The sequence below is a fragment of the Lacerta agilis genome, chromosome 4 (assembly GCF_009819535.1).
Source record: "Lacerta agilis isolate rLacAgi1 chromosome 4, rLacAgi1.pri, whole genome shotgun sequence".
NCBI classification, from domain to species: domain Eukaryota; kingdom Metazoa; phylum Chordata; class Lepidosauria; order Squamata; family Lacertidae; genus Lacerta; species Lacerta agilis.
This window is the reverse complement of record NC_046315.1, coordinates 13,251,075-13,301,806: the sequence shown is the minus strand read 5'-3', so window position 1 is coordinate 13,301,806 and position 50,732 is coordinate 13,251,075. Positions and strand designations below refer to the sequence as shown.

Genomic DNA, 50,732 nt, shown 5'->3' with positions numbered 1-50,732 from the left:
TGGTAACCGTCACAGATAAATCTGTTTAATGCAATACCTATGACAAGATGCTGATTCATTAGCGACATGCGATTGCAGCAATTTATTAATACTCATAGCAGGAGGCACATGGGTCACCAAATAAAACGAATAATGTGTTTTGGGGGAAATGAGATCCTTAAAATTCCACAGCCCTTATTGTGATCTTCTTTATGTGCATGAAAACTGTATGTGCACCTCCATGAAAACTGAATTCTGTAGTTGGACCACACATCACATTTGATCGAGTTAGAGCATGGTACTGACAGCTGCATATTTTTGCATTGCTCCTCAGGGTCCCAACTCTACCATTCTGTGATTCTATGAGGCCAAATTAACCAGGCAACTGATAACTGGCAGAGTGGAGAATTGGCTGGAGGAGAGGTACCCCTGCTCCCCCATGCAGCCCGGCTGACCTCTGTTAGTCTCCTGCCAGAATGATGCCAGTATCGTTCAACTTGTGCAAAGCACTTCTGTTTGCCTGCCAAATGTGTGCGTGAGTGGAGCCTGCAGAAAGACCTGAAATGGGGCTTTCCAGAGGCAAGACAGACCTGAGCCAACCTGGGTTCCATTGGATGCTGAGCCCACCCCGCTGCTATTACATAACAGCATTGGGTCCAGTCCAATACCCAATTGTCATGCAAGCTCCAGGCTGATGCATTGACCTGCCTCCCCACAACGTCTGCCTTAAGCAAACATATCCCTGTATCCCGCTCCATCCTGCTCCTCCTTTTTCTGCTGCTCTGGGAGGGTGCCCTCCCAAGTTTCAGATGGGGGTGCTCAACATTCCTTCCTCTGATTGCTTAGCAGCAGCGATTAAGTGTCCTTAGCAATGGTGCTGCCTGCACATTTTGTTCTCTAACTTTCTTTGGAAATGTCCAAATTGATTTTTTTTAAAAAAAATGAATGTTAAGAATCTGAAACCCCTGCTGGCATGGAGCCCAGCACATAGATGTCCCTTCTACCTTCTACCAGAGGTGGATTCTAAGTAGGTGAATTGTCTCTGAAGCAATTTGGATTTACCGGTATCTTCCTCAGCAATATAACAGCCACTGCAACAGTGAAGCAACAGGCCAAAGTATTATTTGCTGTGCTGATGGGTAGCATCCTTAAAAGCGGAGGGAGAGAAGCTCCACACCGTGAGATAGTGTCCAAGAAAATAAACAGTTTGAGCTCAGTGTATTGTCTCTCTCTCTCATGTTTTGTGCTCTTTTCATGTCTTATTTTGTGTGCTTTTCTCAAGGTCACAGTGAGAGCTGATGCATTTCAAAAGAGCCAATAAAAGAACCCAAAAACAATAGATCATAAGGAAGAGACAGATATTCTCCCCAAAATATATCTCTGAGGGAGCTGTGGGTGTTTTTTAAAACGTCTTTTTTCCCTTTTAGTCTGGTCTAAGGACTGCGGGAGGCAGTGGAGGATAGGGGTGCCTGGCGTGCTCTGGTCCATGGGGTCACGAAGAGTCGGACACGACTGAACGACTGAACAACAACAAAGGACTATCTTGCGTTACGCAGCAGTTGTTTACTGAAACATAGAATCGTAGAGGTGGAAGGGACCCCGAGGGTCATCTCGTCCAACCCCCTGCAATGCAGGAATTTCAGCTAAGAGATGGCCATGCAGCCTCTGCTTTAAAACCTCCAAGGAAGGAGAGTCTACAACCTCCCAGGGGGAGCCGTTACCAAATCACATTTTCTCTAAATTAAAGGTAAAGGGACCCCTGACCGTTAGGTCCAGTCGCGAACGACTCTGGGGTTGCGGTGCTCATCTCGTTTTATTGGCTGAGGGAGCTGGCGTACAGCTTCCGGGTCATGTGGCCAGCATGACAAAGCTGCTTCTGGAGAACCAGAGCAGCGCACGGAAACGCTGTTTACCTTCCCGCCGGAGCGGTACCTATTTATCTACTTGCACTTTGACGTGCTTTCGAACTGCTAGGTTGGCAGGAGCTGGGACCGAGCAACGGGAGCTCACCCCATCGCGGGGATTTGAACCGCCGACCTACTGATCGGCAAGCCCTAGGCTCTGTGGTTTAACCCACAGCACCACCCACGTCCCTATTTCTTTTCTCTAAATTAAACAGGCCCAAATGCTGCAACCTTTTCTCATGTGGGAGCTTCTGCATCCCCTTGAATGTTTTGGTTTCTCTTTTCTGAACCGTACAGTGACCAGGTGCAAAAGGAGGCAAGGTGTTTACCATTGACCCTTGTGGATATTTAGCCCCAGAAAAATGGCACTTCCCTGGGAAGTCAAGGGAGAAATAAATTATCCTCCTTTGTCATGCTATAAAGAGAAGCCAAGCCAGTTTCATTGCATCTGCAGAGCTGTGTCTTCTCTTCCCTGGATGCTGCTTCCTCCTCACAAAATTGATTTCTCACATCTTCCCATCTCCTCTCCTCGGCTCCTGCTTGCATGCTGGGCTGCCGAACGTGCCCTGTAACCGTGATCAGTCTGACTGTGAACTTTCCGCTGTGAAATGTTTTGTCCTTTGGTGAAATCACCTGATACGGAGCCACAGTGGAGGGTCCAGTTACACATTACAAACAAAGCTGCTGGGATCAACCAAAAGCTGCCAAGGGGGGACTTCTAAAGCCACATTCGTGCCATACATTTAGAGCACTACTTTAAACAATCATAGCTTCCCCCAAAGAATTCTGGGAGCTGTAGTTTGATAAGGGTGCTTAGAGTTGTTAGGAGGTTCCTCACAGTGCTACAGTTCTCAGAGGGGTTTAACAACCAATTCCTCTTCCATGGGAACTCTGGGAAATGTAGTTCTGTGAGGGAAATGTAGATCTCAGCACAAGCTACAGCTCCCAGAATTCTACAGGGGAAACCATGAGACTTTAAAGTGATATGATGCGGTTTTAAATGCATGGTGTGAATACTGCCTAAATGTGAGTGGCATGTCATTTGCTCCCGAGTGTTGACCCAGGATGGGTTGTACAAGCAGCAGTAGCCAGCAAATTCTTTAAAAAAAAAAATGAAGTGGAAAGCAGGGGAAAGATGATTCCTGCATTGCATGCAGTTGGAGTAAGTGACCCTTTGAGACCCTTCCAACTCTACAATTCTATGAATCAAAGTGATAAAAAAAGACCAAACTGCTATTCAGTCCTGTGTTCCAAACACTTTGGGAACAATTCCACATAAAGTACGTGTTTAAATCATGTCATTCTACTTTGTTTGTTGCAAAGATCTCTCCGTGTAAATTATTTAACTAGTTCTGAAAATTAAAGAAGAAACAGAAACATTATCCGAGCGGAACAAATGGATGCAATATTAGCAAATCACCAAAGTGTTGTATAACACAGATAATTAAAAAGCAGCCAAGGACAACAGCAAGAAAGGCAATGAACGTCTCAGCAGGGCTAGCTGCGGGTTCAGCTTTATGAAGGAAGCCGAGCTCTCATGCCAATACAGAGGCAAATTTAAAAAAAGGACACACACTTCAGCAAACGGGATTGGAAAAGACCAGTGCCTTACTAGCAGGGTGCCATAGGAAACCATGTAACACGGTGCGGGGGGGGGGGTAGTGAACCTTGTTGTGGTGAGTGGGCTTGCATGTTCCCATGACCATTGTGAGCGAAGCCGTCGGGAGACTTGGACTCCCAGCAGGGTCACCCAAGGCGGTAAGGTCAAAGGGGAGGAGCTAGACCATGGGTAAGGAAACTAAGGCCCAGGGACCGGATCCAGCCCAATCGCCTTTTAAATCTGGCCCGCGGACGGTCCAGGAATCAGCGTGTTTTTACATGAGTAGAATGAGTCCTTTTATTTAAAATGCATCTCTGGGTTCTTTGTGGGGCCTGCCTGGTGTTTTTACATGAGTAGAAGGTGTGCTTTTACAGTGGTACCTCGGTGTTATGTACTGAGTTGAATAGGATCCAAAATGCAGCAGTCTGACTGGTCCCAGAACAATAGGATTGAGATTGCAGCAGTCTGATTGGTCCCAGAAGAATAGGATTGAGATTGCAGCAGTCTGACTGGTCCCAGAACAATAGGATTGAGATTGCAGCAGTCTGATTGGTCCGCAGGAGCCACCCAATCCAGCTCCAGGTGGAAGTGAATCCTCACTCCGATTGGCATACAGGAGTATCCCAGAATTAGCCAATCACGTGGGGCCCATTGTGTAAATAGTGTATATAAAGCAAACCTTTAGGGGAAACTGCATTCCTCACTACTGTGAGCTGAATAAAGATCATGAAATTCACACTTGACTCCGAGTACAGTATATTTCACTCGGGTTACATACGCTTCAGGTTACATACTCTGTTAACCCAGAAATAACGCTTCAGGTTAAGAACTTTGCTTCAGGATAAGAACAGAAATTGTGCTCTGGCGGCACAGCGGCAGCGGGAGGTCCCATTAGCTGAAGTGGTGCTTCAGGATAAGAACAGTTTCAGGTTAAGAACGGACCTCCAAAACGAATCAAGTACTTAACCAGACCCTGATGTTGGGAAAGATGGAGGGCACAAGGAGAAGGGGACGACAGAGGATGAGATGGTTGGACAGTGTTCTCGAAGCTACTAACATGAGTTTGGCCAAACTGCGAGAGGCAGTGAAGGATAGGCGTGCCTGGCGTGCTCTGGTCCATGGGGTCACGAAGAGTCGGACACGACTGAACGACTGAACAACAACAACAACAAACCACTGTATTTAACATGCATCTCTGGGTTATTTGTGGGGCCTGCCTGGTGTTTTTACATGAGTAGAATGTGTGCTTTTATTTAAAATGCATCTCTGTGGGGCATAGGAATTCGTTCATATCCCCCCCCAAAAAAAAAAATATAGTCCGGCCCCCCACTCTTTGCCTCTGGGTGGAGGCACAGGCATGTGGCCCACAGAAGCTTGCCGAGAAGGGAAGGTCGCGAAGAAGGTTCCATACTCTGAGGTTACCAGATATTTTTCAATGAATCTGGGGACACTTTTCAACTTCCTACTAAATAGGTGGATTTTGTCGGGGGGGCTGATTTTTAAATCTGGGGACTGTCCCCGGGAAACGGGGATGTCTGGTAACTTTACCGTACTCCTCCTTTAAAGATATTGATTTGGGCCCAACTCCTCAGCCTGAGCACTCTGCTGCAGTGTGTGCTGCCATCAGACCCCTGGTAAGTGTCTGCAGAGAAGAAAAGCCATGCGTGTTGCAGCTCTGACGCTGCAGTGGTTTTCCTTCTTCTTTTAGCAAACTACATCTGGCTGTTAACTCACCGGACGCTCCTTGGTGTTTGGTGCTAATTGGGACGGTAGGTGTCACTTCCGAGAGATCGAAACCTATGAGGTAGCAAACAGAAGTCAAGGAGGATGGGAATACAGCTGGTGTTCTTTTGGAATAACGGATTGGAAGGGAAATGTAAAGCTCTCTGAATAGGGAACACCCTATTCATTATACTGTGTCCAGTTCTGGGCACCACAGTTCAAGAAGGATACTGACAAGCTGGAACGTGTCCAGAGGAGGGCAACCAAAATGGTCAAAGGCCTGGAAACGATGCCTTATGAGGAACGGCTTAGGGAGCTGGGTATGTTTAGCCTGGAGAAGAGAAGGTTAAGGGGTGATATGATAGCCATGTTCAAATATATCAAAGGATGTCATATAGAGGAGGGTGAAAGGTTGTTTTCTGCTGCTCTAGAGAAGCGGACACAGGGCAATGGATTCAAACTACAAGAAAGAAGATTCCACCTAAACATTAGGAAGAACTTCCTGACAGTGAGAGCTGTTCGACAGTGGAATTTGCTACCAAGGAGTGTGGTGGAGTCTCCTTCTTTGGAGGTCTTTAAGCAGAGGCTTGACAGCCATCTGTCAGGAATGCTTTGATGGTGTTTCCTGCTTGGCAGGGGGTTGGACTGGATGGCCCTTGTGGTCTCTTCCAACTCTATGATTCTGTGATTCTATGATTCTATGTCTCTCCCCAGGGAGACCCCAGCAGGCAGCAGTAGGCTTGCAAACATGGGTTTTCCGGAACCTGATTTAATTGGTGTTTAGCTGTGGACTTCCTGCTTCTCAGGTCTCCTTTTGCTCTTTCCTTCTTTTACCTGGGATGCATGCATGTCATTATCTAGCCTTCAAAGAAGCATGTTGCAAGTGGGAATCCGTACGGCGTTGGAGGTACACATAAGGTTTTGGCAAATGGGCATATTTCATTCACTTCTACAGAAGCGTGGGATGGATCTGGGGGTCCCCTGCTGCTTGAGAAGAACAACTAACAAACAGCATGCTGTATTATCCATTAAGAACATTGCCTGCGCCTGGCTGGCACTGGGATTCCCAATGTAAGTTTTTCCAGTTGTACGTCAGCCAGAAAGGAATGACAGGGTCTGAGCTGCTGCCCCATCCCTTGTGGGTCGCTTTTACAGTTGCATAGGGCCAGTACAAAATGGCTGCCATGGCGCACAGTTAAACGGTGGAGCTTGCCCCCATGGGAGGCAGCGGTGGCCACCAACTTTGACAGCTTTAAAAAAAATCATGGAGGAGAAGACCTGTTGATGGCTACTGGCCATGATAGCAGAGGCGCCAGCTTGTCCAACACGTTGAGGGGACACAGTCATGGGACGTGTAGTTCCCGGGCTGCAACTGGGACGAGCGAAGCAAAGATCTCCCACGTTCGTCCCAGCTGCTGCCTGGCTCCTGGGCTGCCAGATGGAGGCTGCTGTGGCTGGGGTGCACGGAGGGCATCTGGTGGAGCAGGGGGTAGGGGCCCCCTAAATATTGGGGGCACTGTCCCCTGCCCCAAAATATTAGGGAAGCTGAAGCCCCCTTATCCTGCTATACCTGGCGCCGCTGCATGATAGCTATACTTGTTTTCTCGGAATGGCGGAAGCTATTTGTGTGCTGTGCCCCATTGGTGTGGGGGCACTTCTGATAGGAAATGTCCTGCAGGGATGAGGGGGAGACAACAAATTGGGGGGGGGGGTCAAGGAGGACCACTTGTGGGGGAGTGGGAAATGTCCCTATTTCCATCTGAGGAATGTTGGAGGGTATGCATTTGGTTGGCCAGTGTGAGAACAAGATGCTGGACTAGATGGGTCATTGGCCTGATCCAGCACGAACTTCTTATGTTCTTAAAAGCCATGCACAGTAAGGATAAAAAAGCTATTTTTTATTAATAGCCAAGCAGGAATAATATAACATGAGGAACTTTGTTCAAACAAGCTTGCAATCTACTCCTAGTTCTCTCTCTCACTCTCTCTCTCTCCTGTTCTGTCTCTGCACTGTGTCCATTCACTGCCCAGTAGATTTTCCATTAATCTGTCTCACTAAGGGTGGGTCTACACATGGGGGGGGAAACCTATAAATACAGTGGTACCTTGGGTTACAGACGCTTCAGGTTACAGACTCCGCTAACCCAGAAATAGTACCTTGGGTTAAGAATTTTGCTTCAGGATGAGAACAGAAATCACGCGGCAGCGGGAGGCGCCATTAGCTAAAGTGGTACCTGAGGTTAAGAACAGTTTCAGGTTAAGAACGGACCTCCAGAACGAATTAAGTTCTTAACCCAAGATACCACTGTAAGTCAGAAACTAGATTGTTATAAGAAAAGGGAAAAAAACCTTATAGAAAATCGCTTTTAAATATTTCCTGCTCTCTGGCGCCATCTGGTGTTACATATTTATAGCGCATTCAAAAACATTGCTTCTTTACTAATGTAGCTGGGTCCTAAGTTTCTTTCCCTGTCTGCTGTTCTAACCCTCTTCCTAAGTTTCTCATGCATTGATACAGGACCCTGGCTAAAGAATTCCCCTTCCCCATGCGCGCGCATGCACACACACACACGTTATTCATTGCTGCACAGAATCCTGGGGACAATGTCTGCGAGCTCTCCCAAGTGATTTGCTGTTTGCCCAGGGATATGGACTTTCAGCCTCTCTGAGCAAGGCAGTTCTCATGTTAAGAAGCCGCTGTGCTCCACCTTCTGCCCAATGACTTGCCCAACGACCTCTCCATCTCACGCTTAGTGCAACCTCTTGCTTTTGAACAAAACAAGGAAAGGAAGAATGGGGAAGTGTCAGTCTCGTTTTCAAAGGATCTTCCACTCCACTTGAGTTCTCCACTGGCAAGACAATCACACACAAGACACCTCTGCCTGGCTCCATCCATCAAAGATTTCCCATCTGCTCTGCGCTGCTGGAGAAAGTCCATCTTCTTTAAAAAATCTGCTGGAAATGAGACAGACAGCTTGGTGGTCTCCCTTCTCCCCTTTCACTCTCAGCATGTGGAGATTGGCCATTAGGGTGGGATGGAAATTACATTAATGCGTTTTTAGAAAAGAAAATGCACGAAGAACACAGACTTTGAGTGCATCTGCTCATTTCCAGATGCATTTATCCACATTTTACTGTACTGGACCCATCAAGGTTGGCCACAAAACATACAAGAGTAGATAAAGATTTGTATAAAATTTGCACTTGCTAATGTATATAAATACTCTACCAATGAGCCACAAACCACACCTGGAGCAAGTGTGCCTGCTCTGTCTGCTGTCCTGGTTCTGCCCAACAGGTGAGCAGAGGGTTCAGTCCTGTTCTCTGCAGTGTGGTCAAAGGGGGAGGAGATGCAGGGCCTCCTTCTTCCCTCATCTCCCTCCCAACTGCATGTTCAATAGGATTTTAAGCCATAATTAAACCTTAGGACTGGCCCCCAAATTGATTCGGATCCCAAATCCAGGTTGAGCCCAAGTTGGATTGGGGCCTAGATCAGATGGAGGCCAGCCCTAGTGTTCACCTTAAAATACATTTTTATAGGGCAGTTTTCTTGAAGAACCAGCTTCACTCCTATGAGAGCCAGTGTGGTGTAGTGGTTAAGAGTGGTAGACTCGTTATCTGGGGAACCGGGTTCGCGTCTCCACTCCTCCACATGCAGCTGCTGGGTGACCTTGGGCTAGTCACACTTCTTTGAAGTCTCTCAGCCCCACTCACCTCACAGAGTGTTTGTTGTGGGGGAGGAAGGGAAAGGAGAATGTTAGCCGCTTTGAAACTCCTTCGGGTAGTGATAAAGCGGGATATCAAATCCAAACTCTTCTTCTTCTTATGAACCTGCCTGTGAACTGAGATCAGCCTCAGTGGCACTCCTTATATGATTCATGCACAGATCTATTAGGTTTCTGGGCACAAGAGGGTTGTGATCAGTGGTGGTCCCGTGTCTACAGAAGTCTTTACCCAATGAAGTATGATGGTCCCTTTCAATTTTAGTTGTTTAATGGGCTTTACAAATCCATCCCTTATAGGCAGGGCTTTTTTTTCCAGCTGCAGCCCACCGGAGCTCAGTTCCAGCACCTCTCAGGTGGTGCCATTGTCATTCTAAGAAAACAAGGGAGAAGGGTACCTCTTTTTCTAGGGGAAAAAATAGCACCCCATACAGGTTCCTTCACCTTAATAGTGGTGGGTTACTGAAACTATTTCCAGTTTTTTTTTTAAACCGGACTACAAGGAGTTTGTTGTATCCAGTGCTTTTTTTCTTTAAAAATATTTAGGGGGTACTCTCATTTTCCTACTCATATTGAAATACTGCCCCTCAATGAGTCACAAAATGTTTAGGGGTACGTGTACCCCTGCGTACCCCCAGGCAAAAAAGCACTGGTTGTATCTGCTCCTAACTCATTGTGTTTTAAACAGTTCCTTTGATTTCATTTCATCCGTATTTGGTATCTGACGTGCTGTAAGCTGCCTTCTGAGGGCGTTTACCCGGAAAGGCAGCTGAAAAGCTACTTTAAGAAATGAGTAATAATAAATAAATAAAGCTCAAGGAACTTCTGTGTTGAGGTTCTCTTTGCAGCCTTGCGGCTTACTAATCAAAGAATGTTGTGTTTCTGTTTTTGTTGTTGTCGAGTTCAACGCCGTCTCCCTAAAACCAAGAAGTCCAACAATCGGCGCTGATTAGCCGTCTCAGCAGAGCATCCGTTATGTACAATGGACAGGAATTAACAGCTTGTGCATTCCTGTTGCTTAAACCCCAGTAGGGAGGAAGGAGGAGGCAAGGAAGAATAGAGACAATTACCAAATCAGCATTGCCGTGAGATTGCAGAACAGGAGAGCAGCCAACTCTGGCCTCTGCCATCAACCACGAGGTCTAAGGGCCACTAGGTGGTTGCAGCATCATGTGCCTCTAGCCCGGATGCAGGGAACCAAATTAGGGCTGTCAGAGTCTCCCCATTTGGTAATGGCTAGCTTTATGACATCTTGGGGGAGGGCATGACAGTTCTGCTCTATGCCCCCTGACATTTTCCAAATAAAAATGGGAATACTTGCTGTATTTCAAGCACACGGTATTAACTTATCATGATGAAGGCCTGGGCAAGAAGGCGAGAACATGTTTTTACATTGACATATCAAATTCAGAAACATTGGCCATCTCAAGTGAAAGATGGAATCACAGAATTATAGAGTTGGAAGGGACCCCAAGAATCATCTGGTCCAACCCCCTGCGATGCAGGAACCACAGCTAAAGATTGTGTGGCAATGTCCCTCCCCTCCCCGTGAAGTAATGACACAGACACATTATGCAAATTTTAATGGGCGTAAAGACCACAACTTTATTTGTTACAGATGTTGAGCGGTATTGGCTTAGGCATTGGACCCTATCAGCTATATCTGACCCCAACCCGTGTGTTGGGAGTCAGTGAAGGGTTAACCACCAGTAAGGAACCCCAGTGATGAACATCTCCCAGAATTCCCCCTGTGATCACCGTAAGGGGCATGCCTTAGGCCCTCAGCTCCCCAGGCTTCGGACAGGGCCACGCCCATGGAAACCTTTACCGGAATACCCTTCAATTGAGGGGCAGTTGATGACGCTACCTCCCCTCCTCACTTCATATGGAAATTTCCAATGCCTAACCGCCAAACCAAGAGTTGTGACGATTGCTACGAGGTAGGTGAAAAAGCCCATTTTGGCTAGTCCAATTGGGGAAAAGACCTACCAGGCCCCCCGGGCAACCAAGGCGACCAACCGAAGTCCATAGCAAGGTCAAAGCTAAACCTAAAGGGAGGGTGGGTGGGTGAACCTAACCAGCTGGGAAGCGGGACAAAGAGGGCGAGTTTCCCGCCCGCCACTAGTTTAAAGGGACTAAGACACACACACACCCAGGCTGACCAGATTGGTCAGTTTGTGGGAGGCACGGGAATAATCTACCAATCGCGCAGGGGCTGGGTTCAGCCCCTACGCGCGTGATCGGGTTGTGATGCCCGCAAATCCACCTCCTGTTGATGCGGAAGCGGTCATCTCAGACAGATGGCCATCCGATCCAACCTCTATTTAAAATCTCCAAGGAAGCAGAGCCCATCACCTTCTGAGGCCGTCCGTTCCACTGTTGAATAGCTCTAACCATCAGGAAGTTCCCCCTAATGTTTAGTCAGAAATTCCTTTCTTGAAATACGAATCCATTGGTTCAGGTCTGACCTTCGGGAGCAGCACCAAACATGGTTGAAGATGCCCATGATGTCACCTCTTGGTCTTCTCTTCTCCAGGCTAAGTGTGGTCCATCTAGCTCAGTATTGTCCACACTGACTGGCAGCAGCTCTCCGGGGTTTCAAGCAGGAGTCTCTCCCAACATTACCCAGAAAAGCTGGAGATTCAACTTGCAACCTTCTGCGTGGAAGACAGGTGTACTTCTTATGTTCGGTACATTACTCTGCTGGGTCCCCATGTGCACCAGCTCCTTCTAGTCACCAAAGTCGCTTTTTTCAGTTCATGCCCCGCATTTCCCCATTGCACTACTACCAGTTTCTCCCCTCCCCCCTCCTTTTCCTGAACCTAAAAACTCATTTTCTCCAATTATCTCCTGGAGACCGCCTTTGATTGAACGCCCCTGTTGAGATTTGCTCCGCAACGAGGATGGTGGGAAGATTTGTACAAAGCAAATTGAGAGGTTTTGAGAAATAATAATGTTTTGGACTCCCCACCCCCACCCCCGTTCTCCCCTTGCAAATGTACAATGAAGGTCGGGGGGGAAAGCCACCGAAAATAATCCGACTCTTAGCTAGCTTGTCGCTGCATAGCAATAATGAAAAGATCCATAGCTCGCCATGTGGCCACCCACACATGCAGAAAATACTCACTTAATAGAACTATGTCCCGGCTGACTGCTGAGCGATAATGTCAACTTCTTTCAGGCCGGTGACTTCTGAGAGGGTTCCTAAGGAGCAGTGGGCGTTGTGGGGCTAAATTGCAGTTCCGTTCCTCTTGCAAACCATTCCCTCTGCAGCCGGCAGGTTCTGCCTCACAACCCACCAGGGCCTACTTTGGCCCAGTGGTTCTTGGCAGCTGAAAATTCGTGCGAATGTCGAATGCCAACTCCTCCCTCGTGTGCATGGGAAGGACGAGGGTGGCAAAATCAAAGCTGGAACGAGGACAGGTATTTCTGGAGGAGGCTGTGAGCATCTTGCGGTCCAGGAAACCCAATGTAGCCTCATCATACATGACAGTCTAGGGCCAGCCCTGCCATGAGGCCAAGCGAGTCGGTTGCCTCAAATTGGAAACAGCAGCATCTGAGAGATTGCAAAATCAATCAATCAAAAAGATAAAAGAGGAGGGATGTGTCAAATATGTGGCTGTCGACAAGTCATGGATGGGGAGCCGCTTTCAGTTTGGTGGGTCACAAATTATCCAAGGCTGTCCTGACAACTGGGAAACACTGGCCTGCGAGCGCTCCAGTTGGAGAACAGCCTTTACCAAAGGTGTCATGGGCTTTGAAGACGCTCGGACTCAGGATGAAAAGGAGAAATGTGCTAAGAGGAAGGCACGCTTGGCAAACCCTCCCCGTGATCAACTCCCACCCGGATACCTATGTCCCCACTGTGGAAGGATGTGTGGATCCAGAATTGGCCTCCGCAGTCACTTACAGACTCACTGTTAAAACTTTGTGGAAGACAATCTTACTCGGCTATGAGTGATTGCCGAAGAAGCCTGTTCCAGAAACAGATGCTCTCCATCACTGGATGCCAGAAGGTGCCCATCTCAACCTGTAAGAGTGATTCCCCACGTCATGTTTCAGAGTCAAGATAGGTAAATGCAGGTGACCTCCATCCTCAACCTCTCACACCTGATTGGTTTGGAAATGGCCACTCACCACATTCCAGGGGGGAAGGTGACGTTTGTGGTTCCTCATGCTCCGGCCCTGATCCCCACTGCTTGGCTTTGCATGCTTCTCAGCCGTTGCAGGGAATCCTCCTGTGGCCTCAGAGTCGCGGGGCGGATTCCCAACAAAAGGGACCATCCAGACCGACCAACTGGTGGCAGTGCCATGAGGGTGTTGCCTTGCTGGCTGGGCATTGGCTGCTGCTCCTGCCTGGCCGGCCAACAATGCGTGGCATCCTATGACCATCCTCCATCCCTCACATCTGATTGGTTTGGAAAGAAGATTAGCTCTTCACACACCGAGAGAGTTCACAGGAAAGGTGAGATTAAAACCAAGGACTAACTGGTTCATAGCTTAGTCTTTTAGCCACTACATTACACTTTCATGTCAACTTTGAATGCTATTAATATCTGCATAGAATTCCTTGCCAGATCAGCTGCTTGCAAGATAGGACCACCGACACATCACAGAAGAGGAGAAGAAGAGTTTGGATTTGATATCCTGCTTTATCACTACCCGAAGGAGCCTCAAAGCGGCTAACATTCTCATTTCCTTTCCTCCCCCACAACAAACACTCTGTGAGGTGAGTGGGGCTGAGAGACTTCAGAGAGAAGTGTGACTAGCCCAAGGTCACCCAGCAGCTGCATGTGGAGGAGCGGAGACACGAACCCGGTTCACCAGATTATGAGTCCACCACTCTTAACCACTACACCACACTGGCTCCTAGTTGTGTGAAATACATTTTCAGTGGTTTGTGTTGTTGTCTTTCCCTAAAATCCCTACTGACCCAGTACCGTATGCCTGAAAAGCCAGACATTTAACAACTCTCTCTTTCTCACACACACATTGTCTAATTTAGCTGTGTTTCTCCTAATTACTATAATTGCTTCACTGTGGGATTTGCAAGAAATGACAAACTCTGATACCACCTAATTGCACCTGTTACATCAATTCATTAATTGCCCACAATTGCAGGCTCCTCTTTTTCTACTGAAGGAAATTCTATTGCAGCTATTCCCCCCACCCCAGTCAAGCTCATTCTGAAATTAATGTCAGCATAGTAGAATTTAAAAATTTGACAGTTCAAAACCTGAAGCGACAGACTCTTTTTCACACATACAAACACACACACACACACACACACAGAGAGAGAGAGAGAGAGAGAGAGAGAGAGAGAGAGAGAGAGGTCTCCTTCGACCTTTGAGGGTGGGTGAGGGTTATAGGTTTGTTTCATTTCCTTTGTTTTTATTGTGCATTTTCTCTTTTTGTCTTACATTTTTATGCTATGAAGTGCCCTGAGATCTACAGATGAAGGGTGGTGCACAAATTTAATAAATCAATAAATCATTTGTTGCGGCGCAAACATCCTCAGTTATCCACGCTCTGCTTACATCCAGACAAGACGGCTGTAACATCAACAAGATTTACAGGCAACCCAGAAATCACTGTTCTCTCCACAGTTGCATTTAATTAAAGTAACACATGGTTTCGAGAATTACCTATATGATTTACCAATCTGCTCATTTAGGAAAGCATTCTTGGCTCTGCGTTTTCAGACTATGCCCTCATTTAGAGGGACGCTACAGGAAAATTCAGACTGCTGCAACATGGTCTCTCGGGGGGCTGCCTTTAAAGACAGCTCAGAAAATTCAACTGGTACAGAGCGCAGATGCTATGATGAACTTGGCCTCAGGGTGACTGTCATTAAGCTGAGCTTGGGCCAACATTAATTACATGAAATCATCTTGGCTTTCATGCTTGGATGTTAAATATTTTCTTATTTATTGCTGTTCCGTCCCACCTTTTCCCCCCTCCAAGAAGCTTAAAGTAGTCCACATGTTCCTTGCCCCTCTCACTGAATCTGCACAACAACCCTGCGAGGTAGGTTAGTCTGAGAGGCAGTGACTGGCCCAAGATTACCCAGAGAGCTTCATGAGGCTAAGTGAGGATTTGAACCCTGGTGTCCAAGTCCAACACTCTAGCCCCTATAACAGACAACACCTAAGTTTTCTCTATTTTGCAGAGCAATGATGTTTTTGTAGAATACAAATAAACAAAGTCAGGCCAGGAAGCTGTCTAGGGTACCCCCCTTTCTTTTTAGCTCTCATCAGAATATTGCTGCAACCCCACACTTTTGTTGCCTGTGATCATGCCCCACTGAATGGAACTCAACGAGGCTGGCTGCTGAGCAGGCAAGCATAGATAGGACGGCACAGGATGAAAAGCAATCAGGTTACTTGTGGTGATTAAAAAGACAGGCGAGAAGAGAAAAATACGAAAAATGACACAGTTGTTCCTCCCCTTACCCCCCCCCCCGACACTCTTCCCCAGCCTTTCGAATCTGATTGCAAAATGGTATGTTAGGCCTGACAAGATTTAAGATAAATAATTGACAAGTGCTTGATGTATTTAAAATGGTATCATTTCTCTAAAGCTCAGCTGACAAGACTGTGGCAAGTGGGTAAAGAACGGAAGGATAAAACAGGAAACGGGATAATAGTAGTTTTGCATCCAAATAAAAGGAATGGATCCGCAAGCTGAAAACTTAATTTAGGAAAGAAAAGGGAAAAAAACAACCTCATGTCATGGAGTTGCTGTTTTGCTTAGAACCATCTAAGCAAACAGCAGATTGTAGAACCTTAGAGTTGGAAGGGACCCCAAGGGTCATCTAGTCCAACCCCCTGCAATGCAGGAATCTCAGCTAAAGCATCCAGGACAGGTGGCCCCCCGACCTCTGCTTAAAAACCCACAAGGAAGGAGAGTCCACAACCTCTCGTGGGAGGTGCTCTTACTGTCAGAACGTTTTGCCAGATGTTTAGTTGGAATCTCCTTCGTTGTAACTTGAATCCATTGGTTCGAGTCCTACTCTCCGGAGCAGGAGAAAATAAGCTTGTTCCCTCTTCCATGTGACAGCCCTTGAGATATTTGAAGGTGGCTTGTCATATCTCCTCTCAGTCTCCTCTTTTCCAGGCTAAACATACCCAGCTCCTTCAAGCACTCCCTTGCTCATAAAAGCATACAAAAAAATCTAAATGTGATATACTATAGCAGAAAGGGCAAGTTAGATGAAAATTCAGGGACCCATTTGCCCATAACATTTAAAGCATTATCATAGCATGATGCTTTTGAGCATATTACACCAATCCTGGTCCGTCTGCACTGGCTACCAATTAGTTTCCGGGCCCAATTCAAAGTGCTGGTTTTGAGCTATAAAGCCTTAAACAGCTCAGGACCACAATACCTCAAGGACCGCCTCTTTCCATATGAACCTACCTGGATCCTGAGATCATCTTCTGAGGCCCTTCTTTGTGTGCCTCCTCCTTGAGAGGTCTGGAGGGTGGCAACATGAGAACGGGGCCTTCTCTGCAGTGGCTCCCCGTCTGTGGAATGTTCTCCCCAGGGAAGTTCGTCTGGCACCTTCATTATACACCTTTAGGCCCCAGGGAAAAACATTCCTTTTTAACCAGGCCTTTGGTTGATCTGTTTGACATCCTATATCCTTTTAAAATGTGGCTCTTTTCTGGGGTGTGTGTGTGTTATTGGGTTGTTGTTTTTATTATGATTATATATGTTGTGATCTTTTCTGTGAACTGCCCTGAGACCTCCGGGTATAGGGCAGTATATAAATAATATCAGTATATAAATATATATACTGTATATAAATATATATGCAGTATATAAATAAAGAAATCAGCCCTGAGTGCTCACTGGAAGGACAGATCCTGAAGTTGAGGCTCCAGTACTTTGGCCACCTCATGAGAAGAGAAGACTCCCTGGAAAAGACCCTGATGTTGGGAAAGATGGAGGGCACAAGGAGAAGGGAATGACAGAGGATGAGATGGTTGGACAGTGTTCTCGAAGCTACTAACATGAGTTTGGCCAAACTGCGAGAGGCAGTGAAGGATAGGGGTACCTGGCATGCTCTGGTCCATGGGGTCACGAAGAGTCGGGAACGACTGAACAACAACAACAACAACAACAACAACAACTAATAATAATAATAATAATAATAATAATAATAGCACTTTAAACAGTATACCTGAAGGAGCGTCTTCACCCCCATCATTCAGCCCGAACACCGAGGGCCTTCTGGCGGTTCCCTCACTGCGAGAAGCAAAGCTACAGGGAACAAGGCAGAGGGCCTTCTCGGTAGTGGCGCCCGCCCTGTGGAACATTTAGAGGACATCTGAAGGCAGCCCTGTTTAGGGAAGCTTTTAATGTGTGATATTTTAATGTATTTGATTTTTGTTGGAACCCTCCCAGAGTGGCAGGGGAAATCCAGCCAGATGGGCGGGGTACAAATAATAAATATTATTATTATTATTATTAGTAGTAGTAGTAGTAGTAGTAGTGGTTTCCCCCCAAAGTATCCTGGGCTCTGTAGTTTGTTAAAGGTGCAGAAAGTTGTCTGAAAGCCCCATTTCCCTTCACAGAACTACAATGCCCAGAGTGCTCTAGCAATCAATCCCTCTTCACAGGAAACCAGTGCCATAGCTACAGGAGGGCTAGCTGGTATCTTTGTCCAGAGGGGCATCGTCAAAGCTCCCAGTCTCTGTTATATGTGTACGCAATTGCACGAGTGCCAAACTGGGTCTTTGACCCGGGTGAATTAAAGCCTGGTTTTACCCCTGCAGGAAACTATGGGAACTGTAGTTCTGCGAGGGGGGATATGGATTTCCCAACAACTCTTTGCACCCTTAATAAACTACAGGTCCCGGCTTTCCATATTTTCCTGTCATTTCTGTTGTTCTTTTCTTTGGACTGCAGAATACATCACTTTCCTATGAAGTCCATGTAAGATTCCAGGGAATCCTACAGTGCAAAACAGGATGCCCATTATTCCATTGAGCCACGGAGGTCCATCACTGTCTCCCAGGGGGGCAAGTACCGTAATTTAACTATGTTTTGTTTTTTTGGGGTGGGGAGAAGTTGGTAACTTGCACAGGCTTGCTAGAAAAAGACACTGTCCCACCCATTTTTAATCAGAAAGGTGAATGTGCAGATTGCCACCTGCTTCAATTTTAGTCCTCGCCACCTGCAAGCTCATTTCTTTGCATGCTGTTGCCTGTCAGAACACCTGTACAGCAAAGCCACCGAAAGGCTCTGTTCTCTTCCTCAGCTCCTCTGCATAAAAGCATAGTTGAGCTCCAAGCAGTTTCCAGGGTAATGGGATTTTGCACATCAGTTTTAATTACTATATTAAAAAAAAAAAGTTGGTCGTTTGCTTGTCTGGCTGTTTTCGCTCTAGCTGGAAATCTGAAATTTCCAATCGGCATTCAGCTCTCACATTATCATTTTGCAGCCCTCAGCAATCAGCAAATTTACAAGTAAGAACTCTGGTTCCCACTGAAGTCGTGTCAAATGGATGCGTTGAGGGAGAAAGAAAGAAATTCATTAGCGATGCAGAAAAGGAGGCAGAGGGAAGGGATGAGACTCTGGGTTGTTGAGGGGAGTTGATCAAGGATGCAAGAACTCCAATCAGGTCCAAATGTGCATGTTGGGGGCCACCTTGAATGCAGTGCAAGAGTGAGGAACCTGGATCAGACCACTAGCGTATCTAGCTCAGAACTGTCTACATTGAGTGGCAGTGGCTCTTACAGGTTTCAGGCAGGGAATCTCTTCCAGCCATACCTGGAGATGTCAGGCATTGAACCCGGGATTTTCTGCACACAAAGGAATGTTCTGCTACTGAGCTACAGCCCATAGCAGGCGGTGCATTTTTGTGATGGGTGTATGATCTCATGCAGAGTCATTTTGGACTCACAGCTGTCCATGGAGGAAAACTTGAAAGAGTTCGATTATGTTTGGCCTAGATAAAAGGAGATATGATGGTCACATGGGCATAGCCAGAATTTTTGTTGGGGGGCAGAATCTCAATTTGCTATGTAGTTTTATTTTTATTGATTTAGGGGGCCAGCTGCCCCCCCTTTAGCTAAGCCCATGGATGGTCATCTTCTTATGTCACATGGAAGATGGAGCAAGCTTGTTTTCTCCTGCTCCAGATGCTAGAACCCAAACCAATGGATTCAAGTTAAAAGAAAGGAGATTCCGACTAAACATCAGGACAAACTTTCTGACAATAAGAAGTGTTCGACATTGGAACGGTCTCCCTCGGGAGGTTGTGGACTCTCCTTCCTTGGAGGTTTTTAAGCAGAGGTTGGGAGTATTAGCAAACGTCCCGCGGGGGCAAGTTGTGAGACTGACCCCCAGGTAGGGACGAAGCCTGTGTGTACTCCTGGCTACTCGAGTCCAGGGGCACATTCATATGTGATTGTTCCCCAGCGTGAAGAACAACACACACAAGCCATTAAGGCTAAAACTACTTTATTGTAGATAAGATGCAGAGTATGCCTCTGCTTGCCAGCTCATTAAGTCAGAGCTGTGCATTAGCGTGTCCGGCATCTCTCAAGCCAGAAGCGAAAGTAAAAGGTACAAAACAACACATATGTGAGAAAGCGGTTAGGACTAGTGGCTTTCTCACAGGAGAAAAACAGACACATAGTCACGTGAGCCTTGCTGCTGCAGCTTTTGCAGCTCGGCGTGTAATAATATCCTGACAGGGAGGCCACCTGTGTTGGATATATTGGTTGATATTCCTGCATTGCAGGGGGTTGGACTAGATGAGCCTCGGAGGTCCCTTTCAACTCTACAATTCTATTGTTCTATACTGCTCACCCAACATGTTATCTGATTTATTCATTTATTTTTGCCATTCCTGCCAAAATCAGTGAGGTCTTGGGAGGAGGCAAAAGAATCTGCAGATGAGGCTCCTGGAGTAGGAGTTAGCTTATCTAGTGCTTTAGCCCTGTGTGAACTGTTGATTTCTATCCTTGGTTGCTGCAGTACGCTATATGTGTGAGTTGGGTCTGGTCACATCACAGTTCCAGAATCCAGTCTCAAATACTCTTCTTCGTGATGCAAAGTGCACACACAGTTCCACTGAAAACGAATCATTAAGCGTTATGAGCAGAATAGTTCCCGAGTCAGCTCCTTCACATTAAATGCTGATAAAACCAAGGACATACTTAAGCAGGAACAATTGGCAGCAGTTCTCCGTTATCGGTACAATGGCAACACACACGCGTTTTGTGGGTTTCCCCAAGCATGTCTTTCACTGTATGCTCCTTCACAAGTGAGTTACTTAAAGAACACCTTATATATCAAGCATTGCATAGCACAAACCTATGACCTATGATGAAGCTCAACATCAAAAAAACTAAGATCATGGCCACTGGTCCCATCACCTCCTGGCAAATAGAAGGGGAAGAAATGGAGGCAGTGAGAGATTTCACTTTCTTGGGTTCCATGATCACTGCAGATGGTGACAGCAGTCACGAAATTAGAAGACGCCAGCTTCTTGGGAGAAAAGCAATGAAAAACCTAGACAGCATCTTAAAAAGCAAAGACATCACCTTGCCGACAAAGGTCCGTATAGTTAAAGCTATGGTCTTCCCAGTAGTAATGTACGGAAGTGAGAGCTGGACCATCAAGAAGGCTGATCGCCGAAGAATTGATGCTTTTGAATTATGGCGCTGGAGAAGACTCTGGAGAGTCCCATGGACTGCAAGAAGATCAAACCTATCCATTCTCAAAGAAATCAGCCCTGAATGCTCACTAGAAGGACAGATCCTGAAGTTGAGGCTCTAGCACTTTGGCCACCTCATGAGAAGAGAAGACTCCCTAGAAAAGACCCTGATGTTGGGAAAGATGGAGGGCACAAGGAGAAGGGGGCGACAGAGGATGAGATGGTTGGACAGTGTTCTCGAAGCTACTAACATGAGTTTGGCCAAACTGCGAGAGGTAGTGAAGGATAGGCGTGCCTGGCGTGCTCTGGTCCATGGGGTCACGAAGAGTCGGACACGACTGAACAACAACAACAACAACATGATGGTGCCACTGTAGTGAGTGGGAAACTAAATGAAGTGAAGGCATAATGCATCTATAGTCATTGCTTCAACCACAGGCTGAACTTAGTTCCTACTGATGTAAGAATATAGATGTTGTTGCAAACTGCTCTGGTCATCTTCAACAACTGCACCTGTTCTTACGTGTAGCCATATTTCAACTGAATTTATCTTCTTCTTCTTCGCCAAGCCTTTATTAGGCATTACAAGTACAGGCCATCATAAAACATCCATATATAATTTTTTAAAATATATACCAATAAACAGCCATGTAATACAACTGCAAACACAAACAAGGAATAGGATTACTGAATTAAAAAGCCACTCGCTGGGTGTGTCAGATTGCATCGCGTTTTAGCCATTATGTCAAAACTTCCTGTAATTTTGCTGCTTCTGAATATAATTAAGTAATGAATTCAATCCTTTAAAAAGCGTTGAGGCTTGTGGCTTTCTAAACCAGAGATTTTGGCTTTGTGTTTTCCTGCTAAAAGTAGGGTGAGATTTATTTATTTATTTTGCAAATATTGGGGAGGATTTTAGGCCCGTATTTCCATGTGTGAGAATGGTTTTTTTTATTAAGAGAGAGAGAAAAAGGGGGGATGAGATCCAGATTGGGCTGGGGGGCAAGGAAGAGGAAAGGGGAAGAAAATAGAATAAAATGTTATGAGGGCAAAAAAAATTTTTTAAAAAAATAAATATGTTTTTTGGAAGAAAAAAAACCATTTGAAGGCAAGGAGGGAAGTCACAAGCTCGGCAGAGCAAATGTATTTGACTGATTTTTGTAATGTGGTTATTATAATGTTTAATTAGTTAAAAACAATAAAATTATTATTATTATTATTATTATTATTATTATTATTATTTAAAAGGGAAAGCCTACAGAAAGCAGCAGGACAGCAAAGAGTGGGGGGGAGGTGGAGGGGAAAGAACTGCATTACAGCGGCTTGGACCAAATGGTATTCGTGGTCCCTTCCAACAGTACAATGCTATGATTCTAAATCAAGCACTGCTAGGCGTGGTTTCGTCCCCCCCCCCTATGTTGTTGTTCAGTCGTGTCCGACTCTTCGTGACCCCATGGACCAGAGCACGCCAGTTAAAAAATTCGGCCTGGCGCAGGCAAACACCTGACCCGGAGGGGGGGAAAAAAAGTTCTGAGAAGAACACGAGACTCTTAATCTCAAACTAGTAGGTTCGAGTGCCCACGTGAAGCAAATGATTCCTGCACTGCATGAGGGTTGGGGCTATTAGATGACCCTCGTGGTCCCTTCCCAATTTTGCGTGGAGCTCAGCCAAGCCTTCGGCGCTGCCAACGCTGAGCAAGGTGGAATAAATGACTCCGCGCTTAGGAGGCCGTTTTCTGCGCTCGGCAGCTCTGAGCCGGAGAGGAGGAAGCGCCTGGCCCCCTTTCACACGTGACGCCCGGGGGGCGGACCTAGCAGAGCCCCGCCGTTCCGGGGACAGATTTAAGCCCAGCGGGGAACGGGGTCGCTTCTTTTTCCCCCCTCGCTGATCCCCCCGCGCGCTCTCCTCCTTCGTGCCAAGAACCTCGGGGCGCAACGATGGCGCGTTTGGCGCGGCGCCTGGCTTTCCTCCTCCTCTTCTTCCTCGTCCAGCTGCAGCCGAGCTGGGCCGACACGCCGGCCAACTGCACCTTCGAGGACCTAGTGGGCACCTGGGTTTTCCAGGTGGGCAGGGGGCACGGATCCCCGAGCCAGCGCATAAACTGCTCCGAAGTGGGTAAGTGACAGTGCGCAGGGCAGGGCGCTCCCCTTTCCAACTTCCTCCGCCTCCAGGAGGGATCCCCGTTTCTTGTTCCCGTTATTGCCCTCCATTCTGACCTCTTTTTCTTCTCCCAATAAAACAACGCCAACAAATAAAAAGGCAAGTTTGGAAAACATCCAGCTGCGAATCAGCCCAGCGGCGCTGTTTGGGAGATTTCGTTTCCTTGACTTCGGAAGTAAATCTCGCTGTATTCCCGGAGGGTTTGCTTCCTAGTACCTAGGAGATCTGCTGGGTAGGATCATTTTCAGGAAACCCCCTCCTTCCTTGTTGGAGGCAAAGCTGAACTTTGTATTCGGTTTTCAAACTCTGCTCGGTACGGTTTATTTTATTTTATTTTATTTTATTTCGCGAGTTCAGAGCGGAGAAAGGGGTCTGGATTTCACAGCGACAGAAAGTAGAACGCAATGCAAATAAAATGGAATAGAAAGCAAAAGCAAGCAAGTTTTAGAAGGGCCATGGATTGAACACGTGTTCAAACTCCCCTTAAAAAAAATCCTTGGGGCTTTACAAGTTTCTAACTTGGTAGCTGCCCCCCCCCCTTAAGATCTAAAACTGGACATTTCTCTCCCCCCCCCCGGCCCCACTTAAGATCTAAAACTGGACATTTCTCTCCCTCCCACAACCTTGGGCAGCCAGAAGCTCACTAGTGGGGCTAAAAACAGGTGGTTGTGGTTGTCCCCATGTCTAGTATTTAGAGGTATATTGCTGCTTCCCGTGGAGGCTCCATCTTGGCCTCAAACTTAACAAGTTAGCATATCTCTTTAACTCACTTGCAGTATAATCAACTAGTATGAGCTAGTTATCTCTGCATATCACACATGACCCAGCTCTTCACACATGAAAACCTCCAGTTCTGTTAATGAGTCACATCTTCCACTGCAGAAGCGAAGCTGTCTTTGCTTTTGTTCTTATCTAAACCCTCTTGAGCAACAGTTCGTTTGGTGGACCCTCCCAGCCTTGTTTCTGCTCCAGACTTGGAGGGAAAGGAGGAGAATCGTAGGAACTGTAGAGTTGGAAAGGGACCACGAGGGTCATCTAGCCCTGCAAGATGCAGGAATCTTTTGCTGAAAGCTATCCTGAGTCTCATGCAGTGCTCTTGGCGAAACTAAAAGAAGTTTTCCTTACTGCTACACAACCCCAGCCTGCCTCGGGATATTAAAAATCAAGGGGATGGGCTGATTGGAGAACATGGTTCACACCTCAGGATGTTGGCCACTTCATCTGAAATGCAAAGGAGGAAGTAGATAGAAAATGGTCAAAAGGGGAATGGTGATTTCCTGAAGGGAACTGTGCTTTTTCTTTATTTTTTCACATCAGCACTTCTCTACATTAGTCATGGTCACGAGGTCAGAAAGTTTATGCCCGAAAGAGAGAACACTGCAGTTTTCCTTCCTCCTGAGCCTCACATGATTGCAAACAGCATTTTTTTAAAAAAATAGATTTTATGTCTTACAACTTTAAGCAGCAGAAATGGAAATATTTATTGGGCATGAATTCTACATTTTTAATTATATGTTAAAAAGAAAATACTGGCAAACCGCAATCTCATTAAAAATAATAATAATTCAAGGTGGTGCACAACAGTTTATTTTTATATAAAAATTAAAATCACAAATCCCCAGCTAACAATTAATTAATTGTCTCGTCACATTAAAAAGTCTTTGGCAAATTATTATAGGCTGTTATAGAAGACGGCTGCTGCATCTATATTGGAAGAGCATGAAACTGGATGATGCAGTAACCATGTCCCAAAGTCCTGAATCGCTTAAAAACAAATGGTTTGTTTCACACAGCCGCTTGAGTACATTTATTTTTCTTAAATTTATACATGACTTTTCTTCCGTCATGGAACTGAATGGAGTTTGATCAGTTCTGCTGCGGCAGGCCCACTCCTTCAGGAACCTTTCTTTGCGCGGTATAAATGCCACCAATCAGTCAATCAATCCCATCCAGGAATTGGCCAGACCCAGACCTGCTTATCTTGGATGCTCTCGCATGGATGATTTAGCTGAGATTCCTGTTTTGCAGGGGGTCAGACTTGATGACCCTTGGGTCCCTTCCAACACTTAAAGAGTCTATGATTCTATGATCTTCATCAAAATAGATGCATCATGTGCCTTCAGGACATGTCTTGAGATTGTATGCATCTAAGCTGGGGGTCAGCAAACATTTTCTGCAGGGGGCCGGTCCACTGTCTCTCAGACCTTGTGGGGGGCCAGACTATATTTTGAAAAAAAAATGAACGAATTCCTATGCCCCACAAATAACCCAGAGATGTATTTTAAATAAAAGGACACATTCTACTCATGTAAAAACACGCTGATTCCCGAACCATCCGTGGGCCGCATTTAGAAGGTGATTGGGCCGCATCCGGCCCCTGGGCCTTAGTTTGGGGACCCCTGATCTAAGCCCATTCATAAAGGTGAGCATGTCAGTCCAGAACAAAGGACATGGATTCAAATTCCTGCCCTGGCTTTGAACCTCACCAGACAGTTTTCCAACCTAATAATCCTCACAGGGTGGTTGTAAATGAGGGTGGAGAAAGATCTCTCTGTCTTGTCCTGAATGATTTGGAGGAAGATCAGCCAAGAAATGTGATATTTCATAAAATTTATGCACTGCTTGATTTTCTATTTTAAACTTCAAAGTGATTTACAAAGCATAGGTGGAAATAAAGATTGTTGCCACCTCTGCTTGATTCCTATGCTGGGCACAGAGAAAGGACATGACTGTTCATCCCTCCTCTGGCACCCCTGCTCACTAGCCTTGCCTACAGTGCCTGGTCCCTTGTGCCTACCAGGCCAGTGTATAATTGCAAGGCTGTGTTATTGTTGCATTTGTGCATTGGCCAGCTTGCTTCTTCAGCCCGATCCCCTGCCCCGCCCCATCGGTGAAAATTCTCTGTGCTGCTTCTCTCCAGGGGCTGTGGAGAAAAAAGTTGTCATTAACCTTCAGAAACTCGATGTTGCTCAGGACGATCAAGGGAACTTTGGCTTCTTCACGATAATTTACAACCAAGGCTTCGAGGTTGTGCTGAACAACTACAAGTGGTTTGCATTTTTTAAGGTAATGGAACTTCCTAATAATAATAATAATAATAATAATAAATATCTCTGCACCATTTTCCTCCAGAATATGTTGGGATTGAAGGGCTCTTCCAAACTTGGAAATTCTTGTTGGCAAAATAATTTGGAAGGAGTATAATCGGTGCTTTTATTTCTGGGGGTACTTAAGAGTGTGCAATATTTGCAGCTTTTTTCTAGCAGAAAAGCACTGAGTATAATATATGATGTCTGCATAAGGTAAAAAGTAAATGCCCCCTGGATGGTTCGGTCCAGTCAAAGGCAACTATTGAGTGCGGTGCTCCTCTCGCTTTTTGGGCCGAGGAAGCCAGTGTTTGTCCACAGACAGCTTTGCGGTTCATGTGGCCGGCATGACTAAACCGCTTCTGGCGAAACGGAACACTGTGACGGAAACCAGAGCACACAGAAACGCCATTTACCTTCCCGCCACAGCGGTATCTATTTATCTACTTGCACTGGTGTGCTTTTGAACTGCTAGGTAGGCAGGAGCTGGGACAGAGCAATGGAAGCTCACCCCATCACACGGATTCAAACTACTGACCTTCCATTCGGCAAGCCCAAGAGGCTCGGTGGTTTAGACCATGGTGCCACCCGCGACTCTGTACAGCCTATTTGAAGAGTGAGCAGAGGAGCAGTTCTGGATTGGGCAAAGCTCAATACACATGCTTAGATTCTGAAACTGTCATATTTTTCACTAAGCTTTGTTGGTCTGTCTTTGGAAGCCAAGAAAGCCGGCAATTGGCTGCAGACCTTCAACTCTCTGTCGAAATGCCTGTTCGTTCCTTGCCATTTCCAGGAGAACTGTAAAACGGGCTTCTGACTGAGCAATCTTCTTGTTCAAAGGCCTTGTTTACAGGCCTGCTGCAGAAGCTTTTGGATGGGTCTGGAATTTAATTTCATCGGAATCGTTCGATAACGGTGGGAGAGGTGGTTGCAGGCGTGAAGGTCAAGCTGGTCCTACACACAGCCTTGACTCTTCCAGCCAAAGGCTGTCGTTGACTTGTGATGTCGCAGGACAATGGGCATTTATGCAGACCAGGGGTGGTTAGGACTTGCTTGGTGAGACCCTTCTAGGAATACGCAAGAGAATGGGATTTGTTCTCCTAAATGGTAGATCTTGTTGATGCCTGTTAGTTGACCGCACTACAGTGGTACCTCGGGTTACATACGCTTCAGGTTACATACGCTTCATGTTACATACGCCGCTAACCCAGGTTAAGAACTTTGCTTCAGGATAAGAACAGAAATTGTGCTCTGGCGGCGCAGCGGCAGCGGGAGGTCCCATTAGCTAAAGTGGTGCTTCAGGTTAAGAACAGTTTCAGGTTAAGAACGGACCTCCAGAACGAATTAAGTACGTAACCAGAGGTACCACTGTATAATATATCAGGTGGGATATTGCGTGCTCTTTTGAACAGTAACAAAAACCAAACTGTGCATAAAAACTGCTGTGTTGGGGAGCTCTTGGAACAGCCTTCCCCAACCTGGGGCCTTCCAGATGTTGTAGGAGACCAACGCCCATCAGCCCCAGCAAACCAGGCCCAGTGGCAAAGGCTTATGGGATTATGGTTGGTCCTCCAGATGTTGCTGCATTGCAGACAGTTCTCTTAGAACATGCATGCAAAGTTCCTTTCATCATACCATTTGTTCATTCAGTGAAGTACAGTATTGTCTACTTTGAGTGACAGCAAGGTTTCAAGCAGAGTCTTTCTAGTTGGAAATGCCTGGTATTGAACCTGGTATTTTACTGGGCAATGCACTCATTCTTTCCCTCTGATACAGCCTTTCCAAGATCCCTGGCAAAATTGAGCAGTGGCAAGTTCCCTTCACGTCTATTCTACAAACCACTTGTGGTGGGAAACAAACCTGGGGCTTTGTGGAAGCGCACTGAAGTTGAAAATGGTCATCACCTGGAGTCTGTGTATGCAATAATATTGTTACTTCATTTGCAAATAAATCACTTCCCATAAGGGCATCACAAAGTGATCTGCAATGTATGTAAGATGGATACGGATTTTTTTTTAAGTTAAAACAATTGTGTATAGAAGAACAATTGTTATAAATAGTCCCACATTGCAGGGAGTTGAACTAGATCACCCTCATGCTCCCTTCCAAGTCTACAAAATCTGATTCTGTGATATAAGAACAGGGTTAAAAACAACAACACGTAAAATCAATTTGAATCCCAGATGGATGTGACGATTTTTAGGAGGCTTGCTGAAAGAACAGGCAACAAAGAAGGACTTCCAAAGATTAGGTGCCACCCTACTAAAGGCCGGATTCTGACCTTGTGTAGAACAGAACTTCTGATAGGATGGCAGCTGCAGGATGCCCTCGTCTGCATAGGCAGTGATTGGTTGGGTATATAGGGGATGAGATTAGTATATGGCGTTTGGTGACTGTGTACACACACATATGTCTATACAGTATAGATGTCTAGTTTTTTGAAGCATGGTAGATAATTCAGGTTGGTTGTTTCTGAGTTGGTGTGGAATGTAAGCAGATTTCTGTTAAAAGCAAAGCTGAATTGCTGAGCAGATGGCATTGAAAGAGCTCCATCCCTGTCTTGCTTTGGGTGCCAACCATTGTTCGTAGAGACCTAATGAGAAGAGCGTTGGTTGGAAGAGGTGACTGTAGACTGCACACACTTCGCTGCCAGTTGGATAGGTCTTTGTGATATCTGCAGTGCCTCCATGGGGCGTGGGGCCAAGTCCCGATTCATGCATTAGACCATAACAGTGCCTAGCATTTAAGGCACTATCATACCACCTCAAACCATAATGGCTTGCCCAAAAGAATGATGGGATCTGTAGAGTGCTGAGTTTTTAGGAGATGCCTCATTCCCCTCGCAGAGCTACAAGTCTCAAAGCTCCCCTGGGAAAGAGGGGTTGGTTGTTAAGCCACTCTGAGAATCGTAGCTCTGGGAGGAGTCTCCAAACATCTGCTTTGTAGAGCATCTATTTATGCAGAAGTTCCCAGTTTCGATCCCAAGCATCTCCGGGGAAGACTTGTCTGAAACCCCGGAGAACCTCTGCAAGTCATTGTAGACAATACTGAACTACATGGTTCAATGGCCTGACTCTAAGGCAATTGCATATCGAGGATCTGGAAACCAAGCCTTATGAGGAGTGCTTGAAGGAGCTGGGTATGTTTAGCCTGGAAGAGAGGAGACTGAGAGGAGATACGATAGCCATCTTCAAATATCTCAAGGGCTGTCACATGGAAGAGGCCACAAGCTTGTTCTCTCTTACTTCAGATGGTAGGACCCAAACCAATGGCTTCAAGTTACCAGAAAGGAGATTCCGACTAAATATCAGGAAGAACTTTCTGACAGTAAGAGCTGTTGAACTCCCATGAGAGGTGGTGGACTCTCCTTCCTTGGGGGTTTTTAAGCAGAGGTTGGATGGCCCTCTGTCCTGGATGCTTTAGCTGAGATTCCTGCATTGCAGGGGGTTGGACTGGATGACCCTTGGGGTCCCTTCCAACTCTGCCATTCTATGCTAAGGGCCGAATCAACGTGGCTGAGAAGCAAGCCACAAATTCTCCTACATCCCTTCTAAACACACACAAACACCAGGTGCCCTTCCTGGCTTTTTCTTCTTCTTTTTTAAGAAGCAGCCAGTGCCGAAGTTTTCACACTTCAGGTTATCAGGGAAAAAAGGCCGCTTAGAACCGCCAAGGCTCATCGTTTCATGACGTCTGGGACCAGCAGGCAAGGAAAAGAGCCGGCGGCAAAAGGAGAAAGAAGCTGTTGTGTTTGTGTGTTATTGCTTTGGAGGTACACGAAGTTTCCGGGGATGCCGTTCCAAATTCATCAACATCAACGGCAGGCAGCTCAGCAGAGCTTCGGGGCAAAGGAACTTGGAACGTTTTTGCACCGCGGAGCCTACAGTCACTGCCGGCATCGTGCCGAGGAAGCAAATTTCACCCTTTCTGCAAAGCATAAAAGCAACAGAGGTCTAAAGTGCGTCCCTCGTGTCGAGGGAACAAAGCTGTGGGCAAAACTAAAAACGTATGAAGCATTTGGTGGCGGGGGAGGGGGGTGTATCTAAATCTGGGCGAATGCATCTTCCCTGAGCAGCAAAACTTGGCTTGCTTCTCAGCCACGTTGATCCAGCCCTTATCATAAAATTGTAGTGTTGGGAGGGACCCCGAGGCTCATCTAGTCCAACCCCCTGCAACGTAGGCATCACAGCTCTGTAATCCCCTAGTCCAGAGGGTCGCTGGCCTTTTGGGGCCAGTGGACACATTTGTAAACAAGAAAAAGTTATGGGCAACACCCCTCTATTTTATTGCTTAGAACAGAATAGAACCAATACTGTTGCTTCTGTTAATCTGGACACAAGACCTCTGTTGATGCAGCCTACATGTTCAGCAACATCTGGAGAGCACCATGTTAGCTATTCGTGGTCAACACATCTCTCCAGGGTTTCAGATGGGGATCTTTACCAGCCATGCCTGGAAATCTAACCTAGGATCTTTTGCCTGTTGTCAACTACACGTGTTCTGCGCAGAATCTGACCAGCATCCCTTTCACTTCCCTTCCCAGTACGAAAAGGATGGCTTAAACGTAACCAGTTACTGCCACGAGACCTTACCTGGTTGGGTCCATGATGTATTGGGCCGGAACTGGGCATGCTTCACCGCGCAAAAGATCTCCCCTTCAGCCTCCGGTGTCCGTGTAAATCAGCTGCCTTTGAAATCTGCCGGAAGGTGAGTGGAAACAAATGCCATTTTGTTTGGTTAATTGTATGCTCTGATACAGGCTCCGTCATAGAGCCAGACAGAGAAAAGTGAAACAAGGCCCCCTGAACTGTTTCTATCCTAGCTGATCATTCTAACAACTCTTGACTTTGCGAAATGGTGCCTGAGCCTTTTTGCGGTTACCTCCTCCCTCCACATACATTTTCCTTTTGTGTCGTGTCAAGGCAAGGACTGTCTTTCGACTGGTCTTGAAAACAAATAAGTACTGAAAGCCAATTTATTGAAAAGACTGCAGGCTCACCCTGCTGGCTCTCCTTCAGAGACTGGCAGTGTTTATTTTTCCAGTGACATGGGAGAGATAGGACCAGTGTTTTGGCTCAGTGTGATGCAGTTTCATAGGTTTCCATAGGTCCATAATGAGAGAGTTTGTATGTTACATCCAACAACCGTACAATCTGTGTACGCAAGTAGCTGAGTTGTACGTGTGATATGTTCGATGAGTGTACAGGTGAAACTCTAAAAATTAGAATATCGTGGAAAAGTCCATTTATGTAAGCAATTGTTTTCATTAGCTACTGGAGTTTAATATACGAGATAGACTCATGACATGCAAAGCGAGATATGTCAAGCCTTTATTTGTTATAATTGTCATGATTATGGTGTACAGCTGATGAGAACCCCAAATTAACAATTTCAACTTTGGGGTTTTCATCAGCTGCACGCCATAATCATCCCAATTATAACAAGCAAAGGCTTGACATATCTCGCTTTGTATGTCATGAGTCCATCGCATTTATTAGTTTCACCTTTTAGGTTGAATTACTGAAAGAAATGAACCTTTCCACGATATTCTAATTTTTCGAGTTTCACCTGTATATCAGTGTACAAAATCAAACCTGTGAACCATGACTTAGGCATGCATAGTCATCAGAATCCGTAGATCTTTTGAGGCATCCTCTGGTTCATGTGGTGGTGCCTGTTTTGACCCTCTGATCATAGGGAGCTAGAATTCTGGTATTCATGCTTAAAACCCAGTCAGTATTCAGACTTAAAGGGGCAGGTGGGGCTCGTCGGCTTGGGAAGGTAGCCCATCTGAGAGAAAGAAAACTCTGATCCTAAACCTCCGCTGCCTTGCAGGTACATCTTCGGGAGGAGAAAAGGCTGAGGCATTGATGGCCAAGCTTAGCCCTCCAGCTGTTTTGGGACTACAACTCCCATCATCCCTAGCTGACAGGACCAGTGGTCAGGGATGATGGGAATTGGAGTCCCAAAACTGCTGGAGGGCCAGGTATGGCCATCACTGGGCTAAGGAGTAAACCCTACAGAAATCCAGAGTAGAGTCCCTGAGACAGCTGGATGGCACCATGTATACCTCCTGGCAACTCCGGCAGCCAAGCTGATGCCAAACATCTTGCACTGCTTTCCTTTGGACCACATTAGTGAGGCTGAGAGGGGAGGGTCTTGCCGTCTGGGCAGCCCAAGACCTCCATCCACACTGCCCAGGCTTGTGTTTCAGAGAGGTCATTTCAGTGCTGCCAGCCCAGCAGTTTGGCTTCACCCCCACCCCACCCCCTGAGGTGCACTCCATTGTCTCTTGCGGCAGACAGATGCCAAAACAACAACAACAGTCATACTTCATATCTGAAACGTTGTGACTCTTCTAGGTACAGAAAGTTACTGCAAAGTCCAGTTAAGGTATCCCTGTATTTGCACATTTTATTTTTCTACCGCTTAGAACGGCGGTTCCCAAACCTTTTCTTCCACTTAATGATTTTTCTGCTAGTTTTAATGTACTCTGCTGGATGACGGGTGATTTTTAATTGGGCTGCTCTGTTTACTTCTTACATGTTGCGTTTTATTGCATTACAATAAAATACAATATAATAAATAAAAGTACAATTAAAGATCGATATGAATTGTTAATGTAATAGCTGGGGCGTCTCCCATCTTCAACCACAAAGCCATAGACCGGTCAGGGATCACCTGAATGATTCTCATTGAGCCCTGTTTGGAAACATTTGGCTTGGACAGTTCTTCGATTAAGTGGTTTATAAGTCTTTAAATAAAATGAGCCTAAACCAGTTAATTCTTGCTCCTTGTTGCTGTTAAAACGTAGGCTGTGAGCAGTGCCGGATTTACGTATAAGCTAAACATGCTATACCTTAGTGCCCCATTCTGTTGGTTGCTCATGAGTAAGCAGGCAAAACTCCGAGCTTCCTTTAAGAGTTTTATTGTGCAAACTATGTACAGTGCAGACCTAATAAGTTCATGCCTGTATCAAGCACCGTTAGAATCCGGGAATGGCCCCTTCCGGTTCTGACCCCAACAAAAGAGCTTCGGTATACGGAAACCCCGCCTCCCATCCTTTCGTATCACCCCTCGACGCCTTTGGGGCACCAGAAGCTGCGTGTCTCTTTCCTCGCCCCTTGAGCGAGAGGAGTGTGAGGGCTCTTCAGCACCCTCAGAGCCTTCTCCCTCCATACCCTGAAAAGCCTGCCCCTCCCCGCTCAAAGCCTCGCTGCTCCCTCGGCTGCCAGATGGGCAGGTGGGACCGGGGCTCTCTGTAGCATCTCGAGAGCCCTTCCGCCACCTTGCGCTGCGCCAGAGACAGTTCCCTGACAGGGGCCCTCAAAAAAATTAAAGGGGAAAAAATTGGATGTACATTTCCAAAATATAAGATAAAAACCAAATAAAATAAAACCTACATGCAGGAACAGTGTTTTGTGTTGTGTAGGCTCCTATGATGTAAATAATGGGCCCCGCCTGCTCTCCTGCTCCCTAAAATATCACTGGTTTGCTCATTTCTATATATAGGGTGCCTACATTCTGCATGTGCACCTATTAGGTCCATAAATTACCATATAGCATATATTCAACACAAAAAGAGCAGCAATTTGTTGTTGAAAAAGGACAGCTGGACATATAAAGGGCCCCATTACCTTCAGTAGCTTAGGGCAGTGAGGCAGAAATTTCAACTTTAAATGCCCGTCTGTGAAGCATTGTGATTGTTAGTGGCATTGCCTTAATGATAAATGGCCTCTTGTCTTGTGGAAGAGTTTCATGAGGGGTTGTTTTCTTAATAAACTGCTGGGACTTAAGCAGATTCTAGCCTTCGCAAGGCTCCCTCGCCTAACGCGTCGTTTGTGTCTCGACTGCAGATCACTGCAGAAGTTCTACGTGAACAACTTCGACTTCGTAGGGGCAATCAACGCCATTCAGAAATCGTGGAAAGCAGTAGCCTACAAGGAATATGAAGGCCTCACCCTGGAAGATTTGGCTCGGAGAGCAGGCGGATTAAATCCCAGAATTCCAAGGTAAAGGGATCGTGACATTCTGGCCTAGTCGTCACCAAGGGACCATAAACCTGTGGCTGGTGTGTGCTGCTTACAAGGGTTGGTAGTGCTAAACACACCTCCGTTCATCGTCCTGTGGGTATGTGCGTCTGTGTGCGTGCATGTATAGAGAGCAAGAAGGAGAGAGTTTTACAGCTCTGTCTCCAGCTCCTGCTGCTTTCATAAGCAGGGTGTAAAGGCAGTAGTCCTTCTATGGGAAAGCTGTGCTACCTTTGAGTGAGAATCGTTCTTCGCACAGCACATAGTTTAAACTACGGGATTCTCTCCCACAAGAGGAATTTTAACAGGGAGAAATGTAAAGTACTACATTTGGGCAAAAAAAAAAAATGAAAGGCACAAATACAGGATGGGTGACACCTGGCTTGAGTGCAGTACATGTGAAAAGGATCCAGGAGTCTTGGTAGACCATAAACTTGACATGAGTCAACAGTGTGATGCAGCAGCTAAAAAAGCCAATGCAATTCTGGGCTGCATCAATAGGAGTATAGCATCTAGATCAAGGGAAGTGATAGTACCACTGTATTCCGCTCTGGTCAGACCTCACCTGGAATACTGTGTCCAGTTCTGGGCACCACAGTTCAAGAAGGATACTGACAAGCTGGAACGTGTCTAGAAGAGGGCAACCAAAATGGTCAAAGGCCTAGAAACGATGCCTTATGAGGAATGGCTAAGGGAGCTGGGTATGTTTAGCCTGGAGAACAGAAGGTTAAGGGGTGATATGATAGCCATGTTCAAATATATAAAAGGATGTCATATAGAGGAGGGAGAAAGGTTTTCTGCTGCTCCAGAGAAGCGGACACGGGGCAATGGATTCAAACTACCAGAAAGAAGATTCCACCTAAACATTAGGAAGAACTTCCTGACAGTGAGAGCTGTTCGACAGTGGAATTTGCTGCCAAGGAGTGTGGTGGAGTCTCCTTCTTTGGAGGTCTTTAAGCAGAGGCTTCACAGCCATCTGTCAGGAATGCTTTGATGGTGTTTCCTGCTTGGCAGGTGGTTGGACTGGAGGGCCCTTGTGGTCTCTTCCAACTCTATGATTCTAGGAGGCAGGGATGGGTAGCTTTCAAAGAGGTCTGGAGGGCCTCATTAGCTCCTGGACCTGAGATTCCCTGCCTTTTCCTTTTATAAATAAATACAAAAAGGGGGGAAATACCAAAAAAACAAAATCCCAACTTAGCCTCCCCCCTGCCACCCAAGGACAGATCAGTCTTTTTATGTTTGGCAAAGTCCAGCCTTTGATTTTGGCGGTAGCCATTCTTCAGAGTTATCAGTAAAGTATTTTACAGAACGATGCATATTTCAACAAAATCATCTTCGTCATTTGTAGTGTTCAGTGCATGGGATCTCTTGGTTAATCTTTCTGGTGCATCAATCGGACATGCGTTCCGTTTGTGTCAGGGAGCCAAGCCTGGCTCGGGAAGACAGCGTAGAGGAAAGAGCAGGGAGAGAAAGTTGGAAAACAGCCAGTCAGGGGGAGGAGGCTGCATATAGAGAGAAAGGGCCAATAATCACGACAGATACGTCCACGTCAAGCAGCCCCCCTTTGCAAACGTCCCAGGAAGAAAGAGAAAGCACTTACGTCAGTAATAGACAGGGGAGGGAGAGCCAGAAGGGAAGAAAGAGATTCAGACGTCATTTCAGAGCGACCCGGAAATTCTTATGCTGGAAAACGCGGGAAGACAGCAGTCCGGATAATTGTCAGCCAGGAGAGCAGACATGATTTATCACTCTTTAATTAGCGAGGTCTAATAAAATGCTTTTAAAGCTCGAAGCTTGAGCCGGCTATTACTCACAGCAACATCAAAGGCAAAGGGTTGCCATGACAGTTTCCAACAAGAAATGCGCAGATCGTTTCTAATTCTGTGCCACTCATAGGAGCACTGCTCCTAAAAGGAAAGTAATTAGTTCTTCAGGTTGCCCTTCTTTTAAAATGGTTAACAGTCCCAAACTTGTGGTATATTCTACGTGTTGACGCATAGTATAGCTTATTTCTGTAAATACCCACTGCCAGAAGGGCTTTACATGCTCACACTTCCACCACATGAGAAGTGTTGTACCTTTTCCATAGATCAACTCTCTGCTGCTTGTAGGAAGACATGCAGGAAGGCTGCATGGACATTGAAGCTCTTGGATGGTGTTCCAGTTCTTCCTTTTGTCAAATAATAGGGATTCAGTCAGTCAGTCAGTTTTATTACGGCAAAAGCCAGCAGCACAGAAAATCATAAATTCAAACAGAGAAAAATCAGCAACAACATCACCAGAGATAAAACAATTACACAAAGGAACTTTACAATGTGTTATTCAATAAAAGAGATTTTCGCTTCTCAATAGCTAAAGTGCAGAATTTAGCCACATCATATGATACTAGTCTTGAAGAATCCTCCAGAAGATATTTTCGTAAAATTTCGGGGAAGGATTCCAAATAGTGTTGTAAGGGTGTAAACTTTGTAATAAATCAAGCACGTTCTTCACTATATAGAATTCGCAAAATAGAAGGATGTGAGTAAGGGATTCTACCTTGTTAGACATGGAGGGGCAGAGACGCGCATGCATTGGAACCTTCATAAATTTGCCATACAGCACTGCTGAAGGCATTGATAATAGGAATTCAAATATGACGTATATAGGGTTTTTATTTCTTTATAGGCCAAAACCTGCCCCTCTCACTGCTGAACTAAGGAAACAAGTTTCCAACCTGCCTGAATCTTGGGACTGGAGGAACGTGAATGGTGTTAACTACGTCAGCCCAGTACGAAACCAGGGTAGGATATGTTCCTATCATACCTTTTGTTACAGAAATAATCAATAAGGCATTCTAGAAAAGTCAGGTACACAACTTGGATGTACACATCCCACAGCCGGTTCTTTTGAGAGACATGGGTGCAAATCAGGGTCATTGCAACGTGGGGTGCCGCCATCCATCGTGAGAACAACTAAAGAGTTGAACTCGTTCACACCATAAAGCAATATTAGCCACTTGACTGCTGCATCGCCCAGAAACCTTGCCTCAGCCTTTGCCATGACCATAGATCAGATGTGGGGAACATAAGCATTTTCTGCTCCCATTTCAGTTTTTGACAGCCTTCAGGTTGAGGCCTGAAGGCTAGAATTTGCTCTTGTGGGTCCCACCCCCCGTTCCGGTTTCAGTCTTGGGTTATGAATTGGCCCAGTCTGACACAGCTTCTGGGTTTCACTCAACTTAATATTGGATGCCTGTTAACAGTGGAACTGAAACTCGTTAACAGATTACTTTCCTAATTGTTTCTGACAGCAAATTATCATTCCGCTTTTAGCCAGTGATCCCTTGAATTGTCTTATGCCACTTTCAAGTCTTATTGTTGATCAAAGTCATAGTTCTAGGTGTTTTTTGTGTTGTTGTTTTTTTAAGTGATGATAATTACACCACCAGATAGATATGTCATAAATCCCTCCCTTCTTCCATCGGCATCAGTCTTAAAGGTGGCTAAATGCGGCTAGGCCCAAGCCAGCCATTTCATCTGATGTGCTCGAAGCAGGTCCAAGAACGTGACAGAAATGAAAATGATGAGGAAAAGCGTTATGTGGTTTCTGGGTGTGGATGGGAATTACATCACTTTCCTGGGCAGTGAGAAGTGGTGTTACGTTCCTCTTTTCTACAAGAAACCCCAAGACTATGTGCTGGGAAAATTAGCTTTCAGCTTCTTTCCGGAAACCTTGAACTCTGAATTCCCACTAGCTACCTTTTTGCTTTCTTTCTCACTTATTTACAGCAGGGATTGGGGAAACTCTGGTCCAGGCCTCCCTTCTTGTCCCTTCCACTGCATTTTGGCCAAACCATGTTCAGTGGGTCAGTGTGCTTGGCTGTCAACCAGGAGGTTGGTGGTTCGAGTCCACCCAGGGAAGGCTGTGGGCAGAGTTCCTCTCATTGCAGGGGGTTGAACTAGATGACCCCCAGAGTCCCTTCAAACTCTACAATTCTCTGATTCTACTGGATGTCATATGACACGAGGCAAGGGCCAGAGGGGGGGAGTGGCTGGGCCAAAAGGACTTTCTGGAGCACCGAATACCTCCTGATCAGTGAGACGCAGAAGCGCATTGGTGTCCGAACAATCAGCTGGCTGTCGGTGCATCAGAAGATGGGTTTTGGGGTTGCATCGCTTGTCATCTTTGTGATGGCAGGTGATTGACAGAAGGGCAATCCCACCCACCTGCCCTATTTGTTTCCCCCCCCCCCCAGTAATATTTATTAGCATTTTCATTTTCAAAAAACACCATACAGTTTTTACATTTCTTATCACCTATATTTTGATACTCTCGAGTCGTCGAGTTCCCTACATCCCTCCAAACTGACTTTCTAACCTCCAGCCATAATTTCATCCGCATTTCTCATTCCCCCTATCTACCTTTCTTTTTACTTTCATGTCCCTTATAATTGTAAATAAGCTTCTGCTTTTAACCAGCAAACCTTTAAGTCAGTCCTGTTAGTGTTGTTAAATGTTTACAATACTCTTTCAGATACGTAATAAATTTACTCCAGTCTTTTTTCAAACCGTTGGTCTCGGATTTTCCCGGACAGTTTTGCCAGTTCTATGTATTCAGTCATCTTATTTTGCCATTCTTCTACTGTCGGGATTTCTTGCCCGCCTGTCATATTTGACCTGTGAGGAAATAGGGGAGATAAGGATCTGGCCAGATCTACTTTCCATCAACTCCCTGTGATTTGCAGAATTCTGCTTCCCAGGCAATTATGTGTCTCCCAAAACAGCTCACTTCATTTTGGAAAGAGAAAGAGAGGCCCTGCTCTCGGGTGCACAAACTAAAAGGACAAGACCTTCAAGGGAGTAGAGGCAAGAGAGAGAGAGAGAGTTGTCACCAATGAATGGTGCCATATTGTCTTTTCCTCTTGCTTGCTTCTGGACTCCCAGGGCAACAGGCAGTCATGGCGGAGCCTTTTTCCAAGCATGGATGGAGAAGCAGTGTCTCTGCAGCTGCTCTGGTAGATGGATGGGGGCCTGGGTGGTCTTCCCTTATTGCTTCAAAGTTCTTCCTAGGAGTCAGAGGGTTGCATCCTCTCATTGGCCACAAGGTCCCCTCACAGAGGCCAGAGCATGCTTCTTTTCATCTGTGCAATCCCTTCTGTGAGCAGAACTTGCAGCCAGAGACAGACAATACTTGGAACCAGTTTGCTGTGTTGCAACGGAGCCCTTCCTTTTGGAAACTGCTTCCCCTAAATGGATATTCAGGCCTGGAGGATCTGCTGAGCGTGAAAATGGTTAGAAAGAGAATAGACTTCCTGAACCATCAGTTTCGAAAAGAGTTCTTTCTGCCTTTTAACGAGTCTTTAATGGCTTTTAGTGATTTTTATTTGGCTGCAGAGCGAGTGGCCTCTAATGCAATTTAAACCGGGTTGCGATTTAATTTGCGGGGAACGGCGAAAACCGGTGCATTTAGAAAATTAACTTGAGCTTGCCGCTGCTAACTCTTGCCATTGTTGTTGTTGTTTATACTCGTAACTGTCAATATTGCCTAGTTGGTAAATGAATGTGCCACCGTCCTGAATAACTAATTTATCTTGCTGCTAATGAGGAAAAATACACCATTGAAGGTTTGTGTATTTCTGCAAGATGGGCTCTTGCAACTTGATCTGCATTCACACAGCAGTTCATTTTCCGTTTATTTCTTACTATATTTTACAATGTAAATCTGTTGTAAAACTAATGCAATATTGTGTGTGTTTAGCGCTCATTTCCGTGCTATTCGATTCCCCCCAAAAATAAAAATAAATATTGTTTGCAGCCCTTTTAACCCAGGAAATTTGAGGGTATAACAGCATACAGTTCTTTCCTGCTATTTTCATGTGGGAATCTTGCTGGAACACAAGTGTACGTATGTGGGAAGGATGAGGGAGTAAAAATATTATCCAGTGGCGTTCAATTTTGTGCCACACACCACACACACCGGTGTGCATGAAATTTAGTGTGACATGCTTGTATATTGGGCAGAAAGCCATAGTTCTGTAATGCAGCAGGTAAAGGGTAAAAAGGTACCCCTGACCATTCGGTCTAGCCGTGAACGACTCTGGGGTTGCGGCGCTCATCTCACATTACTGGCCAAGGGAGCCGGCGTACAGCTTCTGAGTCATGTGGCCAGCATGACTAAACCGCTTCTGGCGAACCAGAGCAGCGCACAGAAACACCGTTTACCTTCCCCCCAAACTGGTACCTATTTATCTACTTGCACTTTGACGTGCTTTAGAACTGCTAGGTTGGCAGGAGAAGGGACCGAGCAATGGGAGCTCACCCCATCATGGGGATTCGAACCGCTGACCTTCTGATCGGCAAGCCCTAGGCTCTGTGGTTTAGACCACAGCGCCACCCGCGTCCCAGTGGCAGGTACTGAAGTGTAAAAGCCACTAGAAATTATGATCAGGAAAACTAGTGAAATGGAATGGGAGGGAAATAAAAGGTAGAATCATCAGAACTTCCCACCCAGCCCCTTGCTCAGTGCAGGATCTGCAACGCAGGACGCCATAACATCATTCCTTGTGTTGCAAAAACAGATAAACTTTAAGCAAAAACAGGCAACACGTTGCTAATAATGTTCTAACAAAATATATATAACCTGTATTATTTCACAATTCTTAAACAGAGAACATATGATGGAGATAGAAATAAAATAAATCGATATTGTATGAACAGAATTGAAGAAGGTAGTCAGTCAGTATCACTGAAGCCTTTCAATAGTCCCAATCCTGCAATCATGTGATAATAGAAGCCCCAAGCGCAGCAATTCTTAGCAGAGAATATGTAATGGAATAACAGGAAATAAAAGTCTATCACTGATGCACGAATAAAATTAGACAATATAGTCCATCAGTATTGAAAGAGGCAAACAAGCCTTTCAGCAGTCACAATCCTGTACCCATGCGATGATGGACGATCCAGAAACGTGGTACAGTTTTTTCCGGATGACAAACTTTCGATAGCGATTCTTCATCAGCATATGAATGGTCCTAACAGGCACCTCAAGTAGCGTAAGATCAGCACTCACTAAGAAGTGTGGAAAGCTGTTCCTTTTCTTAAATAAATACAAAAGGGGGGAGGGGAATACAAAAACAAAACCCCAACTTAGCCTCCCCCCTGCCACCCAAGGACGCATCAGTCTTTTTAAGTTTGTCAAAAGTCCAGATGCTGTCCAGCCCCTGCAGAAATGGTCCCGCAAAGGAGAAGCCAGGCCAACGCCACTCACTAGTCCTTCTCCCCGCCCTGCTTTCATATTTTCCCCAGGCTGGGTCATGTCCACAAACTCTGTAAACGCCTTTTGGCCTCTCTGGACAGCCTCTCTGGCGGGTGCATGTGAGCAGAAGCTAGCCTGCTCCAAAAAGCTAACGTTTGCAATCATTGCTCTGCCTTTTTGCTTCCCTGGATGGAGGATAGAGAGTTGGGGGGGGGGGTGTAGAAACTGGCCTGCTGTGCAGATGTGACTTTTTTTGGCTCCACCTCCTTTTTGCCTCTGGCCCCACTAGCGTGTGGCTCCCAGAAGCTTGCCCAGGAGGGAACGTGGCCCCCTGGCTGCAGAGGTTCCCCTCTCCCTGATTGAGGTCCATTGGTCCATTTAGGCTAGGATGGAGATGATGGATCCCCTTCATCTCTGGGGTGTGTGAGAAATTAAATGATGGCGTTCCGTCCGTTGTCAGCTGAACTGAGTGATATCATTGCGGAGTCCTGGGAATATTAGGATGAAAGACTGGCTCTAACTGGCTCTCTCTTGTTCTCCTCAGCATCCTGTGGCAGTTGCTATGCCTTTGCTTCCATGGGCATGCTTGAATCCAGGATTCGTATCCTCACCAACAATTCGCAGACTCCGACGCTCAGTCCCCAGCAGGTTGTTTCCTGCAGCCAGTACTCTCAAGGTAAACGGCATGGCAGCACTGTATTCTTTCACTGTAACCTGGACCCAAGGGCCTAGAAATATTGGCTTTCCCCGTTTGTGCTGAAGAACATCATCCTCACCATCTAACCCAGCAACAGAGGCTCTGTGGGACTTCTCCCCTCTGTGGCTCAGGGGAAGGGTTGTAGCTCAGCGGTAGAGAAACTGTCTTGCATGCAGAAAGTCCCAAGTTCGATCCCTGGCATCTCCAGGGAGGACTAGGAATGTTGCCTGCCCTAAAACCCTAGAGAGCTGCTGCCAAAGGCCAGCACAGGCATAGAAATGAATTGTACCAGTTTCAGCCAGAAGGGTTAGTGAGGTTTTGGCAGAAGCCGAGCTGCAGCAGAATGGAGACAGCACTGATTGCGACAAACCCAGAGTGGGATGGAAACCGCTGCATACCTATATCCCTTAGGACATTTGTGCGTATTTGCAGGATAAGAGATCTGCACACTGTTGGCTTCTAGAAATGAAGGGCATAAACCGGGCAATGCCCAAGTATTGCATGGCAGCTTTGAGTTATTTGGGCAAGACAGAAAGATCTTTGCTCCAAGGAGCTTGCAGTGGGGTGGAGGGCAGGAGAATGAGCGGTGGGAACAGTGCATGGAAATTGGAGTGAACACTAGGGCTTGGCGATATATTGATATATCGCCCAAAACTGGTTTGAAGTCCATATCATGATATTGGTTTTGTAATTTTTTACCTGGCAAAGTATTGTAAATCATGATATGTGTGTGTGTGCGTGCGCTATGCAGAAATCTCAATTCCATAATGGAGGGGGTGACAAATTATGAAGGAAATTTTCTTTTTTGAAAAAAATATGAAATAATGTAAACAATTTTTTTGCGGGGGGGGGAATCAATGGGGGGGTTGACAAATTTTCCGCACCAGGTACCACCCTGACCTTCCCATGCCTTGGGGGGGGGGGGTGACAAAAAATTTTTTTGCCCCCGGGTACCAATTTACCTTGCTACGCCCCTGCCAAGGCTACAGCCTCTTTGGAATGGGGAGGAGGGGGAAAAGATGAATTAAGTGCCCGTTGCGTGAAGGAGAACCCCTGCCCCCTCGACTACAAATTGTGTGATTAACCATCTGAGTTATTACCTTGTTTCTTTCAGGCTGCGATGGAGGATTTCCTTACCTCATTGCTGGCAAATACGCTCAGGATTTTGGTGTGGTTGAGGAGGACTGTTTCCCTTACACAGCCAGAGATTCGCCCTGCACTTTTAAGAGCAAGTGCTACCACTACTATGCCACCAACTACCACTATGTCGGCGGCTTTTACGGAGGGTGCAATGAAGCGCTGATGGAACTTGAACTTCTTGCACACGGGCCCATGGCTGTTGCCTTTGAAGTGTATAGTGACTTCCTGCATTACGGAGGGGGGATCTACCACCACACGGGCCTGATGGATCCTTTCAACCCTTTCGAGCTGACCAACCACGCGGTCTTGCTCGTCGGCTACGGCAGTGACCCTGCCACCGGCGAGAAGTTCTGGATAGTGAAGAACAGCTGGGGAGACAGCTGGGGCGAGGGGGGTTATTTCAGGATCCGTAGAGGAACCGATGAATGTGCGATCGAGAGCATCGCCGTGGCCGCCACGCCTATCCCCAAAATGTAGCCGCGGTACTTTTCGCCCAATACCTTCCCAGGAAGCAATGGTGTCCGTCCTAAAACAAAAAAACAAATTATGGTGCGCTTCATGGCAGTTTGCTTTGGCAGCTTAAGAAAATGAGCTTTAATTAAAAACATTCAGGCGTGGGGAATTGAAATAGAGCTTGCATCCCTCAAAGGATGCTAAACGAGGGCCATTGAGGTGTCGTGGATGGAGCAAGCTGGTGGCGTCCAGATGTTTTGGACTAAGATTCCCATCATCCCTGGTCATGGACCATGCCGGCTGGGAGTTGTAGTGCGAAATATCTGGAGGGCACCAGCTTGGGCAAGACTAGACCCAAGACCAGGTGGGATTCAAGTAGCTGATCAGTCGCGAAGTTTGATTGGTGGCCTTTGTGAACCACTGACTCAGTTTTTGCATTTATCACTAAAACTCGGCCACCGTTTTTTTGTGCTTGGCTGGGTAGCAGGGATTGGGAACCATAGTTTGGAGCAGGCTTGCAAGCCCATGGTTTGGCATGATGTCGGCCCTGGGGATGGTAGAGAATTCCTGTTACAAGTGCTCCACCTTTGGAAGCCACTATATCATGAAGGAGAAGTGCTGAGCACATGGGAAATGGAAATCAGACATGCAAAATGATGACGTAGTGGTACATTTGGAAGATTAAAGCATGATTTGAACGGAGCCTAACTTTTAGCCCTGGTATTGGGGCAACCTGTGGCCCTCCAGATACTGTTAGACTTCCATCAGGCCCGGCCAGTATGGTCAATGGCCAGAGATTATAGGAGGGCCACAGATACCCATCTCTCTTTTAGCCTTACTTCAAGTTGTTTTGGGTAAAATGGGATGATTCCCTGTATCTCGCCATCGAGGAAAGATAGGATGCAAAGAAGAGCAAGTCTGAGGTTTACAATCTCCAATAAGTACAATATGCAGTAGCTGAAGACGTTTGACACATTATTTCCCATCCTCTTCTCCTCTAAATTGGACAATCTTTCTGTACTTGCCCTCTGCCGGAAATACTTTTTTACCTCTGTAATTTTATTTTTGTGTTTTAAATTACTGTGCCTTACGGGGGAAATGAAGAAATGTGTAAGTAGAAGATGATGCGATTTGTACTACATTTACAATATGATTGCACTGTGATTTTTATTCTTTTTTGAAAAAGGGAATCTCTCCATCTATTCTTTGTATAGCAAAGAAGACAAACCTGGAGCGTGACCTCTCCTGAATGTCAGTGTTCGTCTGACATTCATTTTTAATGATGCCCTTTTATCCTGCATGTGGCTTGCTTCATTTTATGGTTCTCAGTTTTGTACGTGATTCTGAAATAAAGGGAAACCCTCCTCCTGTCGCTGTGGCGGTTCTTTTGGATCAAGCTGTCGTGCTACCTCTCACGAATCATGATGGAGACCCGAGTCCTCCATCAGGTTTTGGTGAAGTCCACTGCAGTCCAGTGTATATGAGAATGGCCTTGCTAGATCAGACCAGAGTTAAATCTAGTTTAGCTTTCTGGTGCTGGGGAGGAGCCTCTGGGGGAAATTCATTGTGCTTCCCCCAGTGGAAATACTATGCCCCCTGACCAGTGAGGTTGGTGAAGTGTGCAAATTATGAGTTTCAGCTACGAAATTTCATTGCTTTAAGCACAATATGTAAAGGTAAAGGGACCCCTGACCATTAAGTCCAGTCGCGGATGACTCTGGGGTTGCGGCACTCATCTCACTTTATTGGCTGAGGGAACCGGCGTACAACTTCCGGGTCATGTGGCCAGCATGACTAAGCCGCTTCTGGTGAACCAGAGCAGCGCACGGAAACGCTGTTTACCTTCCCACCGGAGCGGTAACTATTTACCTACTTGCACTTTGATGTGCTTTCGAACTGCTAGGTTGGCAGGAGCTGGGACCGAGCAACGGGAGCTCACCCCGTCATGGGGATTCGAACCGCCAACCTTATGAGCGGCAAGCCCTAGGCTCTGTGGTTTAACCCACAGCGCCACCCGCGACCGCTGCTTTAAACATTTAGGTGTCTAAATTAGGAACAAAAGAAGAGCCGATGGGATCAGGCTAATGGTCCATTAATTCCAGCATCCTGTTGTCGCAGTGGCTAACCAAATGCCTATGGGAAACCCACAATTTTGCATCTGTGTGCTTGGCATCTGCAGAGGCTGGAAAGTGGTGTCTGCTTGCTTCTCGTAATGAGACTGGGAGATGGCCATATTGGCCGGGTCCAAAGATGGTTTTTTAAGAAGCGGTTTAATGACCACCTCTTTCAGCAGGGCTGGGGAGACTCCCTCACAGAGAAGCATTCACCACCCCGCAAAGCCCATCGCCCAGCCCTGCCTGGCTAGCTTTTATAAGCCAGGAAGGAGAAGGATCAAGGAGCCAGGTGGTTGGTTTCACTCGTCCAAGCAGGCTGTCCACATCCTCAGAGGTAACAGATTGGAATTGATCCCGTGCAACTTGACTAGACAGGACTCTAGCACTCTCCTACCCCGGCCCTGCCCCCACGGTGGAGTTTACCTCTTTTCGAATCTGAGCGACTTTATATGCAAAAAAACTGCAAAACCATTGCAGGAGATCTGGGGGCCTTATCAGGCCCCGATGGCGCAGGTGGTTCCGTTAAATTACGAACCACCTGAAAGAGTCTCCTGCTGATGTTTTCTGCAGATGCAATAGAGGCGGTGAAGAAGGTTTATTATATTGTACAATTACATTGCGTAGGATGGACCAATGGTCTGATTTGGTTATAAGACGGTTTCATTTGTCCCTAATATGACCGGGCCACTGGTTACGTTTCATAGTATCCTGTACGCTTTTCTGGAAGCTTTTGATCATTTCAAAGTTAGTTCATAGCTATGGATTTGTTGCCGCAGGTGCAGCATTTGTGTGCTCCTGAGATTAGCACATGCCTCCCTAAGCAAGTTGAGAGCCTCAGAGTTCTGGCCACCCTTGGAGAACATATTCAAATGTGCAAACTACAGGATCATCCTTCAAAGTTAACACCAACTCCTGCTACATAGCTTGAATTGGATAATGAGAACATGGCAAACCAGCCTAAAGGATAAACAATAAATTCATGAGCGGCTCTGAAAAGCAAGCAGAGGGTGGTGGGGAGGTTTGCTAAAATAAATCCTTTTCTGGCACTGTTGCTGCTGCATGAACTACTATAGGGTTTAAGTAGCTGATTGGGGCAGATCTATCTCTGCAGTCACCACAGGCTCTCCAGAAGCACCAGGGACTTCTAGAGCACAGAGGAAGAGACTGACGGCCACACCAGCTTGTGTGCCTCGATTGCTGCAGCAGCTGCCTTTTAAGAGCTGCAGCAAAGTGAAAGAGTGGGGCATGGGAGAGAGGGTCAAGTGCAGGGAAGCAGAGTGGTCTTTAGCAGCTGGGACAGCAGAAGATCCGGGGTAGACTTTGCGCAGTGTCTAGGCCCAATGGTGGGCAACTTGTGGCTTTCCAGATGATGCTGGAATCCAGAACCCATCAACCCCAGCCAGCATACAGAAGTTTGCTTGTTGACCATACAGCTCTTGATAATCTCTTACTACTTTGCTGTACAGCAAGAGGATACAGGTGGCGCTGTGGTCTAAACCAAGTGGACTTGCCAAATGGAAGGTTCGTATATGCTCGATGGTGGTGAGCTCCCATTGCTCTGTCCCAGCTGCTGCCAACCTAGCAGTTTGAGAGCATACCAGCGCAAGTAGATAAATAGGTACCGCTGTGGCGGGAAGGCAAATGGCATTTCCGTGTGCTCTGGCACTCGTCACAGTTCTCTGTGCGCCAGTAGCAGTTTTAGTCATCCTAGCCACATGGCTCGGAAAGCTGTCTGTGGACAAACACTGGCTCCCTCGGCCTGAGCGCCGCACCTTTGACTGGACTTAACCGTCCAGGGGTCTTTTACCTTTACCTATATAGCAAGGGGACTGTGGTTTTTGGGCTTCAGTTATTCTGAAAAACAGCAAACAAAGAAGAAGAGTTATGAACAGGACAAAATGCCAATGAACTTATAGCTTTCTTACCATCTGTTCCTCTGCAGTTTACTTGGAAGTAGGGAATGGGGGATAAATCAGGACAGGTTAGGCTTTCAATGCAAAATCTCCCTCATTTCCTATCCTACAAAATCCACACTGCTCCGGATTCTGCGATGCAATTCTCGAACCCAATATTGTGCCACTAAAACGTGAGGCAGTATACATAAAAAGGCATTAGTGGAAAATATGCAGAAATGCTTCATGTTATGGAAACTTCCTTGCAAGAATGTGTATATTGGACAAAACCACATACCACCACCCCCAAAATGTACATATGCATATATTAGGAGACGTTTGCACTCATGTTGGTTTTATGAGAACTTTAAAAGAAATTGCAACCTGGTGCAGAAATGTGGATAACGACTGGGAAAATGATAGAAACTGGAACTGATATATTTGTCCATCTCTAACTTCCAGGGATTCCACTGTGCTCCTGGGGCACCCAAAGAAGCATGCATTGAACTGCAGTACTGCTTTAGGTAGTTCTAGTTGCTATGGTTTCTGCAAGATGATGCAGTACAATATGTGTGGGTAGGGGGGTCAAATATTGGCTGGGAAGTTCTGCAAGGGGGTTTCCTGGTTTCTTTTAGAGGGCTGGAAAATACCCCTTGGTTATTTTAACCACCGGAGAGCCAACAATTCCACTGAGAGTTTTCATCTCCATGTGGGAGAAATAGCTGCCAGTGATCTAAGGACCGAAATTTCCCTTCCGTATGGGAAAAGGGACATTAACATGATAATATCCTGCCAAGACTCCCTTCCGAATCCCTTCAGTAGGGTCAATTGCTTTGATCCGCTGATGAAATTAAGCATCACTCACTCTCTCACACACAGTCAACTACTCATTCCCCTAGTAGCAGGTTTTGTTTTTTCCTGGACTGCGGCTTAACTCTTTGTTTAACTGTCTGCAAAGCTGCAAGTGCAAGTTTCCTGCAAAGGGTTTGGCATGCTGTCCATTAGCGCAAATGGAAAAGTATGCCTAACGGTGCCACCTGGTGAGGCACTGTTGGGAGCAAGTTGGGAAAGGCATCTAAGCAGAGCACTAAGATACTGTGATTTGACAACCCCGGTCGCAGCAGTCGCTCACAAAGAGAGCGTTCCTATGCACGAGAAGCTGGCACGAAGCAAGCCGGGGTAAATTCAGTTGGCATAAAGTTGGACCAGATCCAAACTGCATTTAGCAGCAGGGCTACTTCTGACTGGTCTGGCCAAAACCTGGCACAGGGGAAACAAGCTTTTGAAATAGTGTTTAAGCTACACCACCCTTTTTTTGGTTTTCCCAGTAGTAATGTATGGAAGTGAGAGCTGGACCATAAAGAAAGCTGATCGCCGAAGAATTGATTCTTTTGAATTATGGTGCTGGAGGAGACTCTTGAGAGTCCCATGGACTGCAAGAAGATCAAACCCATCCATTCTTAAGGAAATCAGCCCTGAGTGTTCACTGGAAGGACAGATCCAATACTTTGGCCACCTCATGAGAAGAGAAGACTCCCTGGGAAAGACCCTGATGTTGGGAAAGATGGAGGGCACAAGGAGAAGGGGACGACAGAGGATGAGATGGTTGGACAGTGTTCTCGAAGCTACCAACATGAGTCTGACCAAACTGTGGGAGGCAGTGGAAGACAGGCGTGCTCTGGTCCATGGGGTCAGGAAGAGTCGGACACGACTAAACGACTAAACAACAACCCTTTTTTCTGGTTGGGTCTCAGCTGAGCTGGGATGGGGGGTGGGGTGGTATATGCTGGTGTAATTAGGGACTTCCTCACGTCCTCTCCTCTGCGTACATTTCTAATTAACTATAGTAACTTTATGACATTGTAAATTCTTCCTTCTCAATTAATCTTAGTCTTTATACATCATAATCATCTTATACCGAATAAAAATAAACATAACACAATTCTAACTTCTTATATCCTATCTTAACCTAACTTTTCATTACTGTCGCCTTAAATGTCCTCTGATTCCAATTTCAAATGTCTATCTTTTCACGTCGTTTCAAATAGTCTTTAAATTTCTTCCAATCCTCTTGCACCATTTCTTCCCTCTGGTCTTGGAGTTTCGCGGTCAGTTCCATATACTCAATCAACTTCATCTGCCCCAAGCCACTCAATATTTGGGGGGGGGGTCCTGCCCCCTGCTCAAAAATATTGGGAGAGCTGAAGCCCCCTCTTCATGGCAGAGCTGGAGTTGGGGGAGCTGTAAAATGAGATGAATTAGCTAGGGGGTGGGGTGGGGTGGGGTTGACAGGGCAAGCAGGGTAGGTGGGTTCAGCAAGCAAGATGAGCAGGGGAGGCAGCCCATAGTTACGGGAGGGGGGGGATTAAGCTACTGAAACTTGTTGCACATGCTAATTTTAGCATTCCCACTGAGCTAGGCGTTTAATTGTATTATACATTCATTCATGCATGCATGCTTCCTCGGGGTAGTCACCTGAAAAAGAAGTTAATTGCAAATTTGAAACACCCTGGTTTGATTGGCATTGTTTCCATTCATTCTATTTTATAAAGCACCAGGCAGCCGTCTTAGGGACTCCACTCCAGATTTGAGTAAGGTTGACGCCATGGCCTTTTCTTCTCCCAAAGGTGTCTCATAAGGCATCAGAGGTTTGGGATCAGAGTTTTCTTTGTCGTACCTTCCCAGATTGACAAGCCCCATCAGCCCCTCACTTCCCTCTACAACACGTGCAGAACAACAGCAACAACAACAACAATAATAATAATTTATTATTATTATTAATACCCCGCCCATCTGGCTGGGTTTCCCCAGCCACTCTGGGCGGCTCCCAATCGAATATTAAAAACACACTTCTTCAGATACACTGAAACGTATCTGAAGTTTAGATACACTAAACTGAAGTGTATCTGAAGAAGTGTGCATGCACACGAAAGCTCATACCAAGAACAAACTCAGTTGGTCTCTAAGGTGCTACTGGAAAGAATTTTCTATTTTGTTTCGACTATGGCAGACCAACACGGCTACCACCTGTAACTGTTTATTTCCTTGACATCTTATGGGAGGGCATTCCACAAGACGGCGCCACTCCCGAGGAGGCCCTCTGCCTGGTTCCCTGTAACCTCGCTTCTCACAGTGAGGGAACCGCCAGAAAGCCCTCGGCGCTGGATCTCAGTGTCCGGGCTGAACGATGGGGGTGGAGACTGTTGTGATATCAGTACAAGCCGAGCTGCGAAGACGCTGAAGCAGCAAGGTCACTTGACTTGACTAAGAGTCATATTTCACTCTGTGAGAAACACACTGGCCATAGTAGCCCACTCACATGTGA

The 50,732-nt window shown here is 46.3% G+C and overlaps 1 protein-coding gene across 1 annotated transcript; it reads left to right on the top strand.

The window, feature by feature from the left end:
• Positions 1 to 22,452: 22,452 nt before the first annotated feature.
• On the top strand, positions 22,453 to 43,547 carry CTSC (cathepsin C). Its single transcript, XM_033146096.1, has 7 exons — positions 22,453 to 22,714; positions 25,680 to 25,825; positions 30,389 to 30,552; positions 33,702 to 33,857; positions 36,543 to 36,658; positions 41,656 to 41,787; positions 42,923 to 43,547. The coding sequence occupies exons 1-7, from the start codon at positions 22,537 to 22,539 to the stop codon at positions 43,423 to 43,425; spliced, it is 1,395 nt and encodes a 464-aa protein (XP_033001987.1). The 5' UTR covers positions 22,453 to 22,536; the 3' UTR covers positions 43,426 to 43,547.
• Positions 43,548 to 50,732: the final 7,185 nt, after the last annotated feature.

Excerpts from the sequence above, each read along its gene's own strand:
- CTSC (XM_033146096.1), top strand. The coding sequence starts at position 22,537 with ATGGCGCGTTTGGCGCGGCGCCTGGCTTTCCTCCTCCTCTTCTTCCTC. Across the intron at positions 30,553-33,701 it reads CCTTTGAAATCTGCCGGAAG|ATCACTGCAGAAGTTCTACG; the intron begins GTGAGTGGAAAC and ends TCTCGACTGCAG. Across the intron at positions 41,788-42,922 it reads CTGCAGCCAGTACTCTCAAG|GCTGCGATGGAGGATTTCCT; the intron begins GTAAACGGCATG and ends TGTTTCTTTCAG.